Consider the following 71,203-nt stretch of genomic DNA (forward strand, 5'->3'; position numbering starts at 1 on the left):
CATCGTTCATCCCAGAGGACATGCGATAACATCCACACAGGGGTTTGGTTATCACAACTCTGGGGAAGGGGGCATCTTCCTGGTGTCTGTTTGGTGAAGGCAAGGGGATGTCGCCAAACACTAGAGTCACACAGAGAATGGTTCCCACGGTGATAATAAAGGTAGCTGCTGCCCTGCAAGTCAATAGTGTCAAGTCTGATAAATCCCACTTGAGTCTCTCGGAAGGCAAAGGTGTTTCCCAACCTAGAACTGCTCTTCTCTCAGTCAGCAGTGAGCGGCTTCTTTGTGACACACGGAAGATCCAGGGCAGGAGAAACAGACGTCACTCAGTGCCTCATTCAGCTGTAAGAAGTACAGTGAGGAAAAGCAGCCAGAAGGGAGCAAGGCGCATGCCTGATGGAGGCATCAGCAGTGGTGGATGAGGTGGTCCAGGGAGGCTTCCTAGGGAGGCAGTCACAGAGAGACATCAACCTTGTGCGTGCAGAGGAAGTCCCAAGAGCCCAAGCCCTGAGTATGCGATGTTCTAGAACATCTGGATTCAGTGCCTTTTATTTTCCAGAGGGAAGGAGCCTGAGTTTCCTTGAGTTGGGGAGCCCTGGAAGTTTTTCACAGAGGGATCCTAGGCATTCAGGCCTGTTTCCAAGCAACCCCTCCATCAAAGAGGGTGCCAGGGAGACCTGAGCAATGCAAGGTGGTCTCAGGAGACCCATAAGAAGGCTCCGGCCAAACGAAGTAAGCTCTGAACCAGGTGGTGGGCAATTCACCAACCATGGGCCTCTGCAGAGATTCTTCTGCAAGTCCATGGCCATGGCCTAAGACCCTGTGTGGTTAGATCGCTGCCTCACCTACAAAGTCCCACTGGCAGCTTAAGTGCAGGCAGCAGGCCTGGCTCCATCAGCTCCATCCAGCCCTGTGGTGTCTGCGTGTTTACTCAGCAAGGAGTTGTGGAAAGTTCCTTCAGGTGGAGGCCATCTCATGGCAAAGAGAGAGGGCTCCGGGGCAGAACGACTGGTTCGGCATGGCTCTGGACAAGTGAGCCTCTCTAAACTGCAATGTTCCCATCTCTAAAATGAGTAGCCATAGAGATGGTGTCTGCTTTATTAGGTTATGAGGGATTTTTTTAAAAACATACTTATTTATTATGTATACAATATTCTGCCTGCATGCATGCCTACATACCAGAAGAGGACACCAAATCTCATTATAGATGGTTGTCCCGTGTGGCTCCTGGGAATTGAACTGAAGAACTCTCAAAGAGCAGCCAGTGCTCTTAACCTTCTGAGCCATCTCTCCAATCCCCAGAAAAAATTAAATTTAACTTTCTGTGTGTGGGTGTTTTGCCTGCACATATGTCTGTGTACCTTGTGCGTGGGTTTCCTGAGCTGGAGTTACAGGCAGTCGTGAACCACCATGTAGGTGCTGGGAATAGAACCCGGATCCTCCAGAAGAGCACTCTTAACAGCTGAGCCATCCTTCCAGCCCCTGTGAGGAGCTTTTTAAAGCCTTTTACCACCAGGGGTAAAGCCTGTGGTTTGCTCAGGGAGGGGCTTATGTATCAAGCTCATCCTAAGTAACCAGAATGCTTAGCTGGTGGGTGAGGGGATGGCTCTGTCAGTAAAATGTTTGAGCACAAGCATCAGGACCTGAGTTCAGATCCCAGGATGCAGATAAAAGAGCCAGTGGTGTCAGTGTGCACACCTGTAATCCCAGGGCCAGGGAAGCAGAGACAGGGCTTCCTGGAGCTCACTGGCCATCTGGCCTAGCAGAATCAGTCAGCTCCAGGTTTCAGTGAGAGACTGTTTGACCCTGTGTGGAGTGTGATGGAGGACGAGGCCTGGCATCAGTCTCTGACGTCCACATGCACATACATGTGAACATATATGAACTGCACATACATGTGAACATATATGAACTGCACATACATGTGAACATATATGAACATGTACCTGATGTGGGATTCCCCTCTGTATGCTGTGAATATCATTGGTTAATAAACTGTCTGTGCAGAGCAGAATAGAGCTAGGCGGGGAAAACTAAACTGAATGCTGGGAGAAAGGACACAGAGTCAAAGAGAAGCCATGGAGCTGCCACCAGAGACAGACTCCGGAACTTTGCTGGTAAGCCACTGCCACGTGGCAAGACACAGATTAATGGAAATGGATTAAATTAATATGTAAGAGTTAGCCCATAAGAAGCTAGAGCTAATGGGCCAAGCAGTGACTTAATTAATTCAATTTCTGTGTGGTTATTTTGGGAGTCTGGGTAGCCAGGAAATAAACAAGCGGCCTTCCTACAACATATACCAAACAGACTGCATACACAGATAGATAATGAAATAACTAAGTAAATGTTTTTTTAATATTTATTTATTTATTTATTATGTATACAATATTCTGTCTGTGTGTATGCTGCAGACCAGAAGAGGGCACCAGACCTCATTACAGATGGTTGTGAGCCACCATGTGGTTGCTGGGAATTGAACTCAGGACCTCTGGAATAGCAGGCAATGCTCTTAACCGCTGAGCCATCTCTCCAGTCCTAAGTAAATGTTTTTAAAATGCTTAACTAATCCATGTAGAAGGTTGGGGAACTTAGGGGGGAGGTGCTCCCACCACTTTGTTTTGCCTTCTTTAGTATAGAGACTCTTTGTTCCCAGGTGTGGTGTCTGATCATTACAAAAGGGTCACTTCTGGGCCAGGCATCAGCCTTCATGAAAACATATTTGAAGTAAGGTGACCAGTATTGGGGAGAAAGCCTCTTGTACTCCCCACCCAAGTCTACCTGGAAATAAAGTCATCATAGGGGAAGAGGGACCTGAACAGGGTCTACCATTCGGGATCCTGATCCAGCCACACCTGAAGCCAGTGCCCTGGATTCCCAGTTATGTGTGCTGTGAAATTACTCCTTTTTCCCTGCCAGCTGTCAGTCTGTCACCCACATCCAAAAGATCTTAACCAGTGGCAGTCCTTTCTCCATAGACCAGACATTTTGTTAGCTCGAGGAGAATTTAGACATCTAAGAAATAGAAAGGGGAGGTGGAGAGGTGGTTACTCTTATAGGGGACCCGATTTCCATGCTCAGCACCCAAATCGGACAGCTTTACAACCCCGTTAACTCCAGCTCTAGGGATCTGACACCTCTGCCCTCCTTGGGACACCTGCACTTATATGCACACACACAGACACATAATTAAAAATAAAATAAATATTTAAAAAGAAAACATAACAGAGGCCAGGAGAAACCTGGTATGATGGTCCACACCTGTATTCCCACCACTCAGGAGACAGAAGCAGGAGGATCATTGTAACTCCATTTCCAGGGAATCTGATGCCCTCTTCTGACCCTGTGCACACCAGGCATGTATGCGGTGCACAGACATACATGCAGGTAAATCACCCACACACATTTAATTAATTAAAAGTTCAAAGTCATCTTTGCTTAAATAGTTAGTTCAAGGCCATCCTGGGCTACGTGAGATCCTGGCTCAAACCCAGTAAACTCCCTGGAAGAAGGGAGGGAGGGAGGAAGGGAGGGAGGGAGGGAGGGAGGGAGGGAGGGAAGAAGGAAAGCTGAGCTATAACTGTGATCTTTCTGTAAAGAAGGGATGCTGCATAAACCTCTGATTAAAGGACAAGCCACGACACTTATGCAGGGGACGGCATCCCAGTGCAGCCAAGTTCCAACCTTAGACCATCTGATTCTGGTCACTGCTCTCTCAAGACTTGTCTGCTGGGGCCTCAGCCCAACATCTTGCTAGGAGGAGCTGAGGTCCACCCACGCCACTCGCTCTGACTGTGCTGGCTAGAGGCTCCTCTGTTGGAAGTCCGGCCTTCCATGGATTCGATACCATCCTTCATTTGTGTCCCACTGGGCAGCCGGCTCAGGTTTCTTTGAGTTTCGGGTAGAGTAAGGCTAATTAATACCATACGCCCTTGCCCCCACCTTGTCCTAGCTGGTTCTGTGTGTCAGCTTGACACAAGCTAGAGTCATCAGAGAGGAAGGAGCCTCTGCTGAGGAAATGTCTCCATGGGATTCAGCTTTAAGGCATCTTCTCAATTAGTGATCAGTGGGGGAGGGCCCAGACTATTGTGGGTGGAGCCATCCCTGTGATGGTAGTTCTGGGTTCTTTAAGAAAGCAGGATGAGCAAACCATGATGAGCAAGCCAGTAAGCAGCACCCTCCATGGCCTCTGCATCAGCTCCTGCCCCCAGGCTTCTGCCCTTCTTAAGTTCCTTTCCTGACTTCCTTCTGTGATGAACAGCAATGTGGAAGTGAAAGCCAAATAAACCCTTTCCTCCTCAACTTGCCTTTTGGTCATAGTGTTTTATTGCAGTAATAGAAACCCTAACTAAGATACCCCCCCCAACCACACACGCACGCACACACAGGTGCACATGCTTGTGTGCTCAAATTCCATAGTAGAGAAAAGTGGCTTGATGGAAGTGGAGAGACCCTGAGAGACTCAGGGGACATGCGTGCATCATTCCATATCAGAGTGCATGTTGCATGGGACCCCGGCTGCCCCAGGGATCAGCCCATCAGCTGCCCAGGTCCTGGGAGCATGGATGAGGTGATAGATGACGCACTACGCATCCAACCTAACTCTGGGAAGTACTCACTGACACAATAACCACAACAATAACGACAAGACTGGTTGACCATGTACTATATATTAGAGCTGTGGGCAGGGGGAGGTGTCTGTGTGTGTTGCTCTATTGATTTTATTTCCCCCTTGCACTAGGCACTGAGGACAATATAAATGAGACCATTAAACTGTTGGAGGACCCCGAGTGACCCAGTGTCTGAGTCTAGTTCCTCTACATAGCCCAGGCTGGCTCACACTCGCCATCCTCCTGCCTTAGCTGTGTGAGTAGGTGGGATCCCGGCTTTGCACCACCAGACTCAGCTCCAATGACTGCCTTTTTTAATTTCAGAGTCTGTTTGTATTTATCAAGCCCTGGGTTTCCTGGCCTAAATGAACAAAACTTGTTTTCTGGCCAACCCAATGTTTATTTGTTCCTCCGTCTCTTAGTGTGTCACCTGTCCTGGAGCCTCACCATCTTCCTTCCGTGTTCTCAGGCACCAAGTCTCACTTAGCCATCTACCCAGTCTCCCCACCACACGCTTGCCAACTCACTTCTGTCTGTCTCGTCTCCTTTCAATCGTGTGCCCACATGGTCCACCTTCCTGCCCATTCACCCAACCTCTTGCCCATCTATCTTTTACCAATACGTCACTTACCTTTAAACACGTCCATCTACCTGCCATTCACCCACGCATCTATCCTTCCATCCACCCCCCCCCACTTCTCACCCATTCACCACCATCTGGTACTCATCTACCTACAAACCCAACCCCTCATCCGCCCCAGATACTCATGCATCGCTCCGTCTATCCATCCACCCACTACCCATTCATCCACCCCTCCACCTAGGCATCCTTGAACCTTCCCATCCACCACCTCACAATGGCCTAGGCCTTTGTGTGTTATAATGCTTTGTGCAGGCTGTACTCTGTGAGACCCCAGCATGGTCTCCTGGGTTCTCTTCCAGGCTAGACATATGGGTGCCACCAGAGAAAGTCCCCACAGAGGGAGCCTTTCCGTGGCCAGGACTTTGAAAGCCATCGACTTCCAGGGTGTGGGGCCAAAAGATGATGAAATACAGAACAACTAAGACGCAGGCTTCCAGCAAAGCAATTAAAGGTAAGCTAATCTCTCTCCCCTTCGAAGGAGCCAGGGAACTCCAAGACACAGAAGAGGAGTCAGCAAAAGAAGAAACCAAAGCTGCAGAGGTGAAGGGCTAGCAAGCAGATGCTCCTGGTATAGTATCTTCCTGAGAGCTCAGCTTCCCTGTCCTGCAGGCCTGGTGTCTGTCCCACCTCCTCTCCTCTTTACTGTCCCTTGCCTAATGCTTCCCGCCACCCACCTCCCTTCCCATCGCTCTTCTTGATAATCCACCCTCCGAGCTCCCCTATTTATAGCCCTTCCCCTCTTACTATTTACAATAAAGAATGACCTCCCAGGATGAGACCTGGTGGCGTAGTGCTTCCTGTTTACCTCCCAGCAGACCGCCTCACCCCCAGACCCAGAAGCTCCCTCTTCTGAATCACACAGAGGCAGTTGATGAGCAAGGCCACTTTAATAGGCGCGCGTCCATCTGACGGTATGACATGAAGCTTGAGCGCTGTGTTGAAACGGCAAGGCGTCACCACCGTGACATTCACAAATACACCGTGACGCTGTATTTATTAAAAACAACAAAAGCATCAAAACCAAAGCCCGGGAGAGAGCTCATTGTAGGCTTCTCTATCCGGAGACTGGGCTCCCAGCCCCTGCCATGAGCCCTTCACCCCTCTTTTGGACCCCTTACCCACAGTGGGTCCGCCAATGAAAAACTTGAGGAGAGACATGAGATAGGCCTCAGACAGCCAGCACGCTGGCTCATCTAACCCAGGCACACAGGCTCTGGGGCCCAGAGTCTTGACCTCCACTGTCCAGGACCAGTTTATTCTTGACAGATCTGTGGGGTACACTTGATACCGGCTCACTCCTGGCAGCATAGGGCAAACAAGCAAATCTGCTTAAAGGAGAAGGTTTGATGTCCAGCACACAGCAGCAGACACACAATGAGGTGGCCCAGGAAATGCGCCACAGATCGACCTGAAGACACCAGCACACATCCTGCCACCCAGCCCACAGCCAGGAGTGGAGAGCGGAGGGCCTGCCCACGCAGGTGGCTAATGCGTCTCTCCTCTCTAAGCTGCTGACTCCTCTGGCCCTTCCTCCTTCCTTTAGACAATCTTGTGTCGCCCAAGCTGACTTCAAACTCACTGGGTAGCCAAGTATGGCTTTTGAACCCCTGATCCTCCTGCCTTCACTTGCTGGGATTACAGGCGTGCCTCACCATAACCCAATTTATGCAGAACTGGAGATGACTTTGTGTGTGCACGTCAACCACTCTGCCAACTGAGCTAAATTCCCAGAATTTAAAGAAGGGAAGAAATGGAAAGGGGGAGGAAATGAAATGAGGGCAGGCATGAGTCCTCTGGGTGCTGCTTCAGCACCTCGGGTCCCCGCCAGAGCTGCCTGACCTTAACCATCTTCCTCATACTTGACTCTCATGATTGTGGCTGAGGAGACACCACCTTGAAAGGGAACTAGCCCTTCGCTGAGCCAGGTGAGCATCTTGGGACCAGTCCAGCCGGATTCAATTAGGATGGGGCTCTGAAGGGCTTCCCTCTAGCACACCAGGACTGAAGCCTGTGAGACCTTCAGCAGCTATTTCTGCCACTTTCTTCCTCCCCTTCCAGCCGTGAGGAGGCAACTGGGGGTTGCCATGGAAACTGGCTCATCCTCCCACAGGAGGCTTGCCAGCTCTGATTTCCTGCAAAGATAAGAAGCAGGCAGCAGTGGGGGGTCACCCAAGCATGAAGATGGGTTTCCCTGGGGATGCCCAGACTCCTGCCAATCACACTGTCTATCCGGGAATCCCGAGGGTGCCTGGAGACCCAGGGCCAGGGAAGCTCCAAGAGGTGAGCCCTGGACCGCACAGGCGCAGGGTCTTTTCTGTCTTTCCACCTAAAAGGACCGCATCACAGATGTGCCTGTGTCTCATAAGCTGCACCACGCTTGGGTGTTTCCGGCTGTCAGCTCTCCAATGCCAAACAGAAGTGTCCCACTGCACCCCTAGAGCCCTAGGAATGAAGCACACACTGCTCACCTGACATCTGCTTCTAGGGGAGGTGCATAGTCTGAGCTCTACTGGCAAGAGTTGTGTGACCCCAGGGAAGTCACTTAACCTCTCTGAGCTGGCTCTCTCATCTGGAAAGCTGGCATAACACCCTATCTTCTCCACGATGCTGTGAGGAATGAAAATACAGGTCTGCTGTGCCTGTCTCAGCACTAAAGGCACTTAGGATGCAGGGTGCCGTGGCACACATTTTTATCCCAGCACTCGGGAGGCAGAGGCAGGCGGATCTTGGGAGTCCAAGACAAGCCTGGTCTACACAGTGAGTTACAGGACAGTCAAGACTACACAGAGAAACCCTGTTTCCAAAAAAAAAAAAGACACTTGAGAAACAAGACCTAACAGTGAGTGAGCATGTCTGCAGTTACAGGGAGGTTTGCGAGCCACAGCCCTTGCTCCCTTGCTCCTAAGGGTGAGTTTGCACCAGACTTCATACAAAGGCTGGGGCGCTCAGAGTAGGGTGTGCAGCGTGGCCTGAGGACAAGCTAGCTGGTTCCTGTCACTGCACCCACCAGTGCCCCCAAGAGCCAGAACAGGGGTTCAGACTCCAGTGCTTTCAGAACCAGAAGGAACTATGGGTGTTGATGCTGACTCGGCCAAAACCTTGCCCTAGGAAGGTGAGCGCTGGGGATCCCTGGCAGAGCTACTCTTGGGACCGTGGCCCAGTGTGGCCAGGGCATGTGCAGCCCTGGCTATCCTGGAACTCAGAGATCTGCGTGCCTGTCTCTGCCTCACAGCCGCCATGCCTTGCTGTGTTGATATTTAAAGTGCAAGCTGGCCAAAGCCGTTATGCCGGCTTGTGCACATCGTAGCTGGGGCTTGTACGTTGAGGTGCAGGGATAGTTCTTAGACTGGCTCTCCAAACACCTCACAGGGCCAGGTCTCTCCAGGTCACACTCCACCTCAGTCTTAGCTACCTACTGCCTGTGACTCAAGGACAGAGGACCTTATCCCTCAGAGTACAGCCTGCATCTTCCCAGGCATCCATGTGAATAGAGGGAGGGCCATGTCTCTTTAATAATCTAGGGACAGAACTTAAAACACATTGACAAATCTTCATCCTCCCAGGACCCATTTCTGCCATGCTGGCCAAGGCCTGGACTACAATGGCTGATGAAGGTAAGGAGGGTGACTGCTGGGAGTCAGGGACATGGTGGTGGGGACTGTGGGTACCACAGGACAGGGGGTTTGGAAGCAAGTCTTCACAGAGGGATGTAGAGTTTTCATTGGCTTTTCCTGCTTTCTGTGACTTCTATGGCCCCTCCTCTGGACACATCATTCTAGGAGAGCAACAGGGGGGCAATGACGAAGGCACGGGAAGTCAGGAGGCCCCAGGGGAGTGAGGTGTCTGCTGCACAGGTCACAGCCTGATACGGTAACGAATGGGCACGTCCTCTTCTGGCTGCATCAGGCCAAAGCCGTATCTGCTGAGGTCAAACTCAGGGACCTCTGTGTCCTCGCTGCCCAGCTCCAGGTCAAAGTGAGTCAGCAGGAGAACCACAAATCTGCAGGGAGAAAGAAAGGGTGCTTCAGGCTGTGTGCTGCTCTGGGCTTGGCAGAGCTCGGGAAGGTGAGGACAGCTCAGAGCCGAGCGGGGCTGAGTGGCTGTGTCTGTGGCCGTCATTTCCCCATCGTGTACGAGCCAGAGTATGGTTCCCCTGCTCTCCTGCCTGCGGCATCACGTGCAGACGATGGCATGGCCAGAGGGAGGGCCCCGGCCACGAGTCTCTAACCCTACACCCACAGCCACCTGGAGAACCCTAAGTCCCAGGTGCATCACAGTGCTCATGGCGACAAGACTGTCTCTTCCAGCCTCTGAGCAAGCCTTTACCCCCTTTTCCTAAGCTTAAAACTCTTATAGTTAGCCTTGGTCTGTAAAATTAAAACCTGCACCACTCCCTCAAGACTTCTTATATGTGACGCAACTGTCACCAAGGGCCATCTTTGCAAGGCAGCACTCTCTACCGCCACCTACTGGAGACACATAAAGCTGTCATATCTAGGATGCCATCATTGCCTCAAAGACACAATGACGGGCTCTGCCTTATGACTCACTGCTGTCCATGTGATCCTAATGTCCCATGCCTCATCACTGTCCCCCACCTCAAGTCGGGGGCCTGAAACCACGATGCACACACAGCAAGGACTTTCTCCTCTCACTGAAAGAGGAGCAGGTAAGTGGATAAGCTGAGGGAAAGTGGCCCACAAGACTTAAGGGGAAGCGACCCTCGCCAGGGTCCCGCTTGGGGCTTGGTTCTCCTGTGAGGTCAAAGGGAGTAAAGACAAGCTGACTCTCCCAGCTCTTTAGGGAGAGTTTCTCTGAGATGAGTTTTACTACCTGTGTCCCCAGTGGGTGGAGCTGTCACAACCACCACTGGCTGAGAGCTTCCTATCAGGGGATCACAATGACGGTGGTCACAACAAATTCACTCATTTTTTGAGACGCCATGAGCCCGGTGCCATGCTAAACACCTAGAGCCCTCTTTTGTCTGCCTAAACCGGATGAAGCAGGAACTGCAAGGTTCTATCATAGTTATTGATTTGAATGAGACAATCTGTCCTGGTGTGATTGATACATTAGGGCACAAATATGAGCAGAAAGCAAACCTCAATTGGCTCTCATGCTGTCTCATGTTTCAGATGCTGGGGTGAATGCCGAGCCTATAGTAGCTGAGCATGCACGCATGAGCATCCGCTGACCGCCCTGTTCATCAGACTTTGTGCCTTTTAAAAAAAGCTTTGTTTTTTATTGTGTGTGTGTATGGTCAGGGAGGGATATGTGCACATGAATGCAGTACCTGAAGGGCCCAGAAGAGGGCACCAGATCCCCTGGAGCAAGAGTTACAGGCTGTTGTGAGCTGTCCAAATAGAGTGTTGGGAACCAAACTCCGGTCCTGTGCAGTAACTTAATACTGAGCCAGCTCTCTACCTCTTGTACATTCTGTAAGCACGTGTAAAGCTGCATGACCACCTAGCATTTGGCAACAATCTTCCTCGTGTGTCACTGATGACATATTCAATGTGAGGCTTCAGATTCCCTTTGCCTATAACCTATGGTTTCATTTTTTGAGGTTCACTCTGTTTTGTGATGCTGACGATGATGCTCAGGAGTCAAGAGCCCCACATCGAGATCCAGCCGCAACTCTCTCGTTATTCTTAATTTGGAGATAAGAGCTCACGAAGTGGCTGAAGCAGGCTCTGAACTCACCATCCTCCTGCCTTAGCCTGCCCCATAGCTGGCATGATCGGCCTGTGTGCCCAAGCCCGATACCTGCTGTTTCTACTTTCTGATTATGCATGACAAGGTGGTTTTGGGGAAGGTATAGCAAGCATCAGGGCAGAACCAACTGTCATTATTTCCACTTTACTGTTGAGAAAAGTGAGATCAAAAGGCTAATGTGACTTGCTGTGCCCTGGCACAGTGCCTGCATGCTAATCATGTGACTAACACAGACTCTGGCTAACATCTCTCAGAGCCTGGGATGAGTCAGGTGATGGAATGGGCACTTAGGAAGCTCCATTCTAACCCATTTTGGAGCTGAAATAAGCACCCACATTCTATAGCTGGGGAGACAGGCTCAGGTTACAGGAGCTGTGTAGAACCATGGCAGAGAGCACAGCCCCTGATCCAGGCAGTCTGTGATCCTGGAAACTGAGGCTCGGGGAATCCCAGGAGGAGAACATAGGAGCTTCTTTAATCTCTCAGGAGTTACAACAGCCAAGGGGGGACCCTGAAGTTCAGCCAGCTTCTGCCACAGAGGTCTGACCTGCTTTGGCAGCCCCAGATGGACAGCCACGGCCAGCTGGACTCAGCAGCCAGCGTTTGGTGTTCCCACGCCACCCTCAGAGGGAGAACCCTGCTGCCAGATCTGATCATTGTGTAAGAAATCAGAGATGTGAACCTTTTTTTTTTTCGAGAATGCTTCTGATTTTTAAAAGAGCCCACATTTTAAAAACACAAACAGATTAGCGGACAGGAGTTGACTCTGCCAGTTTGGGATCTAATCCTGTAACCATTAGCCTGAGGCATTAGTCAAAGCCACAGAGGCATCAGGTGTCACCGCACCTTGGTTACCTCCTGGGCCACATCCAAGCCCTGCCCTGGTCACACCCCACCAATGGGCTCCTTCCCTGCTGGGCCATGCACCGCTGCCCCCACACCCTGCCACCCCCATGCCCTGCCACCCGCTCACTGTTTGATGCTGTTGATGGCATAGTTCTTCCCCAGGCACTGATTGTGCCCTGCTCCCCACGGCATGTTGTAATTCTTCAGTCGTTTCCCATCTTTGTAAAAATCTTTCTTCTCCGACCCGTCGGGGTTCAAGAATCGGTTGTATTTAAATACCTGAAACAAGAAGGTGATGTCACCCCACATAAGCCTGCACCAGGACGAAGGACTGGGGAGCTCGTGCAGACTTGTCATAACTGAGCATGATGGGAAGTGACTGGACAGGGGCTGGCTTTAAGGACTGTAGAGATGACAATTCCCAGGCGGCAGAGGGAGCGAAGATCACAGCAGGCTGCCATGCCCAGGATGGCTGATGACCCAGTCTCTCGCTTCCCCCACTCCCACAGTCCCTGAGATGTCCATCTCTGCCCCTGCTACTGACCTCAGGCTCTGTGTAGATTTCCGGGTCCTTTTGGGGACTCAGGAAAGGAAAGAGAAGGAGGCGGTCACCGCGTCGAAGAGAGAATTCCCTCCCATCTGCCATAGGCAAGGCCAGGTCTGCCATGACCTCGCGAGTGATGAAGGGGGCAGCCGTGAGCCGGAGGGTCTCATTTAGCACGCTGTCTGCAAGCGCAAGGCAGGAAGGGTTAGCAAGCTTCCCTCTGGCCCGCTGGACAAACAGAGCAACGGGCAGAGGGTTCACCTTGCACACAGTCATACAGCAAGGTGGGAAAAGCCAGGTGACCAAGTGTGCACTCTGTGGTCCCTGAGAAACCTTGGATGTGAGGGGCCATGGGAGAGTGGAAGCCACAGGGCTATCTGACACCTGTGGGGGAGAGTTTAGAGCCTCAGTGTCTGCTTCTACCTGCAGCGTACATTCTCTTGAGGAAACAGTCCCCTGACCTTCATCTAGGGACCACACCCGTTTCCAGAAGTTGGACAGTTGTTCTACTACTACTACTACTATTATTATGTTTACAGTGTTCTGTCTGCATATATTCCTGCTGGCCATTATAGATGGTTGTGAGCCACCATGTGGTTGCTGGGAATTGAACTCAGGACCTCTGGAAGAGCAGTCAGTGCTCTTAACCTCTGAGTCATCTCTCCAACCCAATTGATCTACTCTTAGCTGGTAGGTTTAAGTTTTCATTGGCCAATTGGCCTACCCCTCTGAGCCCCATGTTTGGTTCTGGGTGGGCATATAACCCGAAAGGCCGATGAACACATTCCTGGGATTTAAGATGGGAATGCTGGATGAGAGGCTCCGCCTCCAGTTGCTGGCAGCTGGCCAGCCTCCATAGCCCAAGGGCACCCCAGTAGAAAATGGGGCTGAAGGAGGAAGAGAGACATAGTGCTGGCAACATTGTTCAAGCCCCTGGCTTCGCCTGAGCCTGAAGCTATAGAGCTCAAGGCTCTCAGTTGCGTGACTCGGATTGAACCTCTTTTTCATCACAGCTCCTTCTGGTTCTCTGTTACTTAACACCACAAATCTCTAGAGGCCAGGAGGAGCTTTGGGTAGTGACACTGGGCATGGAGGACACTGAGGGACCCTTGGAGGTACCCAGGTTAGCAGGCTTGATAATCCTACCTAGCACAGGCAGGCTGTCGAGAACCTTCTGTGGGAGGGTGCTCATCTCCGAAACAGGCTGCTCCGCTTGCCAGACAATGCGCTTCAGCTCCTCACGGACCGCCTCAAGGGCCTCAGGATTCTTGAGGAGGTAGAGAAGGAGCCAGAAGGCCGCGGGACCCATATTCCCCTGCAACAAGGAGAAGCCTGTCACTCACCAAATGACCACAAGGGCTCCTTGAACTGAGCCATGGTGCAGCGCTCAGCATGCCCGGTTCCCACACTGGCCCATCAACACTCAGTCACTTCAGCCCCAGACTGCAGCCAAATATGCTTGGAGTTTTGTTTGGTTGAGACTGGTACTGACTTGAAGAGCACACATGCCAGCCTGACCTCAAGGGAAGCCCCCGGTCTGGGGTCACTTGGGGAAGCCTCCTTCAGCAGAACAAATTGCACGGCAAGAACACTAAGAATGTTTGGGGGTGACTTCACTTGGGGCTTGCCATGTTCCTCGATAGTTTGCACAGAAGAGGCATCTCCCTGCCCTTGAACTTGAGCTCAGCCATGAACTTGCTTTGACTAACAAGTAGCATAAAGTGGAAGTAATGGATAGTAGATCTAAGCCCTGGCCTTCAGAGACCATATTTGTGTCCCCTCCCTTTGACTGAGCCTTTGGATCCAGGATGAAAGGCACACAGGGCACAGCTACATTGCCCCAGCTGGGCCAGTCTAGACCAGTCAGATCCACAGACCTGTGAGCTCACGTCTATCAGCACAGGCTGCCGGGTTTCACCAGCTGATAACAATAGCTATTCATAGTTTAGAAGACGAAATTTCCTTCCATGCTCCTTCTGTTCCGGTTAATCTCCCAAAGGAAGAGCAGAAGAGCAGTTAAAGGCCGTTAGCTTCTTAACAAAACCTTCCTAAAGAGAAACTAGGGAAATCAATGCCACGGTGTGCTCCAAACCCAGAGCGGACCTGCCTAAACCTCTTCACCCAGCTCCTCGGCACCTCCCAATGACGCAGATATAGATCCCGAGCAACCTCAAGCTGCAGGGAGGTTTTCTCTGCCCTAAATGCGGCTGTAGTCAGAGACCCAAGCAGCCCCCTTAGACATCATCATTCCCAATAAGGTCTTGCACACATAACTGCACCAGGCAGAGGATACGAGTTGCAGCCCTAACTCAGCACTCCCAAATCGGAAACAAGCTAACACCAGTGGGAATGATGGCCTACCATGTGGTAAGTTGTTTTAAAAAACAACAAACCACCACCACCAACAACAACAACAAAATCCCCGTTCCTTTAGGTCTGAAAGACACAGGAGCAGGCAGGCTGCAAGGTGTGGAGCAGGGCTCGTCTGAGCCACTGGGTGTGTCTGAAGAGGGTCATGCGAGGGCACAGGCCGTCTTTAGGAGACGCAGGACCCCTCCCTGAGGTCACCTGTGGGACAGAGGCTGGGGGCTGGGAGCGTGAAGTGGCTGATTGACTTTCTGTTTGGGGGGGGGGGGGGTCCACATGCAGGTGTGTTCACATGTGGAGGCCAGAGGGCAGCCTCTGCTGCAGGTCCTCGGGTGTTGCCCGCCTTGTCTTCAGACAGGCTGTCTCAGTAGGCTAGGCCAGCTAGTGAGCTTCAGGGATGTGGCTGTCTCGCCACCCCAGTGCTGTGACCACAGATGTGAGCCTTCACACCTGGCGTATTTTCCTTTGTAACATGGGTTCTGGGACTGTCACTTGGGTCTTTATGTTTGCAGGGCGAGCCTGTTACAAATGGAGTCATCTCCCCGCCATGCCCCCAGCCCCAGATTTTCTTCCCATACACGTATCTGCTCAACCTGCTTGAATTTCTTTATTGTTGTTTTAATCTTTTATTTTTTGAACTTAAACTATAATGACATCATTTTTTTCCCTTCTCTTTCCTCCCTCAAACCTGCCTTCTCGTACACTTCTTGCTCTCTGTTAAATATATGGCCTTTTTTTTTTTTTAATTTACACTTCTTTTTAAAGACAGAGTCTCTCTACATAGCCCTGGCTAACTTAGAACTTAATATGTAGACCAGGCTGGCGTTAAACCCATAGATGCACCTGCCTCTCCCCTCAGAGTGCTGGCATTAAAGGTGTGAATTCACACCTGGCCCCAGTTGAATCTCCTATTAGACGTACTGCTTCTAATGGATGCACTGTGGTATGTGTCCTGCACGGTTTATGGTGGTCTGCCATGTTGTGAGGGTTGTCCACGTTAGGATGTGAAATCAAATAGAAAACTGGAGAAAGACAGGTGCATGGCCTTAGCAGGCTTCTGCCAACTGCACAGTGTGTGTGTGTGTGTGTGTGTGTGTGTGTGTGTGTGTGTGTACACATATGTGCACCCTGGCTTTCTCCCATGGGGTCTAGCCTCTGTGAGCTTATGAAGGGCTTTCTGGTCTAACCTTATCTTGTGGTCAGGCTGAAGGCAGAGGCAGTGGTGAAACAGGAGGAGGATGCTGAAAGGAGGCTGGGCTGAGGGGGTGATGCCAATCAGTTTCCTATCCCCAGGATCCCCAGAGTTGTGGTTGCCTGAGGCTGGAGCCAGCCTGTGCCAGCTCCAGACACCACCCCCAACCCAGCCCAGCCTGGACCTGAGATCTCAGTCTTCAGGAGCTGCCTCCTCCCAGGCCTTGGGATGCTGGGCTGTGTGCTACCTCCCCCAGCAGTCTCCTCCTGGCCTTGGGGCCCCAGTTTCAGCCAGCTTTGAGAGGATCCGGATGATGTCTGCAGCATGTTCAATGCGACGGTCGGCCCACAGGACAGCTCAGACTCACAGTCTCCTATCCGCAATAGCCGCTGCAGCTACGGTTCCTCCACCTCAGCAGATTCCTCGGGCTCCTCACCCTGCCTCTCAAACAGCTATTTGTACGGGTATCCCCACCTCCTCAGCCCTGTCCCCATGCCTCCTTGGCTGGCTCCCTGACTTTCCCACCCTTCCATCTGAAGAGCCCTTGGGTTGGGACCCTGCTTCTTTCCCCTTATCCCCAGTGCCACCTGTACACCTCTGGGTCCTACATGTCTGTCTTGGGCCCTACATCCTAACCCTGAGCATCTAGACCAGCCGCATCTCATGTGACCAAACCCCAAGCCTCTGACTTGATTGCTCCCCCCACCATCTTCCCCGGCCATTAACAGTCCTTTCTCCCTCCTGGGCTCAGACCCAAACTCGACTGGATGCTTACTGATCCTGGCTCCCAGGGTTGCACCTACCACGGGGGACCTCAGAGCCCGCCACCTCTCCCCTGCTCTCCACTCCACTTTCTCTGACCTAGAGACTGTGGTCCCCGGCTTCCTCTTCCCCTCGAAAGCCCAACAGGCCACACTCTGCTGCTACACAGTCTTTAGGGGACCCACTTTGCCTGGAATAAAGCTCCCTCATACCCACGAGGTCTGGAGGGGCTCTGTGACACCTGCTGCCTCTCCACGACCTTTGCACCTACTCTCCCTGCCTGAAACTCTCATCCCAGAGACCCCCACGGTGGCTCACGCCAAACCTCTGCTCAGATGCCACCTGCCCACTGAGGTCTCTCTAGTGACCTCGCTGACTGTGCTCTTCCCTGCCAGAGGCTTGCTCCACAGATGAGAACTTTCACCTGCCCTTCCCATCACTCCATACACAGTTTCTAGAATGAGGCCATGCACGTGTGGAGCCTGATGCATTTCTGTTGCCAATGTTTTGTTTGGTTGGCTTTGGAAACAAGGTCTCATGTATCCCAGGCTAGCCTGAAACTCACTGTGTAGAAGAGGGTGACCCTGAGCTTCTAATCCTCCTGTCTCCAGCTCCCAAGTCCCAAGTGCACAGGGGTACACTCTAGGCCCATTTTTACAGATCTCTGTGGAAATACCTGATAAGCCTTTGCCACTGCTGGGGGTGGATCTAAAAGCTCCCTTCACTGTCACAGCTAACCCTGAGGAAGGGGCTGCATAGTTATTGTACTGATGGGTAAACTGAGGCACTGCAGGGTGCTGTGACTGACTTGCTAGAAAGGGAAAGCCATACCCAGGCCCCACAGCTGGCATTCAGACTGTTGGACAATACAGCCTTCTGCCCTGCTGTCCCGATTCAGAATCCTTTGGACCCCTCTGCTGGGAAGACCTGTCCCTACTCTTAGCCCTACCGGAGGCCACTCCCTGGGATCTGGCTCTCGAGTGCCTGGCCAACTTCCTACTCTGTGGGCGGAGGTCATTTCCACGGGGGCTCTGAGGACACTTTGGAGCACCCTGTCCTTCTAGCCCATAAATATGTTATCAGGCCTGCATAGGGCCAACTGCTGATTAAGCCCTGGCCGGCCCCCGCCAGCCTTCGCCTGCAGGACAGTTAATAGCTCTGAGGACAACTAAAAATAAGTTGCCGGTCGATGGAGAGGAACCACCCAGGGACATCAGCCTGTCCGACAGTCACTGCCAAGTGGGGCCTAGAGAAGGTAAGGGGCTGGGCGGGGTGAGAGCAGAGACCAGGCCTCAGACTCACCGCTTTCAAGAGACTACGCCTTTCTCAAACGTTAGCGTTTGCTACAGGACCCCACGTCACTGACTGCAGTCTTAGTTCCCTGCATCTATCTGACTCTCCTGCTGTGTGATGTTTCCATTGCGTTCTGACAAATAAAGCTTGCTTGGAGTCAGAGGGCAGAGCCAGCCACTAGCTGACCATAGAGGTTTGGAGGACTATAGAGAGAGGTCAGGAAGCGGTAAGGCGGGGCTGAGACAGGATCTTGGTCTTTTGGATGAAGGAATGGGAGAGGTGGGAAGGGCCTGTGGCTGCCCCTCTGCTTCTCTGATCTTTCAAATTTTTACCCTGATTTCTGATTCCTGGTTTTTATCGATACGATTAATTAGATTTACGCATCATTCTCCAGTATCTCAGTGGCCAGCATAGCCTCCTGTTCCTGTCCTTAAGGGGAACCTTAAGATCTCAGAAATCAAGGCTGGAGGGATGGCTCAGAGGTTAAGAGCATGCACTGCTCCTTCAGAGGACCTGGGTTCAATTCCCAACACCCACATGGTGCTAACAACCATCTGTGACTCCAGTTCTAGAAGATCTTCCACCCTCTACTGGCCTCTTAGGTACCAGACACACACACATTAAAATCTGGAACTCTTCCTAGCTCCACATCGGGACTCTTCCCTTGGTATGCTCGCTCACCTGGCTGCAGCCTGCTCAACCCCTTGGGGCTGCCCCTGGCAGGTTCCGCTATTCACACCTGCTGCCTCCCCTGCCCTGCAATATTCCAAATTCCCAGATCCCTAAATCTGGCTTCCCTGAGCCTCCCTGCCGCGCCTCTGGCTGTGACTCCCAGGATGGCCCCAGTCCCAGCCCTGCTTCCCACCACACATTCTCCTCCCTAGTCACTGAGTGTGGTTCCTGGACCCCAGCTCCCTGCCCCAACCTGTCTGAAGCGCAGGCATTCCCAGAAGGACCTGCTGCAGGTCCTCGAAGGAGTTTTTCAGCGATTCTAAGAATCACTGGTCTGCACGCTACAAGAACAACCACGAAAAATGCCACGGTCATGGAAAGCAGTGAAAAGACGAGAACAGCGCCGGGAGAACGGAGACTGAGGAGGTGGGATGGCTCGGTGCCACGTCAGATGCTGACGCAGAGGCCCAGGCCAGGGTGAGCCCCGAGTGACTCTTCTCAGCTGTTAGCTTGAGATGGGGAACAGCCTGGGAGAAGGAAGGGCTCTGCACACCTTTGAGGACAAACCTGCCTTACCTGAGGCAGCTGCGCTCCCGTGCTGGGCCTGCCCTGTGTGAGGGGACAGAGGAGCTGAGCACAGATGATGTTCGCTGCTCTTTGATTCTTGACCACCAGTGTACTGTGACTAGCCGTCAACTGCCTGCCGCTGTGGCTTTCCCACAGTGATGGCCTGCGACCTGGAGCTGTGATTAAAATACCCCCTCCCTGCCTGAAGACACTTTGGTCGGAGTCTCCCATCACAGGGATGGGAAAGTAACAAAAGACAGAGGCACCTCTGGGATGCCGCTGAGACCACGATGGCGGGGCTGGGCTAAGCCATCTAGTTTGATGTCAAGCTGTGGTCATGTGGGAGATGTTCTGATGTAAGCAGAGGGAAAGAGTCCGGTTATCTGCAATTTAGTCACAAATGGGACAAAAATCACAACAGGAGAGAGGGAAAGAAAGGAACTGGGGCGCGAGGGGCTGGAGAACCAAGGTAGCGTGTACAGGAGTTCATTAAACTCCAGGTGAATTTCCTTGTCTACACCTGTACCTTATAAACCAGGCATGGTGTGGCACATACCTATAATCCCAGCATTCAGAAGGTAGAAGGAGGATCACATATTCAAGGTCATCCTTGGCTACATAGGAAGTTTGAGGCAAGCCTGGGCTACATGAAACCCACTTTTCTATCAGTCTGCCATTTTTCCATATGTTACCTATCATACGGACTGCCTGGTTACAAAGCTGCTGGACAGGACAAAGTCCCCAGCAGGCTGTGTGCTTACACCCTCGTGTGCTCACACCACCAGACGCATGTGAATTCCACACCTACACACCCATATACCCACCTGTGTGGCCCAGAGCTGCAGCACCAGGGCCCGGGCCTGCATTTCCTCCGACACCCCCATCTCTTCCAAATGCCTCACATAACTCTGCAGCCAGCTGCTCCGGTCAACCCTGGTGGCTAGCTGGGCTGGGGACAGCAGCTTCCACAGGCGACCTTTGACACTGCATGCATGGTCTTTATCCCCTGCAGGGACAGAACACAGAAGAGGAAGGTTTTAGAGTCACCTGTAGGACAGGGCCACCCAGCCTCAGCTTTTCACAAAGTTGCACACTTGATGCTCTGGGTGTCACTGGTGGGAAGGTTTGGGGTGAAGCCTTGTGAGACACCTTGTTTAGGACCCATGGTGCTTAGGAAAGGCGTAAGGGCCTGTCCCTGCAAGAGAGAACTCTCCGTAGCAAGAACTCAATCGAGATTTAACAAATGTGTGGGGATCTCGGGGCCGCATAAGAGGATCACACTCTAGGCAACAGCCTCCCTCCCTGGCAAGATCAGGGCCTCAGCATACCAGAAAGAGCCGCGCTGACCATTGGTGGGGACACAGACCTGGGCTTTCCACTCAACTTCCTCTAGAGCAGACAGGTAAGGTCAGCAAAGGAAGAGACCCCGTGGAAGCCATGTAGACCTGAAGAAAGGGGAGACCTCTTGGTCGCTGCAACCCCCCCCCCCCCACCGGCATGGTGGAGCCACCAGGAAGACTCGGTGTTTTCTAAAGAAGCTAATGACCCAGGTGTTGTGGAAACACATGTGTCTGTCTGTCTGTCTACTGTTCCTGCTGCTGGGGATGGAACTCGGGCCCTTGCGTATCTGAGTTGCGCCCTGGCCTCCTTGCATTTGTGACAGTGACACTGAAGTCAGCACAGGCCGTAAAAGTATCTCAGACTATCTGAAGGTCAGCTTTGCTTCAAGGACACCAGCCTGGACGTGAAGCAGGGATAGGAGAGAACCTCTGTCTACACAGGTGGTCCACCAGGGAGGGCAGTGTGGGTCTGTGTGGAACAACACCGCTGGCTTGCAGTCTGTGAGCTACCAGGCAAGGCTGGGTTGTTGACATGAATGCTGTACAGTGTCCCATCTATTACATCCCTCAGTGACACCACAGTGGTTGCCCATCTGGACCAGGGGACATGCCTGGCAATGCTCTTTGGGGAACTAGTCTCATCTTTACACACCACCTCAGAGCATACACACAAACATGATGTTCACTGGTCTCCAAAGTTATCCCAGGGAAGCTGGGCACCTCCTGGGGCTGCTGGAAGCTCTCTCACTGTGTGCCAGGTGCAGACCTGGCAGCCTCAAGTCCCAGGAGTTTGTGAGGATGGAACACATGGCTAAGCATAGGCTTATGAGTGTGCATGTGTTGAGGGTGCGTGCATAGGCTTCCTAGTGTGCACATGTTGAGGGTGTAAGCATTGGGTTACAAGTGTGCACGTGTTGAGGAGGGCATATGTGTATAGGCTTTCTAGTGTTGGGGGAGCATGCCTGCAAAGGCTTTCTAGTGTGCATGTGTTGAGAGAGGCATGCATGCAAAGGCTTCCTAGTGTGCACATATCGAGGGTGCATGCATAGGCTCACTATGCATGTACTGAGTGGGCATGCATAGACTTACTAGTGTACATGTGTTGAGGGTGCATGCATAAGGTTACAAGTGTGCACATGTCAAGGAGGGCACGAGTGCATAGGCTTACTGTGTGCACATGTTGAAAGGGACATGCATGCATGTGTATATGGAAGTTAAAGCTCAGTATTGGTCCCTCTCCACCTCCTTTCAGAGGCACTGTATCTGTCACTGAAGCAGAGCTTGCAGATGTGGTATACTGGCTGGCCAGCAAGTCCAGGGATCCCACTGGAAAAGCTGTCAACCCAGTGCTGCCGTAGCCCGCTTTTATGTGGGCTCTGGGATCGGAACTCAGGTCCTCATGTCTGCGTGGTCAGCACTCTGCAGACTGAGCCATCTTCCAGCCTGGCCTTACTGTTTTTGAAGTCGGTTGGCAATTGTTTCAGACAATGGGTTCAGCTTCTTTATACCATTTTGGGCGGTGCAACAGTCCAGATTTAAACAGTGAGACCATGCGCTCATCTGAAGCACATAGCTTTCCGGCATCTCCCACTGCGCTGGGTTCTTGAGTGCTCCCAATGTCCTGGGAGCCCAGGCTCCAGCCAGGCTGACTGTGTGAATCCCCAGGTGAGATCAACATAGGGAGGATTTTACAAAGGGCCGTCTGACCAGATAGCCAGAAAAGAGGCAAAGAGCTCAACACAACCACAGAAATGTCTGCTGCCCCCGAGGACCAACCTGACATTTTCAGTTCCTCGTGTAGTCTGTGGCTTTGTGTGTGTGTGCGTGTGCACATGTGTAGGCGGGCACACTCACATCTGTGTGCATGTGGAGACCAGAGATCGATGTTGGGAGCCTCCCTCTAGATCAGTGTTCTCAACCTTCCTATGCCCCAACCCTTTAATACAGTGCTGTGCTGACCCCCAACCATAAAACTGTTGGTCGCTACTTCATAACTGTAATTTTGCTACTGTTATGAATTGTAATGTAAATATCTCTGTTTTCCAATAGTCTTAGGCAATGCCTGTGAAAGCGTCATTTGACCCAAAGGGGTCACGACCCACAGGTTGAGAACCATTTCTCTACTGCTCTCCACCTTACTTTTTGAGACAGGGTTTCTCGCTGAACCTCCAACTTGTCTTTTTAGCCACACCTCACTGGCACATCTTGATCGAGGTGAAAAGTTCACCAGCTGTCATGGGTTTCATCCCCTTCTATTTCACAGATTTGGGGTCTGCTATCATATGATGCCTTATGTATTTAATCAGCCCCTACTCTGGTCCGGCTGAGTTCTAGCTCCTGCTGTCAAAGGCAACATGGCCATGAGTATCTTTCTTTGTACCATATGTGTGTATTTCTGGAGGATTATTTCCTGGGAGAGGGAGCACAGGAGAAAAAAATCTACATTTGATATTTTGGTGGACTTTGCCCAGTTGGTCTCCAGTGCATGTGCAGCGCCACTCAAAAGGTCTGTGAAATACTTGTTTTCACCAGAGGGCAGCTGTCCAACACTGCCACCTGCTGCTCACACTAGGAAGTGCAGCCATGAAAGGCTAGGCTCCCATGGAAGAACGGACAATGAAGAAATGCTAACATTTTCTGTAGAAGCAACTGGTGCCGGGATGGGACACATGCTTAACACACTGTATTTTCCAGCAAGACAAAGTGCGCATGCTACCTACTCTGCTGCATCTATAACAAGTGATGTCACCTATGTGAGCCTCAGTCTTTCTGTCTGCAAAGGGGGTTCTGTGACATCAGCCCCAGGGACCGCGTTAGAACATGAACATTCTCTATAAAGACGATTGTGTGGATGGCTCACAGAAAAGGCACGCGGAAGCCAGAGAAGCAGCACGATGCCTCAGCACGGCAGGTGGGGAGGTGAGCAGGACGCCAGTGCCTTCCTGCCCTCCAGATTGGCAAGAACTTAAAGACTGATGGCTGCGTTCTGATAAAACTGTGAGGATATGCAAGTGGCAGCATCTACCCAGCAGACGGGCAAACCAACAGAAAGACAGGCCCTAGGCCTTATCTTCTGGGCAAGTGTTTAAATTGCTCCATGGCTGTAATCCTAGCTCTTGGGAGGCTGAGGTAGGAGGATCCTAAATTTAAGACCAGCCTGGTCTGTAGAGTGACCTTGTTTCAAAAAAAAAAATCAAAATGAAGCAGAAAGAAAACATATTTTTAAAAAAAATACAAAGATGTGCTGAGTGGTGGTGGCGCACACCTTTAATCCCAGCACTTGGGAGGCAGAGGCAAGCGGATCTCTATGAGTTCAAGGCCAGCCTGGTCTACAGAGTGAGTTCTAGGACAGCCAGGGCTATTCAGAGAAACCTGTCTTGAAAAAACACAAACAAACAAACATAAGATGTATCTCAGATGTGACCACACTCAGCCTGGTTGATGATCAGAACAAAAGATCTCAGCAAGTGATGCTGCTACAACCTCGGCTAACCCTAACTGCCACCTTCTCAGATGGTGCCACCCTCCCCATCTGACACAGTGAGACCAAAGGAGTCTGTCTCCTCCTCTCCTTTCTGCTGTGCTGCACCACCACAGCAGGGGACAGAGAGAAGTGGCTGGCTCAAAGCCACCAGCAGAGGAGAGATTCTGGAAGACATGGCTCTTCCGAGCCTCCTCATGGCTCCCATCAAATATGCACTTGGCTTGGTCTCCTTGAGATCTCTGAATCCAAATGGACCACCATGGTGTGCTGTGGGACAATGGTTTTACCCTGTAAAGATTTGTTTCTTGTACTTGTTTAGTAAAATGCTGATTGGCCAGTAGCCAGGTAGAAAGTATAGGTGGTGCAACCAGGCAGGAAGCAGAGACGGGACAAGAACAGGAGAATCCTGGGAAAGGAAAGCTCAGTCTGCAGTTGTCACCCAGATGCAGAGGAAGCAAGATGAAAATGCCTCGCTGATGAAAGGTACCAAGCCACGTGGGTAGCATAGACAAGAATAATGGGCTAATTTACAATGTAAGAATTAATTAATAAGAAGCCTGAGCTACTAGGCCAACCAGTTTATAATGAATGTAGACCTCTGTTTCTTTGGGACTGAATGGTTGCAGGACCAGGCGGGACAGAAACCTCTGTCAACAATGGTCGGATATGAAATGTGTCTCCAACACGCTCATGTGCTGAAGGTTTGGTCCCCAGCTGGTGGCATTAAGGAGAGAGCGCTGGACTGTGGGGACACTGGCCTGATGGATGGGTTAATGCCCAACGAAGTTCCCAGCTAGAAAGGGCCAGTGGGAGCGGGGACCTGGAGGCAGCAGGTCATAGGAGTTGCCTTTAAGGGGGGTGCCTTTTTCCCCAGACCCTTCTTCCTCCTCCAGCTTTCCCCACTTCCTGGCTGCCATGAGGCAATGCTGCTGCCCCCATCATGTTCAGCCACACCTCAGGCCAACAGCAATGGAGCCATGTGGCTGTGAATTGAAACCTTAGGAAACCAGGAGCCAAAATACACCCTTCCAGCTTTAAGATGTTTTCCTTGGATACTTCATCACAGCTTCTTTTATAGTAACTAATTAATTAGTTAATTGTTTTAGTTTTTGGCTGTTTGAGGCAGGGTCTGACTATGCAGCCTCGTCTGTCCTAGACCTTGCTCCGTAGACCAGGCTGGCCTCGAACTCACAGAGAACTTCTTGCCTCTGTCTCCCAAGTGCTGGGACTAAAGGCGTGTACCACCATGCCTGGCTCTTGTTGCTTCTTGAGGGAAATCAGATCCAGTCTTTGCATGAAATCTGTAGCGGTTTGAAAGAAAATGGCCCCCAAAGTGAGTGGCACTATTAGGAGGTGTGGCCTTGTTGGAGTGGGTGTGGTCTTGTTGGAGGAAGTGTGTCACTGTGGAGGCGGGTTAGAGGTCTCGTGTTCAAGTCATACCCAGTAATACAGACCACTTCCTGTTACCTGTGAGTCAAGATGGAATCCTCAGCTACTTCTCTAGCACTGTGTCTGCCTTCAGGCTGCCATGACATACCATGATGATAAGGGACCAAACCTCTGAAGATGTCAGTCACCCCAGCGTTTTTCCTTCACCAGACTCTTCACAGCAATGAAAACCCTGTGACATGGATCACTACCCATTTCTGATGTGACCTCACAGTGCTTACCCCCTGACAAGGAGCCTCGGGCCAGTTTGGGGAGCAGTAGATCCAGCTGGCGGAAAGTGTGGAAGACGTCAGCTGAGTGGACACGATCCTGCGCTTGGCTCTCATGGGTGCGGGGCGAGGCCTCCACTCCATACAGGGTCAGGTATCCGGCTCTGGGGATGATGGCAACAAGTCAGATTCCTGTCTTTAGTTCCTGCCCTACCTCAGGCTCCTGTCTGTAGTTCCTGCCTCAGGCTCCTGTCTTTAGTTCCTTCCCTGCTTCAGGTTCCTGTCTTCATAAAATAAGCCCTTTCCTCCCCAAGTTTCTTCTACTCAGAGTGTCTTTCCACAGCAACAGAATAAAGCAGACCACCACTCTACCTCTTGAACTCCCCCAGTCATGGGTCTCCCAGAAGATCTTCCAAGCAGGAAGATGGGGGGAAACAGAATGAGGGAAGATGGGAATGAGAGAACCATGCCTAGTCCCCAGCCTGCACCTCCCCCACACAGTGCATGCAGCAGTAGGCCTGCAGAGAGTGTTGGGTCAGTGGGGAGTGGTAGGTAGGCTGATGGAGGAATGAGTGAGTGGGTGGATGGACGTGGATGTGTGGGGCTAATACACAGACGGGTGAGTGGATGGATGGATGTGGATGGGAGGGCGGATACACAGATGGAGGAGTGGGTAGATGGATGGGACTAGGTAGGAGGTGAAGGGGTGAGTGAAGGATGGATGTGCGTGGCCAGATGGGTGGGTGGGTGGACGGGTGGCAGGATGGCTGGACAGATGGGTGGATGGCTGGAAAGAAGGGTAGATAAATAGAGCACCCTGCTGAGCGCTGTGGTGACAGGCTATCACAGTCTGTCTGACAACAGCCATCCAGGTCACCAGCATTCCCTGTGTGCACTCCACTTCTCTTCCCAGTCCAGCCTAGCGTCTGTCCCTGGGGACAAGTCCTCAGGGCAGGGGACCGGCACCTGCTCTTTCCTCTGGGCTAACAAGAAGCCTACTGCCCCCTAGGAACTTCTAGGAATCAGAGGTCAGCTCAACCTTCCCACACCTCAGCCTCATCCTGGAAGTTTCTTTTCCTCCCATTTCTTGAATAGCCTCTGGGTAGCTGGTGAAACAGCCCAGAATAGCTCACTAACCTAAGTGGATCAAGAAGGCCACTAGGTGGCGCCTGGTGCCGTAAACCGTCAGAGACTGCTCCGCTGTCTGCAGATCAGCTCTGCATCCTGAAGGACCTGCAGCGGCACCGTGTAGGACAGCGCAGGCCTGCTCCCTGCGCAAATAGCGCACAGCAGGAGAAGGAAGGAGTACCCCGCTGCGGGTGTGGCCGAGAGCGGTCACCTGTGACCCTGATGGGGACTCTAATGAGTCCCCAGGTCTCAGTTTTCCATCTGACAAGTGGGGTCTGTAAGTTACCACCTTGCGGAAAATGGAGTTTACCCATCCAGCCACCCAGACCTGATGTCACCCGTGTGCGCTCGTGTGTCAACAAACAGCTGCCTTTTTATCAGAAGCACACGTGCTGCTCTGAACTTCTGAGGATAATTAAAATGTCTTTTTTTTTTAATGGTGCTATGAACGATTGAGAGAGAAACAGTCTCTCAACCCTCCCCACCTTTTAAAAGCCTTCAGTGGACTGTGTCAACCACGTGTCCTTGTTCTCTCCCAAGTACAGGCTTCCACTGGGACCCACCTGGGAGACTACACGCATCCCAGTGGGTCCCTCTGTCTGGTTCTCACCTACAGATGTCCCCTACACAGGAGCATAAAGCGTATGAATGAGACTGCATCGGGCCCCTTTGTCAGGCCCTAAAGGACCACCACCGCCACCCGGCTAAATCTACTTTCCAAGATCTTCCTCCAGGCTGCGAGCCTGGCTTCTGCAGACCTCTCCACCTGGTCTCCCCTCTTCCACTTTGCTCTAGCCACACTGGCCCCTTCACCCAGCCTCTTCCCACCCCAGGACCTTTGCATTCACTGTTTCCTCGCCAGGGTCTTGGCACAGCAGGTGCTTCTCAGTCCCACAGTTAGAGCTCATCAGTGAGGTTGGAGACACCCCCAGACGTCCTATCTCGGGATCTATGCCTTCCCAGGCATAAGGAATGCATTTGCTCTGTCCCCTGCTTTGCCCCATGGGACCGTTGAGGACCCAGCACAGCTGAAGGAGTTGCGCTTGGCTGTACTGTTTTCACTACAGTCATGAGGTCTGGCTTCCGGACAAGCTGAGCATCCTCTCTGTTGGCCTCTGAGAGGCAGAGTCTAGACCCTAGGCCAGATGCTCTGTGATGCCCGGCTCGGTGACTCCTGCTCCAGAGAACGCTGGGGGCCCTTGTGCAGCTAGCGTCTGCTTTGCTGCCCAAGTTGTTTGAGGTAAATTTTGGTTCCCACCTAAACCACCTCCCTACTACACTCTGCTCTGAGCTTCTCCCACGGTGCCCATGATGAGGTCGTGGGCTCACCTGAGGAGGGAGCTGTAGGAGAGATCGAGGAGGCCTGTCGCATGCCAGCCGCTGGCCGCTTCTGTGGAGTCCCCCAGCAGCACCGTGCGGAGGTTGGTGTACATAGCTTCCGTGAGCGCCTGCAGGTCTCTGTGCATCAGCAGCCTGAGACCAGCAACAGAAGTTAGCTACTCACCCTTACTGTACTCAGAAAAAAGACTGTGTGTGTTAAAATGATGGTCACCACCGAGACACTGTTTTACGGTGGAGGAACTCAGGCATGCGGAACAGCATCAGGACAAGGCCGCGCAGCCAGGGAGTGGTAAAACTGGGGCTAAACCCTAGTCGGCCCCACTCCACATTATGAGAGCTCTTGGCCAGGACAATCTGTCCTTGCCTGGTGCACAAACTCGGACAAGGGACCCATGGGCTTCCCACCGGCTTCTGGACATGGAGGGCCCAGGAAACTGGCTCCTCCCCTGGGAAATTCAGCAGAGGGCTGCTAATGGTCTCCTCATGTGGATCTGAGTGACACAGACTAGGGGGGCATGAGGCAAGAGTGAGGGGGGCCTGGGCCTCGTTCATGCTGAGCGGAGCCTGGGGAGCGGCTATGCAAAGCCAAGGTGAGATGCCGGCTGTCTACATGTCAGGCTCCACCTAAGCCACAATTGGCAGCAACTGGCTGGAGTGTCCAGGGGACAGAGCTACCTGCGGAATCTATTGGTGGCAACAAGAACCAGCAGGTGTGGGCCAGACTGGGATTCCGGTTGCATTTGTTTTCTAACTGTCGCTCCTGGACAGTGGCTTCAGGGCTGTGCAACTAATCTTAGGTCAACTTGGCACAGGCTAGAGTTATCTGAGAGGAGGGACCTTCAGTTGGGAAAATAACCCCGTAATATTTGGCTGTAGGCAAACCTGCAGGACTTTTTCTTAGTTAGTGATTGATGGGGGAGGGCTCAGCCCATTGTGGGTGGTACCATCCCTGGATAGTGGGCCTGGGTCCTATAAGAAAACAGGCTGAGCAAGTCCTATTGAGCAAACCAGTAAGTAGCACCCCTCCATGCCCTGATTGGGTTCCTGCCCTGACTTCCTTCAGTGATGGACTATGATGGTGTGGAAGTGGAAGCCAAATAAACCCTTTCCTCCCCAAGCTGCTTTGGTCATGGTGTTTCGTCATGGCAGACAAGGCCAAGCACAACCCATCTGGGATGTAGGGTTGAAGCCCCAGCCCAGGCCCACCCACAAGCCCATCTCTGCACTCACGGTTTCATCCTGGCCTTTTCCTCGCTGGGGTTGAAATTTGGAAGCTGCAGGTCAAAAATCCTCTCCATGAGGAAGATGGCATAGGGGTGGAAGTCCAGCCGCGTACGCGACTCCCATACCACTGCGTCGTAGGAGTGTGGGTCCAGGAGAACGGTGACATACCTGCCTCCCACCAGCACCTGTTGGAGGAGTGTGGGGAGGAGTGATGGTGGACTCTGTATTCAGGCATCTGTGGGCAAGCACTGGCCCCACAGGCACCGGGCAGCAGTGTTCTTGCTTGTCCCACCAATCGTGTGAGCTAGGGACTGCCACTCACCCGTCTAGGCTGGGAGAAGGGACACTGTGCCTAAGATCTCCATGCTGAAAAGCAGCAGAGCTAAGACCAGCCAAAGCCTTCTAGAAGGAAAGGGTGTAGCCAGGACCATAGAGGCTGAGGCAGGAGAATCCCAAGTTCAAGGCCTGACTGGATTAGAATGCATTCAAGGCCAACCCAGGTAATAGTAAGACCCTGTTTCCAAACGAAGAGGGAGAAAGAGCCTGGGGCATGAAGATGAAAAATGGTATGGGATTTCCTCGTGTGCATGAGGTGCTGAGTTCAACTCCCGGTACCACACAAAGGGAATGGGTGAGTGGATGGATGGACATTGCTGGGTAAAAACCAGCAGACTAACTGTAGAAGAGCGAGTGGGTGGGTGGTGGATAAGTGAGTGGATGAGTGGAAGGGTGGGTGGGAGGGTGGGTGGATGCATGGGTAGGTGGATGGGTGGGTAGGTAGACGGGTGGGTGGGTGAGTAGGTGGGTAGATAGGTGGGTGGGTGGGTAGGTGGGTAGATAGGAGGGTGGGTGGATGAAATACGAAAGTACTTGTGCAGAGAGGAGACAGAGTCAGGGGCTGATGGTGAGCACTGGGTGGGCTGTGGTCGGTGGAGAAAGAGGTGGGGAGATGAATGGAGGGAGGTCAGAGGAAATAGACCCTAGAGACGGAGGCTGGGTGGGGGTTGGTGAATGAGTGGAAGGATGCTGGGTGAATTTTGAGAGGTAGGCAGAGGCTGGAGAGCAGTTAGAGCCCTGGCTGGATTCCAGAGGACCTGAGTTCAGATCCAGTACAACCATCTGTAACTCCTGCTCCAGGAGATCTTACACTTTCCTCTGGCCTTTGTAGTCACCCAAACAGATGTTATACACACACACACACACACACACACACACACAGAGATATTAATAAAAATTAATCTTAAAAACAATAGACTAGATAGATGATAGACAGACAGACAGACAGGTAAACAGATAGATAGATGAGAGCTGATAGACAAATTTGGTGAGTATACAGAAAGATGGATTAATGGATGGGGAAGTGTAATATTTAATCTTAATTCCCAACCTGATTGCACTGAGAAGCACCTTAAACAAGGAAGCCCATCCCTGGGTGGGCCTGTGAGAGCGGTTATAGGCACCCTAGGGCCCAACACTCTGCTGATGACTGATACATGGTATGCACAGTTGGACAGAGGGACGGGTGACAGATGCATGGGTCAGTGTGTGGGTGGATGTTGAAGGAGTCGATGACCCCAGTGATGAACCAGCCACTCACTCCTTTCCCCTAGTGACACTTACAGTAAATATGTCGCCATGCTTCTCCTTCATCCTGGTGAGGAAGCTGGCAGCATCTCTCCCAAACTCCAAGGCATGGCCCAGCCAGGGGATGTTGCCCAAGTCCAAGGGAGGCTCGCCGGGTCGCCTACAGAAACCACAGCACTTAGCCCCATGTGATAAGAGAGAGAACAGAGAGTAGAGGCCATAGAGAAGTCACAGGAGGCACTCAACAGACAGCTGGAGGCGTTCCAGCAGGAGGAACAGCAAGAGCAAAGGTCCTGGGGTTGTACGACGGGCTCAGAGAACAGTGTGGGAGCTAAAGAATAAGGACAAGGGTGTGTAGCTGTAGCCAGAGCTGGAGAGACTCTGGGTGAGGCCCTATGGGCTTGTGGGTAGTCGGACTGTGGCTTAGTCTCCGAGTGAGGTGGGGTTCCTGGGAGGGTGTGTGCTGAGGACGACCAGTGCCATGAAGTTCTGGAGACCCATTGGCCTCTGGGTAGAGAATGGGCTCAAAGGTGCGGGTAGAGGCTGGGGGCTAGGCATAGGCAGCTCCCTGTGGGAGGAAGCTTCCAGCACCCAGCAGAAAAGCAGAGTTTTCTGAGCCAGTCTGGGCTTGGGTCATCTCACACTCCCTCTGTTGTCCACAGGAAGGGAGTAGTGCCAGTGCCAGATTGGCAGGACGCAGGCTCCGCTCCGTTCCGCTCAGTGGTTCCAACCCTGAGAGCCCTCCAAGGCAAGAGCCAGGCCATGGCCTGGGGGAAAGCCAAGGATATAGGCTGTCTCCTTCCCACAAAGGCCTTATTTTGTACCCACTCTCTAGCGGCTGCAGGGCTTTTTCATTTTTAAGTTAAAAGAAAAATAAGAGTTTGCAAGTATATGAAGGAACTGTAACATGCAGGGTGGTGATGGTGCGCACCTTTAATCCCAGCACTCGGGAGGCAGGTGCAGGCAGATCTCTGTGAGTTCGAGGCCAGCCTGGTCTACAGAGTGAGTTCCGGGACAGCCAAAGCTACACAGAAAAACTCTGTGTTGAAAAAACAAACGAATGAATGAATGAATGAATGAATGAATAAATAAATAAGAAACTGAATACACGGTGTCCACGGACACAGCCACTTTAGAAACCAGGCTGGCAGCTCCTTAACCTTTACGCATGCTACACAACGAAGCAATCTATCCCCGAGAAATAGAAACATGCTCACAGGTAAGCAGGCATGTTGTTGCCCATGGTAGCATTGCTCATAACAGCTGGGGAGCAGAAACAGCTTTGCGTGAGCTCAACTGCACGTGGCGTGTCCCGTGCTACAGAATACCATTCAGCCTCGAAGAAAGAACGAAGCAGTGCTGAGCCTTACAGGCACGGTGCAAAGTGGAAGCCAGACCCAGAGTTGGGAAATCCACTGGGCTAGGCGTAGATTACAGGGTGTCTGGGGAACAAGCATGGAGAATCGCTGCTGACAGATTCAAGGTTTCGGTTCAGCGAGAAAATGTTCTGGAATTAGGGGTGACGGCCGTCCAGCTTCGTGATGATACTAAAACCCTGAGTTACAGTGTTAAGTGTTGAATTTTATAATATGTGAGTTGTATCTCATTGAATAAAAAGTTCAGAACAATGACCAAGACAATGGAAGCCTGGATGGAAGAAGAAGGTGATGGAGGAGGATGTCCCCATGGCCAGAGGGTGAAAAGACTGTGGGAGGAGGGAAGAAGAAGCTGCAGGGAGAGGGAATGGTGAGTGCAAAGGTCCTGGGGTGGAAGTGTGCGGGATAGAGCTTTCTAGAGTGGACAATGTACAGACATTAGGTAAGTAAGGGTGTTAGAGATGACTTTGAAGACCTTGAGGGCCTGAAGGTCAGGAGAGAGTCTGGCTTCTACACCACATATATTGAGGATCCTGCGGAGCGGCTGAAGCAGGAATTTCTTGGTGACCTGTTTTTTATATATGGTAGCAGTAAGGCAGAGCAAGAGGAAGGAGGACAGGGCCGGGGATTCTGGTGACTGTCCAAGAGGAAAGGCCTGGCATCAGTTTCCCCATTTGGTTCACATCCAGCAATTCAGGGGAGCACAGGCTTTCCGCAGCCTTTCTCCCTCTGCTTCCTGCATCTCCATTGGGTTGTCCCTAGAGAGTGGGGGTCAGAAGCAGGCAGGACAAGATGGCCAAGGCTGGAGAAGACCACAACATACCAGGAGACAATGTTGGGGGCCTCAGGAAGGGCCTCACTCTTCAGCACCTCACCCCCCGCCCCCACCGGACAGCTTCTGAAGCATTGGCAAACTCAGCCTCTCTGAGCTCAGAGAAGCCCAACAAAGCCAGCATGTCTCTGCTTCCAGGGGCTCCAGGGGCTGAAGGGGCCTTCGCCTTCCCAATCCCTTTGTAGCCCTGGGCTAGAGGGCTCTTCTGTCATGCCGGGTGCCCAGTAGCTAGTGTGCACCTGCCCCCACCAACCCAGGCCCAAGTGTGGGATCAAGACCCAGAAAAGTGGGTTGTGCAAGGGTGGCCAGATGGCCAGTGGTTACCACCCAGACTTGGACACTGGTCTTCCTGGGCTCAAATCCAGCTGGACTTCCAGCCAGTTTATAACTTAGCTCCTCTCTGTCTCCGTTTCCTAGCCTATAAAATGGGAAGAGCTGCGTTATGAACAGTGCCCATCCAACAAGAGTAAAAAGAATGTCTAGGAGATCCCCTGACACTGGCAGCTAGGAGCAACTAGGAGAAAGACCCAGAAGCCTCCTGGGTGTCCTTTACTGAGCTACAGCTCCACGGGAGCTGCCACTCAGAACATCAGTGTTTGCCTTCCTGAGTAGTTGCAGTTGGTGTTTAGAGCCCATAACTCGGTGGCTCCTCCCCTGACTCATTGGCTCCTCCCATAACCCCGTGACTCCTCCCCTGATACTCAGTAGATGGCAGGCTCTACTTTTACAGTGAAGAAAATAGTCATGGGGAGACTGAGGCCCTTGCCTGGAGGTTCCCCATAGAAGTGCTGGGTTTCCAGTGCTCACCCCCTAGTGACCATTTGTACCCCCACTTTACAGATGAGGAAACAGTCACCTGTGATTGTCCCTAGGCCATCTTCGGGGCCGGAGGGGCCTCTTCCTCCAGGCTTGAACCAGGTGTTATTTCTGGCTATGCCCTTCTTCCCACAGAGAAACCCAAGAAGGCCCAGACAAAGGCAGGAAGCTGGAGCCTGGGCGCCCAGCCCCTCAGGCAGCCAGCGGTTCCCCTGCACTGGACCCCAAGCCAATCCGAGTCAGTCCCAGCCACATTCCAGAGTGAGTCAGCCTGTGGACAGCTGGGGCTAAGGAGACTCTATTTCAGGGCCTGTGGCCTTCCAGGGCTAATTGACACTCTCACTCTTTTGAGGCTCTGCCAGGCCAGACATTGGGGGAGGGAAATACTTGAGGCTTGGCCCTCCTCTCCTGGGTTCCACGGTCAGATACCAAGACGTCCCTGTGGCCTCTCCTAGAATGCTGATCCCACCAGGCAGGAGCCTCTGATGGGTCCTCACTAACAGACCCCAGAGCCAGATCTGCCGCAGCCTTTGTGAGACAGGGAAGGGAGCCTGTGGAAGCTCCCTCTGAGGGAACCCCGACTTGAGGATGGTGTCTTCACTGGGTGGTATATTCCAAGACTCAAACTCTGGGAACTGCATGGAGCCTGCTAGGTGCTTAAAGAACATACGTCACATGACCGCATTGTGCACATAGTCAGACTCAGCGAGCAGGCTCGCCTACCAGAGCTGCTGAGAGGATCAAGGCAGGTGAAGAAGCTGGCGTGCAGTCTGGGTTCCGAAACGCCCAGCTCAGAGGCTGGCTTCATTGGCTGTGCATTGCTAGCAGGCTGCCTAACCTCTCTGCGCGAACTTCAATTCAGAGTAGAGGAGGAGCTCCAGGAGGGTTTTCTGGGGAATGGAGCAGGGCTCAGTTCTCCTCTGCGGGTTGGGGAGCTGAGTTTCTCTCCAATTCTCTTAACCTACTTAGCCCAGCCTTTCTCCAGAATGCATCCACAGGCCTCCGGGGGTTCCTATTTTCACTAAGACAGACTCTCCTAAAGCTATTCCACGTTGCTTCCCCCTCTGCCATTGCCTGTTAGAAAAAGCAGATGGCGGAGCGTGGGCTGTGGCTCCATAGGTAGAAGGCTTGCAAGCACGCGTGGATTCATCCTCAGCATGAGTAAACTGGACATGGTTGCAAACCCCGGGACCCCAGCACACATGAAGTGGGGCAGGAGTTTGGGAGTTTAAGGTCATACTCAAGGCCAAGGCCATCCCAAGGTACGGGAGCCTGTCTAAAAAAAAAAAAAAAGGAAGGAAGGAAGAAAAGGAGGGTTTTCAGATGTTAACCTCCACCAGGCTCAGTGAAAGACTGTCTCACAAAATAAGGAAGAGAGCAACTGAGGACAATACCATGTATCTACCTCCGGCCTCCTCCACAGCACACACACAAACATGTGTACACACAAGGAGGGGCCAGCGAGATGGTCATTCAAGGTAGAGTGATTTGCCGCCAAGCCTGGCCACCCAAATTCACTGCCCAGAACCCACAAGTGGGAGTTAAGAAGCAGCTCCCCCAACTTGTCCTCTGACCTCCACATTCACACGTGTGCCACAGCCTACAGCCCCACACAATGCACACACAAGCATAAGTACAGGTAGCCAAATCCTTAGAGACAGCATTGGTAGCGGCGCACGGCCTGCTCGGGGCAGGTTCTTAGTTTGGACTTGGCTTTTGAGGCAGACAGAGAGTCCAGTTTCTTATTACGTCTGGCTCCCCACAGCACAGCAGAGGGTCCTGTGACAGACAGACCAGCAGTGGGCTGGAGAGGCAGCGGTAGGAGGCAGGGTCTGTGCTGAGGCTTAGAAGGAGCTGCAGCACCAAACCCAAGGAAGTGTGGCTGTGTTTTCCCAGTTCCACGTGAAGCTGGAGGACTAGATTTTTGTATATGAAGCCCTCCGCCCACCCCCACTTGTTACCGGAAGGAACTAACCCCCTAGTAGGACCATTTAGTGACCTCTGTCTTACGCTTGTTAAAAACGACATCCATTCCTACATAGAAACCTCGCCTCCTTCCCAGCCCAGGCTACACCTTCCTCAATAACACCGAGGACCCCCTCTAATCCCTCGGTCAAGGACCCCCACTCATGAGACTTCTCTCAACAGCCAGGCCACACTCCGCTGGGAAAGCGGCTAGGGACGAAGCACACACAAGCAACCTCAGATTACCAGTGGGGAAACTTGAGTGGGTCTGTGGGCTGTGGCGCATGCGTGGAGGTCAGAGGACAAGTTGGGGGAGTCGGTTCTCAACTTCCACTTGTGGGTTCTGGGCAGTGAATTTGGGAGGCCAGGCTTGATGGCAAATGACTCTGCCCTGACTGACCATCTTCTCACTAAGGCCTAGAAAGCAGAAAGAACGTTGCTGGTAACTACTTGGCAAGTCACTATGCTCAATGGGCCCACACAGGACATTGCTAACTCCACCCCCTACAGCCGTCGTCATCTACACTGTCCCCAGAGAGAACAGTCATAGATGTTAAACAAGGCTTTAAAGTCCTGTCAACAGTCACAGAAATCTGTATCTGGACGGGGACAAGCAGGCCAGTAAGACCCGTGTTTCACCAGGACAGGATCATGGAATTAAGACTCTCCCTTTTTGATACATGGTCTGGAACGTTTGGGAGTACAGCATCATAACATTTTTATGTGATATTTTAAAACAAACACGGGGAAAGGGGGTCTTGGACCACTCATCTCAGACATAGCTGAATCCTCTGTGTGTAAAAAGTTTATGACATTTAGCACGGTGTGGAGATCTGGGGACTCACATGGGACGTGAGAGAGCCAGTTCACTTCTGCTGTCTTTCCTATGACGGAGCTTTGCTTCTTTAAACATAAAAGAACACCACAAAACACGTGGGAACGTAAGAGTCCCAGGAAAGAGATGGTTTTCGTGTTCCCTTGGTCCTCATTACTAATTTGGACTCCAGGACCGAGGAGAGTCTTAGGTGACAGGAACAGACTTACACCCTGCTAAATTATTGTAATTATGACCTGCTTCCCTAACGCTGTGTAGTAAGCCTCTTCTTCTGAAAACAATGCTCTTATTTAAAAACAAAATTGAGGGTTTGTTTTTTGGGGTGTTTTTTGGAAATGCTGGAGGGCGGATAGTCACCCACCCACCGGCATAGTCTGATTTTGCTGGGACAAGCAGGAACTTGGGGAATTGAAGGATAGATACGGCACGTACTTTCTGTGCAGCCTGTCAAACCTCAGTAGTGTGATGGGGTGGTAGAAGTCACCCCAGGTTTGGTCAGGAGAAAGGAATGGGGCAGGGTGGAGAAGAGCCTTGCGTATTTCCACCCAAACTTTGGGTCCCGCCTATGTGCTTGTCTTCCAATGCTTGCCTATCTTTTCCTTCCATGGGATTGTTTGGTTCGGAGCCGTGGATCTTATCGTCTGGGATTTTTGAGTGGTCAGATCAGCGAAGCAACAGAGGGAAAATGAAAGGAGTCGTTCCAGGGAATGAAAAAGGCCTGCAGCCCGAGTCTCAATCAGGGCAGAACTCCAACAGGTTATAGGGCTTCCCTGAGCCTCTGTGTCCCCCTCTACAAAGAGGGTAACCAAAGCTAGAGAGATGGCTCAGTGGTTACAATCACTGGTGATTCTTTCAGAGATCCCAGATTCCATTCCCGGCACCCACAATGAAGGGCTCACGGCCCTCTATAACTCCAGTTCCAGAGGATCTGACATTGTCTTCTGAGAACTACATGCATATGGTTTAGAGACATACATTCAAGCCAAAAGACTCACACATATAAAATTAAATATATATATTTTAATAGGAATAACCAGAGTGCTTTTAGGCAGGTGAGCAGGGTCCTACTGTCGGCCCCAGTGGCCAGGATCTCCCACGCCCATGTCTTCCCAAGCCTTCTCAATTACTTTCCCAGGTGCCATGTGAGGAATGTTTTTGGTTTGGTTTTTTCTATTAAAAAAAACTGGCTAGGCCACCAAGAGCCAATATTCCATAAATCTCCCCCACATTGTAAAACGTTTATGGACCTCTTTTCATCTCCTCCCCTGGCTGAGGCCACATCATCCCCAGAACTCAGTGACTGGCACAGCTGATCCACCCCACCAGTCCCTCATTTCCTTTGTGTAGATTCACTTAAAACCACAGGACACTAAAAGACAGACTGAGAAACTGGACCCCAGCCATGGAGAAACACAGTCACAATGTGCGCTAAGACAGACATGAAGTGACCTTGCCCTGGCATGCCCACTAGCCCGGTTTGGGTCACGGCACACACTTTTTACAAAAAAGAAACTCCCTTGCCTAGTTACTTTGGCATTGTTGGTGTGTTCCTTTGTGCAGCATCAAGATTATTCTCTTCTGGCGATTAAGGTTCATCCCGGATTTCAAATCCACCTGGATCCTTTCGCTTGGGGGAGACATCCCATGGCCCATTGCTGGGGCCCACAGGGGCTGGGACAAATGAAACTCTTTCCGATCAGTAACAATACCAGAATGAAAAATTTCCAGCAGTTCAGGGAAGGGCCCAGGAAAATATTACATGAATGGACTCTGTATTTTGATACAAAAGTCGGGGCTTGATCTCTAAGGATTGGAATGTAAAATAATCAGGTCAAAAATATAAAAGAAAAAGAAAGGAAATAGAAACCAACTCCTCTGGCCAGCCCACAGGTTCCCATTCAACGTTCTCTTCCTTTTCCACCAAAGGAGAGACTGAACAATGCAAGAGACCTCAAAACTCTACGTGTGATTTCCTATCTCCCCTTTCTGGGCGTGGGTCCCTTTCCGACCAGTTCCTTCCGAGAGCCCAGGAGACTTTGGAGAAAGGGACAAGAGACATCCACTCAGTGTGGTCAGGTCCAACACTGTCTGGGACCACATGGTTCCAGGAAGCTGCTTTTCTGACTGGGTAAAAACACCACACACAGCTGCAAAGGTTTTAAATCAGGATTAACTATTTTAACAAGTTGGTTTCTCAATGACTTAAATTCCTGCCAATGGCGGCTAAAGAGACAGCTCAGTGGTTAAGAGCGCTTGTTGCTTTCAAAGGACCCAGGTTCAGTTCCCAGCACCCACTTAATGGCTCACAACCACCTGTAACTGTAGTTCCAGGGGATCTGGTGCCCCCTTCTGGCCTCTCTGGGCACCAGACACATACATGGTATATAGGCATGCATGTGAGGAAAACATACAGACACATAAAATTAAAAAGAAAACCAACCCCTGCCAGTCCCAGGCCGTGCCATGCTCAGGTGTGATAGAATGGCATCAAGGTCACTTTTTCCAGCCCAGTTTCTTCCTAGGCTTCCTGAGAAGTGGTGCCCCCTACAGGCACTGGGCATGCTCCCCTTTCACTCCATTTCCTTCATGGACTCCCAGCCCAGCAAGAGCCTGGACCTCAGAACCCAGGGGACATTAAAACACCTGGACACTGTTGTTTGTCTCCCAGTATAATTTGTGGTAAGCTACAGGGACTCCCTCCTTGGATTGGGACAACAGAATTCCTTCCTCTGCTTCTTCAGTTTGCTGGTAACTTCCGCTGCTCTATCCTAATGCTAATCAGACTCAGATGCTCATTTGAAAAATTAAGAGGGTGACAGTCCACCCTGAGCCCATGAACTACACAGATCCCACAAGAATGTTTGTCCAGTGTGGGTGGGCTCATTTCACCAGAGAGCTGAGCCCATAGGAAACACAAAGTAACCCTGCGGCTTGTTCCCATCTTGTCTGGTGACCTCATCAAGATGGAGGCAACAGTGTGACTTGGTTGCCGTCTTGACAGGTGACAACATCAAGATGGTGAAGACCGTGAACCAACCACATGACATGAGCCAAGATGGCAGCACCCCTAAAGTTTCCTGGTACCACTGAGTCCTTGAGGGGGGCACTGCACCCATAGAATTTCCTATACCACAGGCATTTGGTCCCAGGTCCCAATCCTTCTCTGGTTTTGGTTCTTCGCCTTGCTGGATGTCTGATGTGGTCGTGGAAATGGGAGCTCCAGAGAGATGCCAACATTGGCTCTATTGCCAGTGAGAAGGTCAACGCATTTTATGTCAAACTAAGGAAGTGATACCAGTTCACCGTGGTGGATTTTTTGAATGTTTGACACACTGTTTTGTAGGATGTTCTTAACGGGTTTTCAGAGGGGACCTAGAGTTTTCCCAGCCATGAACTCCAGCATCAGTAACACATCATCAGGAAATGACTGAGGTGGCCAGACCTGGGAGGCTCATGTGAATTTACAGCACGTGAGGGCTGTGTCTTGGAAATGGACAGACGGTTGGAACCAAAAGACAGATGGCCAGGTGCTAGACAAGCTGTTGCGAGCCTGGCTTGGGTCATGGTGCAGCCCTTTTGGAAAAAAAAATTGCCCTGCTGGGTTCCTTCTGCTTTTTCCCCATGGTTCTTTGTGCCACACTAAGAATCTATGATAACGCCCAGAGGCATAAAAACCACAGATAAAGGAGCTTTCAAATCGTCAGACCACAAGAATCTGCACCGCTGGAAGGTTGCATCCCCCACCCCCACCCCAGGACACTGTCATCATCGTCATGGTCGTCATCATCATCATCATCATCATCATCGTCATCATCATCACTTTAACCACAGAACTGGGGCAGAGGACACTCACTTGCCCCACAGGCTGGGGACTTCCTGCTGGGAGAATGGCCAAAACCTGGATGTCCACCCTTCCTAGATGTCCTACCTGCCCCAAGGCATAGCACAGGTCACGCACCCCTGCAGGCAAACCAGAGCGCCATACATGAGACGCGGAAAGCTATAGAAACAGGATCAGCGAGATGGCTAGGTGGGTAAAGGTGGTTACCACCAAGTCTACTGACCTGAGCTGGATCCCCAGGACCCACACGGTGAGAGAACTGTTGCCTGCAACTTATCCTCTGACTTCCACATGTGTGTTGTGGTGTGCATGCTCATGCACATGCGCACACACAAACACACACACACGCGCGCACACACACACACAAATAAATAAGTAAAAGTAATTTGTTTAAAAAGAAAGCTCTCACAACAACCAAAAAGTCCACAGACAAAAACATGGACAGAAAGGCTAAAGAGGCGCACAGGTGACCAGGACGGAAGCATGAACAGATGTCTAACATCTGGTGTGAGGAAAGAAACTCTGGAAGCTGAAACCACAGACAGATCTGGTACAGACCGAGCCAGCGGCTGAGGACACCCAGCTATTCCTTACAGAAACGGCTTTTGAATTTTCCTTCCCTCCTTTTGGGGCAGATAAGCAAACACATAGTTTAAATTTCACCTGGAAAAGTGCCTGGAATGAGCTGACTGTTGGAAATCTCAACTCACACAGTCTGCAATGTGAGGTTCTCAGTGTTTCTGGGGTTTTAAGGTGCTGCGATGTAAACACGGGAGAGCTGGAGCCACAGAGGGAGCAATTGCTGAACCAGCTGAGGATGCAGGGTGGGACTACTCCAGGCGACCCTGGCAGAAAACTGAGAAGGCTGATGGACTCCCACAGTCTGAAACTCAGCGACCAGCCGTGGACCAGGGCTGGCTTTTAAACAAACATCCCACAAGAATGTCGGATGTGATCCCTGAGCTGCTGCAGCAGTAGCCGAAGGAAGTACGATAACACTTGCCACTTCTCTCTAACTTCCAAACTGGTCTGAGAGAGTGTGTACGTGGCTGGGCTTTGTTTGTTTGTTTTTTTTGTTTGTTTGTTTTGATTTTTACGTTTCTTTTTTTTTTCTTTTTCTTTTCTTTAAAAAAAAAAAATCTGGAAAGTTCCTCCCAAACTGAGCAACAGGAAAGGCTTGGAGAAAGGAGGAGAGTCAGGACAAGGAGGGCCCTTGGTTTAAGTCAAATGTATTCTGGTCCTGAGCGATTCAAATTAACTTTAAAATACCTTACACAAAGACTTACTGCCAGCTGAACTCTCCCGCATGAAGAGAAGTGTTTAGTTTTTCTCCAAAAGGCAGTGTCTCCAAGGGCACTAAACTTTAAGGACCAAGGATCTGGTTCGACTTTACCCAGTCTGTGGGACTGGAGGGCCTCAGTTTCTCCTCTGGTGTGTGTGTCGTGAATCATGGGACCGTCTTCCATGAGTGGGAAGCCCTCAGGATCAGTGTGTCCCTAGCAAACCCTCGAGTCCAGCCTCAGCATTCCCACCCGGGTCGAGTACAGTGGGTCTAGAGATAAGTGGGCACGGGACACCGTGGAAGTTGCAGCGTGGGTAACGGCAACTCAGTCCCCGCCTCACACCTCCAACCCTCGGCCTCACCTGGCTTCTCTTCCCCACCCTGTCGGGTCCCGGGGACACTCACCGCGCGCGCCGGCGGCTCAGCAGCAACAGCAACAGCAGTAGCGCGGCCAGGAGGCCGAGCAGAGCGGCCCAGGACATGGCTCGAGGGTGTGCGGCTGCAGGGTGGCAACAGGTCACCGCCACCAACACCAGACCACAGGAGCCCCAGTCCAGCCAGCCCCGAAGGCCCCCACTCTAAGGGCCGGGCTGGAAAACGTGGGATGGAGAGGGAGGAGCGGGAAGGGAGGGGTTGCCGGGGCTGCTGCTGAGGGGAGGAGAGGGGATTCGGGAGGCGGGCTCCCGGTGGTGATGGGAGGGGGGCAGAGAGGAGGAGACTGAATCAGAGCGACCAGGGGAGCCTTTCCTACACATTCGTGCAAACCACACTTCCCAGCCCATCCCCCGCCCGTCCTGACCTGCGTTTCCGTGTGAGCTGGGGAACTGTCCACCTCACCCGGACCAGGGCCACTCAGGACCGCCCCAAGCCTACAGTCCTGACTGTGGTGGGGATCACAGCAGGGCCTCAGGATCCTGTGGTCACATTACATTCGGGAGTCAGCCCCGCGCCGTTTTACTCTGTCTCTCTGTCCATCTCCGACCCGTCCCATCCCGTCCCGTCCCGCCCCCTGCATCCCCAGGAGGGCTTGACTCCAAGCCTAGAGGGCAGTTTCTTTTGAAGACCATTGATCAGGGTTCTACTTACCTAAGAGTGACTTATGTGTCTGTCAAGAAAGGTAGATCACAGCCTGAAGAGATAGCTCAGTGGTTTGGGTTCAGTTACCAGCACTCACATGGTGGCTCACAACCACCTGTGACCCCAGTTCTAGGGGATCTGATGCCCTCTTCTGACCTCCACAAACACCAGGCACACATGTGACAAACAGATATACATGCAGACAAAACATTCATACACACGCTAAATAAATAAATAAAATATTTTTTTAAAAAAGGATCACAGACTTTCTCTCAAGTGCCATAAAAAGGGGACCCAGGTGGAGCTGGACCCTCCTTCCCACACATACACCTCAGTCACACACTCCGGAGTCCCGGCATTTGTGCCCCCCCCCCGCCCGCCCCGTACCTCCTCATTTGCTCCTACCATCTCCCAAGGTGTTGCCCCACCTGGCCCTCTGGCTTCCATGCTCATTTTTTTTTTAATATTTATTTATTATGTATACAATATTCTGTGTGTATGCCTGCTGGCCAGAAGAGGGCACCAGACCGCATTACAGATGGTTGTGAGCCATTATGTGGTTGCTGGGAATTGAACTCAGGACCTTTGGAAGAGCAGGCAATGCTCTTAACCTCTGAGCCATCTCTCCAGCCCTTCCATGCTCATTTTTGGTTGTCAGTCCTACCCTGCCTACCAGGCCCGCAATCCCCTAACACTTAGAAGGTGGGGGCGGGAGGATCAGGAGTTCAAGGCCAGCTTTGGCTTCATAGTGAGTTGGAAACCAGTCTGAGCTTCACATACATGCACACACACGCACACATGCATGTGTTCACATGCACAGAGCACACATACAACACACGTTCATGCACACATGTGCATACACCTATGCACACGCACAGGCACACATACAGAACACACAGATACACCCTACCAGAACCCACCCTGGCTCCTTGTCACTCAGAGCACAGCCACATCCCGACATGGCCCCCCAGGAACAAGTGTATCTGCTGAGCCCACCCTCACTACCAGACCTTGTCCTCTGCTCTGGTCACACGGTTATTCTTGCCCCTGCCCCAGAGAACCAAGCTTCTTACCTGACACTCAGGCCCAGTGGATCTATATATGGTTTAGCCAAACCGGGGTAGACGTAATCCCTCTCATCACAGCTTTGGCAATCTTAAACTTTATAGACACCCATGAGACAGAGGCCAGAAGGTGAGGAGGGGGTAGATCCAGCTGTGGCGTTTTGTCAGTCCTCCTCAGGAGGATAATGAGGGCCACAGGTGACTCCATTACCTGGGCTGTCAGCACGGGGTCTGTTAAATGTTCACAAGACAGCTGACAGCCCCCACAAACACTTTCTTCTCCCATTTCCCCAGTCTGTCATCTGTTGGACCAGTGTGAACATGTCTGCGCTATGTCCCTATCAGAAAGCACTGCCAGGAGTCCAATACTTTGAGGAAACAGCCAGCCCAGTGAGTGGGAAGGGTGCTTGCTTCTGCCCAAGCTCCCCTGCGTTGGGAAGGGCTAGCACAAACCAGAACCAGCCTGCTCTTCGCTGATGTCTTTGTGGCCCAGGCTGGTTTGGCCTCTAACCCTGTATTATTTTGGTTTTAGTTTCCTCCCTTGTCTGGTACAGTTTCTGAACACATTGTTGCTTATTCGCCCCTCATTGTAGGGTCTTTACACTTGGTCTACTATGATCCTACAAGGAGGAGACAGGGGCAGGCATGGACCTGTGCCTGAAGCCTACCTTCTTGACCAAAATTAAGCATCTGAGGAATCTGACCTAGTTGATCAGGCTGTTTACCTGAAATCTATTCTTACTTTTAAAAAGTGTGCATATGTATGTTTCTGTTTGTGGGTTATGTGCATGTGAGTGCAGTACCTGTGGATGTCAGAAGAGGGCGTCAGATCCATAGACGCCACCATGCATGGATGCTGGGAACTGAACTTGAGTCCTCTCAAGAGCTCCGTCTCAAAGCCCAGCCAAGCTCCTTCTTTGACAAGCTGTTCAGGGGAAGCTTCTCCCTGTTTTACTCTCTGAGATCACTTTTACGTTGGGTTTCCAGTAGTGACAAGTTGGTAGGCTAAGCTTCTGATTTAGAGTCATTTCTGCTGCTGGGGTAAAACACTCTGACAAAACAAGCAAACAAACAAACGAAATCACACTTAGAGGGAAAGGGGGCTTACTTCCATTTCCAGCTTGAGGCACAGTCCATTACAGTGGGGACGTCAAGACAGGAACTTAGAACAGCTGGTCACAACACACCCACAATCAAGAGCAGAGAAAAACAAAGGCATGCATGCTCACCGGCTTGTTTGAGCCCAGCTCTATTCCTCCGCCTGTCTTAGGTAGGATTCTATTGCTGTGAAGAGACGCCATGATGATGATTTCTATTAGTCATTACATCATGGCAGGAAACATGACGTCACACAGGCAGACTTGGTGCTGGAGAAGAGACCGAGAGTCTTACATCCAGATAGGTAGGCATTGAGAAGAGAGGGCAAGCCACTGGCGCTGGCCTGAGCTTCCAAAACCTCAAAGCCCACCCCAGTGACTCACTTTCCTCATAAGGCCACACCTACTCCAACAAGGTCACATGTCCGAATCCTTCCTTTAAGTCAATGGGGGCCATTTTCATTCAAACCACCACACCACTATTTTTTTTCTCTGAGACAGGGTTTCTCTGTGTAGCTTTGGAACCTGTCCTGGAACAAACTCTGTAGACCAGGCTGGCCTAGAACTCACAGAGATCCTCCTTCCTCTGCCTCCCCAGAGCTGGGATTAAAGGTGTGCACCACCACCGCCCAACAACCACCATACCATTCTTACATACTTTAGGATTTCCCTGCCTGGGAATGGGGCCTGGGTCTTCCCACACCAATTAGTTAAGGCAATCTCTCATAGACACAGCCACAGGCTAACCCAATATAGACGCCCCTCATTGGGTCTCTTCCCAGGTTGTATCAAATTGGCACAGTAACCATCACACCCGGTAATTGACAGAAGTTTGTGTTTTAGGATTGTAGCCAAAGTATCAACAAATACAAAGTTTCAAAAAAGGACATCAAAACAACCGAAGAAGAAGGCTGAGGACTTCAGGCTTGCACTAGGACTCCTGTGATCAATGTTTCACCCTCTACGCTGTTAGAACAGTAGTATGCTTGGAATGGGAGTACTTAGGCACATCTAATTTAGCTGTGCTTAAAAATGAAGATGACGGCCTTGCATGGTGGTGCATGCCTTTAATCTCAGCACCTGAGAGGCAGAAACAAGTGGATCTGAGTTGGAAACCAGCCCACTGGGGTCTACAGAGAGTTCCAGGCCAGCCAAGGCTACACAGAGAGACCATGTCTCAAACAAACAAACATAAAAACAAAAACAAAAATGAAGACAATGGGTCAGCAAGATACATATGATGGAAGGAGAGAAGCAACTCCTAAAAGTGTTCTCTGACCTTCACACACACACACAGCACAAACACACAGCACACACAGCACAAACACACACACACACACATACACACACACCACATGCGGACCCCCACATGCACTTCAGTTTCTTGCAACCATGTAAATCAATGGTTCTCAACCTGTGGGTGGAGATCCCTTTGGTCAAACAACCCTTTCAGAGGGGTCGCATATCAGATATTCTGCATCAGGTATTTACATTACAATTCACAACAGTAGCAAAACTATGATTATGAAGTAGCAACACAGTATTTTTGTGATGGGGGTCACCACAGCCTGAGGAACTGTATTAAAGGGTCACGGCAGCGTTAGGAAGGTTGAGAATCACTGATCTAACCCTCTGGAGTTCTAAATTCTTCACATTGCTAGAAGAGGGTATTATCCCAGAGATCTGAAGCCCTGGATGTTTTTGATCCTTTTTCTGTCGCTGTGATAAAAATGCCCCAACAGAAACAGCCTAAGGGAGAAAGCGGTCGTTGTGGCTTACAGGTCAAGGGTGCAGTCCATCACGGAGGTCACAACAAGAGCTCAAAGTGGCTGGCCACATCTCTCCCACCATCAGGACACAGTGGTAAGCGCATGCTGCCACTCCGTGCTCCTCTCCGTTTACGTCCACTGTAGAGGCCAGGATCCTAGCCAGGGAATGGTGCCACCCACAGTGGGCGGGTCTTCCCGCTTCAGTTAATACCAACTGTCCAGGGCTCATCAACCAGGTGAGTCTATGTTCCGTCCAGTTGCCGGTCAGAGTCGGCCATCTCACCACTGCTGTGCCTTATTACTCCTTAAGTCATTGGTTCTTCTTTTCAAAAACTTGGCTCAGCATAAGAAAAAAGACCGAAAAGAATTAGATACTTGGTCTTGTTTTGTTTCAGTTGTTTTTGGAGACAGGGCTTCTCTATATAGTCCTGGCTGTCCCAGAACTCACTCTGTAGACCAGGCTGACCTCAAACTCAGAGATTTGCCTATATCAGCCTCCTGAGTGCTAGGATTAATAGTCTGCACCACCACTGCCTGGCAGAGCTAGATTTATTATTATTATTATTTATTATTATTATGTATACAGTGTTCTGGCTGCATGTATCCCTGCAAGCCAGAAGAAGGCACCAGATCTCATTGCAGAAGGTTGTGAGTCACCCTTTGGTTGTTGGGAATTGAACTCAGGACCTCTGTAAGAGCAGCCAGTACTCTTAACCACTGAGTCATCTCTCCAGTCCCAGAATTGTATCTTTCGAGCATAAGAATGTCGGTATTTGGGCCAGTGAGTTGGCTCAGCTGCTAAAGGCACTTGTGGCTAAGTTTGATGACCTGAGTTCAACCCCAGGATCCACTTAATGAAGGAAGGAGAGAAGCAACTGGTGTGAGCTCTTCTCTGAGCTCCACACGAGTACGGCGGCACAAGTGTGCCAGGACGCACACTTCCCACGTGCACTATAACCAATTAAATACAAATGAGAAAACGGTGACTTCTGATGTTATGTACCAAACTCTCTAGAATTTCACCTCACGGCTAAACTCAGCAAGTGGCCCTCTAGACAGCTTCACAGATGTTACTCGGCTAATTAACGTGTGTTGGCTCACACTACCACTCCAGACAGACGGCCTGGCAGGAAAAGTCTAAGAGTTTATTTGGTTTTGGTTTTCTGTTTTGTCTCTGAATCTTTTTTATGAGAATGTGTTCGTGTGTTCATGCGCAGGCACACACATATGTGAAGATCAGAGGACAATATTATGTATCATACCTCAGACAACATCTACCTTGAATTTGAGACAGAGCCACTCACTTGCCTGGAACTTATCGTGTAGTCTCTGCTGCCTGGCTGGAGGACCCCTGTCTCCACTTCTCCAGATGGGATTATAAGCATGCCACTAAGTCCAGCTTGTTTTTAAAGTTTTAATTTTTATTTTTAATTATGAGTATATGTGTGTGAGAGTGTGAATTTTGCACACAAGTGCAGTACCCAAGATAGCAAGGAGAGAACGCTAGATCTCCTGGGGGTGTCACATGCAGTTGTGAGCCAGCCGAAGTGGGTGTGCCTGGAACCTCTCTACAAAAGCATACATGCTCTTAACCACTAGGCTATCTTCCACATACACACACGTACATACACACCTCATACACACAAAAATAAAAATGTGTAATAAAAAGACTTTTAAACATATACATCTATGATCATTTCTTATTCATGTGTTTGTGTCCTTGCATGTGAGTGCAGTGCCCACAGAAGCCAGAAGAGGGCGTCGGATATTCTGGAGCTGGAGTTACAGGGAGCTGTGAGGGTCCCATGTGGGTACTAGGAACCCAACTTGGGTCACCTGCAAGAGCCACAGTCTCTCTTAACCACTAAGCAATATCTTTTGCCCAACATTCTTTTCTCTTAAGCGACAGCACGCATATGCATCTCAGAGGAAAACTTGCAGGAGCTGGTTCTCCCCTTCAACCACGTGGGTCCCTGGAATTGAATTCAGGTCTTCATCATTAGGGACCAGTGCCTTAACCCGAGGAGCCATTTTGCCAGCCCAAATCCCCTGTGATCTTGCATGTAATCTTTTCTAAAATCCCCTATTTAACTAACAATTGCAATCCTGAAAGTAAGCCCCCAGCAATAACACAATAAAAACGTTGAGGAACATCACTTAGAGGAACTTGATCTCATCTTCACAATTATGTATCAAACTATTTATACATCTCAGCAAGCTCATGCGTGGCAGCCTCCACGAATCAAGAAAATGTCATAACGCAATTGCATTTGGATTCCTCCAATGTATTTCAAATAATGTATTTTGATTAACATAAAATATTTTTTATCCTCTTGATTTTTTGTGTCCCTTGGTTACTCAGTAAGAAAATCAATGTAAATTTAATTTCTTTTTCAGAATCTAGTTTAGAAAAAACTTCTTATCCAGATCTTTATAACCAATACAAAAATTTTAACGTTAAACTTTCATCTTGCAGGTGGCATGGCTCAGCTGCTAAATGTGCTTGCTATCAGCCTAAGGCTTGGAGTTCAGTCCCTGGAACCTGTACGGTGGGAGCAGAGAACTGACTCCCACATTGTCCTCTGACCTCTTCATGTCCTCAGGGGCTTGTGAGTTCCCCAATATAACATAAATGGTTTTAAAATGGTGTTCAAATTAAAATTCAAATAGACAGGTTTGCTGGGAAGTTTAGCTTTCCGGATCTTTATCCAACATCAGTGGTACCCCAAAACTAAGCAACATTGCCACCTGCACCTCAGACAGTTGATGTGGTGAGCTGCCCAAACCATCTCCCCTCCTCAAATGCAGAAATAAAGATTAAAACAGAATTGGAGCTGGGTGCGTTGGCATACACCTTTAATCCCGGCACTCAGGAGGCAGCGGCAGGAGGATCTCTGTGAGTTTGAGGCCAGCCTGGTCTACAGAGCAAGTTCCAGGACAGCCAGCGCTACACAGTGACACTCTGTCTCCAAGGTGGGGAGCAGGGATAAGATTAAACAGAATAAAGAAAGAAATAACTCAACTGGCAGGTGGTGGCGCATGCCTTTAATCCCAGCACTCGGGAGGCAGAGGCAGGCGGATCTCTGCGAGTTCGAGGCCAGCCTGGTGTACAAGAGCTAGTTCCAGGACAGGCTCCAAAGCTACAGAGAAACCCTGTCTCAAAAAACCAAAAAAAAAAAAAAAAAAGAAAGAAAGAAAGAAAGAAAGAAAGAAAGAAAGAAAGAAAGAAAGAACTCCCACTCTGGACAGACAGATGCCACTTGGGGCACTGTGGATGAGAAAACCCAGATGGACAAGCCAGGCCGGTACACTAAAGGTGCCAGCTGAGCCCACAGATGTCCTCACAGACCAAGTAAAGCAACTTGCAAACAAAAGCTGAGCTCCCTTGTCATGTAGCCAAGTGACTCTTCGGTCCAGGCCTCAGTGACAGGCGTCTCCAAGGCCCCTGGCTTGTCTCAAAACATCTTTACAGAACGGTGCCAAGACAAAACAAAACCAGGTCCTGACCCCAGGCATTTACCAGGGACATTCCAGATCGTAACAGCCAATCAGTGTGCTTCCAAAATAAGACCACAGCAGGATCCAAAGTTCTGTCCTCTGTCACTGGTGCAACTCTCATGCAGCTCCCATGCAGCACCCATGCAGCTCCCATGCAGCACCCATGCAGCACCCATGCAGTTGAACTCTTGCTTAGTCACCCTCCTCTGTGTGGAGAAGCAAAACTGTTACCAGACATTGAGGTCTGCAGCCTCAGCTTCCCCATGTTCTAGCAGAAATCAGGAAACAAAAGGGTTTAAGAAGTTAATTTCTCTCCATTGTGCCCAGGGCAATCTTATAACATACAGAAGCCCATGAGGCAAAGGCCAGAAGCTGTGTAGACTTAGCTGTGACCCTGTACTGGCTGGTTTTGTGTGACAACTTGACACAAGCTAGAGTCATCAGAGAGGAAGGAGCCTCAGTTGAGGAAATGTCTCCCTGAGGTCCAGTTACAGGGCATTTTCTCAATTAGTGATCAATGGAGTAAGTACCAGCCATTGTGGGTGGTTCTATCCTGGGCTGTTGGTCCTGGGTTCTGTAAGAAAGCAGGCTTAGCAATCCAGCAAGCAGCTCCCCTCTATGCCTCTATGGCCTCTGCATTAGCTCCTGCCTCCAGGTTCCTGCCATGTGTGAGTTGCTGTCCTAACTTCCTTCAGTGATGAACAGCAATGTGGGAGTGAAAGCTGAATAAACCCTTTCCTCCCCAACTTGCCCATCGGTCACGGTGCAGCGGGTGCTTTGTCGCAGCAGTGGAATCCCCAACGACGACAGACCTGTCAGGCTGGTCCTTGCGTCTATGGGATTCGCCCAGCTTCGCTTCCTGGAGTCACTAGGTGCCATGGAGAGCCTGTGGCACTTTACAAATTTCCCTGTTAGAACCTCACACTGCCCCAGGGCCTTTGCTAGCTAACCCCGATCTCCAGAAATTCTCCTTGAGAGACTCTCACAGCTCCCTCCTATGCTCATGTTCCCGTGTCTCTGCACAGCTGTCCCTTCTGCCTGGTTCATTCTGTTGCTGTGACGAAAAGAAAAGAACATCCCTAAGAAACCTTTAGCAGGCAGATCTCTGTGAGTTCGAGTTCAGCCTGCTCTATATAGAAAGTTCCAGTAAGGACAGGAATACACAGTGAGACCCTGTCTCAAAACAAAAACCAAAAATCACCCTGACAAAAGTCAGTCAGAGAGAAGGGGTCTCTTTCAGCTCACAACTCCATTACAGCAGGAAGTCGGGGCAGGAGGCGAGTCTGCTCATTACATCCACAGTCAAGGGCAGAGAGAAATGAATACATTTGAGCTCACTGCTCAGCTAGCTTCCTCTACTTATACAGTTCAAGACCCATAGGTGAGGAATGATGCCTACTGCTTTCAAGGTGGCTCTTTAGTTAAGGCCATAAAGGCACCTCCCACCCCTGGTAGGCACAGGCCAGCCTGATCTAGACAGTCCTTCACTGAGATGTTCTTCCTGGTTGGTTTTAGATGGTGTCAAGTTAAAAGCAACCATCTCAGTGACTTTAATCTGCCGCTGCTACTCTGTACTTCCTTTGCCTTCCACGTGGCTGCTTCTGGGGGTCTCTTCCACAAACTCGGTCATATTAGGGACTCGCTTGCCTGCCTACCTCATGTTGGCCTCCAAGACAGCTGCACGGATCTTAAGTGAGCTCAAGAGATTCAGAACAGCAAGAGACGTTTCCAGAACCTTTTGTTTATGTATGTTGCCCAGCTGGGGAGAATGGAGAGAGACCCTCATGAGATTGCGGTTGAAGGACAGACACCCAGAGTCCCTGACAGAGAGTGAGCACCCATACCAGTCAATCACAGTACATCAATCATAACACTGCTTATTCCAGTTGAGCCACTCCGTGTCTGACCAGGGTTTCAGCTTTCCTATCTAAGCAATGGGACATGCGTGTCCTTCTTCCCAAATCTCTGTGGACTAGAGGAAAAAGAATGATATCCGCCAGCCCGAGGCTAGGTTCACTGTCCGTGCTCAATAAATGTGAGGTCCTTCTTCCCGCACAGACTCGGCCTGAATCCCTCCAAGAGCCCTCTTCCCTCTCACCCCAGAGAGCCCCTGCTCACGCACCAGGGGAGTGGATATGTGGTTCCAATGAGAATGGCTCCCACAGGCTCCCATATTGAACGCTTGGTCTCCTGTTGGTGGAACTGTTTGGGAAGGATTAGGAGGTGTGACCTTGTTGGAGGAGGTGTGTCACTGGCATAGAGGGGCTTTGAGGTTTCAAAGCTTAATCCATTCTCAGTCTCTCTCTCTCTCTCTCTCTCTCTCTCTCTCTCTCTCTCTCTCTCTCTCTCTCTCTCTGCCTCCTGCTCCTGAATCAGGTGTGAGTGCTCAGCTACCTCTCTGGCTCCTCTGGCTCCTGCCTGCTGCTGTGCTCCCTACAGTGATGGCCATGGACTCTACCCCTCCGGAATGAGTCCCCAAATTGAATTCTCTCTTTTATAAGTTGCCTTGGTTACGGGATTTCATCATAACAATAGAGTAAGAAGGTGGGTGTGTGTTTACTTCTCTCCCCTTCACTGGAGGAACTGAGTGAACTGGGGCCCCATTTGACCCTTCCCAGAAAGTATGGGAACCCCTCATTGTGGGACCTTAGTCCAGAGGTTGGATTCTTCTGGATGCTTCTTGGGACTGCTGGGAACTAAACTGTCTTCCCTCTTCTCTGCTTCCTCTTCTTTGGGGGTGGCTGGGTGGGGACGGGGCAAGGCGGGCAACCAGTCCCCTGAAATTGTGAAGTCATCAGGCCTGGAGTGCCTGTCTCTAGACTTTAGCTCAGTGCATCAAGATAAGATAGCAGATCACTCAGTCACCACCGCAGCCAAGCATGTCTGAGTGACCTTTCCCTGACAACAGGGTGCTTGGAGCCATAGGAAACCGCTAGGGGTGTTCACCCAGAGAGCCCAGAGCCACTGCCTGGCCAGTTGCCTCATTTGGGGGTTGTTTTGTTTTTTTGGTTTCTCGAGACAGGTTTCTCTGTATAGCCTTGGCTATCCTGGAACTCGCGTTGTTGACCAGGCTGGCCTTGAACTCACAGAGATCCCTGGGCTCCAGAGTACTGGGATTAAAGGCATGTGTTGTTGCCACCGCTGCCGCCACCGCTGCTGCCGCCACCCCCCCCCACCCCCCACCCCGCTGGTCGCCTCATTTTTACCACACCAAGGGCTGTGGTACACCTTCCATAAGAGGATCTAGAAACTCCTCAGGTTCCAGTTGTGGAAACTTGGAAGGGCACACCAGTATGCATGGTGGCACATGCCTGTAATCCCAGCGCTTCAGAGGATGGGGATTCTGAAGTCGTTGTGGGTTTGGGCTAGCCTGCACAACTTAAGAGTCTGTCTCAGGGCTGAGGAGATGACCCATCAGTGAAAAGCCTTTATTGTTCTTGAAAGGGACTTGGGTTCCATTCCCCATACCCATTACTGCTCACAACCATCTCTAACTCCAGTTCCTGGGGGTCCAGTACCCTCTTCTGGCCTCCATGGACACCACGAATGCACTTGGTGCACATGCATGTGTTCAGGCAAAACACCATCACATACAAAATAAGATAAAAATGTTAAAACACCACCACATAGAAAATAAGATAAAAATGTTGAAACACTCAGAAAACCAAACCCTCCATGCCTCTCAAAATTCACCCACACCCCTCACCCCTACTCCCTCACCCCAAGCCTTTCACTCCCACATCCCTCACCCCATCCCTTCACTCTACACCCCTGAACATCCATACCCCTCACCCTACACCCCCTCACATCCACACTCCTGAACACACACACCCCTTACCTACACCTCTTACCCCACTGAGGATTAGTTAAAAGGATTTGCTGAGGGCCTGAGGGATGGACTGGGCTAGTGTTACCTCAAACAGGAAGAAGAATGAGGCTGCCCAGAAGGTGACCCCAGTCCTCAGCTGCCCAGAGGTGTGTGACTGGGACTGGAACAGAAGGGGATTTCAGCAAAGTTCTAAGCCTGGTACGGGGCAAGTGGGGCTGCTCGGTGCCACGAAGCCTGAAGACCCAAGTCCAGTCCTCAGAACTCACGTGGTGGAAGGCGAGGATTGGCTTCTACACATTCCCTGACGGTGACCATGGCGTGTGCACACAAACACACAATAAATAAATGAAATATGATAATTTAAAAATAAAGCCTGCCAACCCTGGAGTGGAAGCCCCCCCCCGGGGACTGAGGCCGCGTGCCCAGCATTTCCTTGGAGAAGCCTCTGTGTCCAGATGTCCCCCGTCTGCAGCAGGCTGACAGATGGGTGAATCTCCATTCAACCTCTACTCTCCTTCCCGAGGCCACAAGATCAGAGGACAGTGTTAGGACACAGCCTCGGAACCGCGGCTTGGCCTGGGAACATGCGGCCCTTTTCTCCTCCTCCTCCTTGCTCCCCTCAGGATTCCGGCTGCTTCGTGTCTGTGACGGAAAGACTGCAAACTGTCCAGAAGAGGGAACACCATGCACTGCTCTCTTTGAAACTGAGAATGGGGCCATCAGAGAAGCCTTGGCTTCCGCGGGGGACTTACGGCGTCTGGATCTTTTTCTTAACTCATTTAATGCCCACACGGACCTTCTAAAGTAGGTACTGTAGCTGTCCCCGATCTTCAGAAGGTGAGCTCAAAACTCAGAGAGCATCAGTAACTTGCCCAAGGCCACACAGCACTTCCTGTGCTAGGCCTGGATAGGGATCGTGATCTCCTCTGTGTCCATGCCCACATGGCTCTGCTAAGAACACAGAGGCCTCTGACCTCCATCCCCGGCTTGTGCTGCTGGCTGCCTGGATGCCTTCTCTTCCACTTTTTGTGGGTGATATGTGCCAGCTATGGGGACAGGTGCTTGATGAGAGCCCTCATCAGTTGGGACAGAAAGAGGGCGCCATGCCCTGGAGGACCTCATGGCTTCAGAGGTGCCGGCCTGGCTAGCTTTTGTGACAACGGTGAGCAGAGCACTGTGGTGGGGACTTGTGGCTGACAGGGTCTGCTCACAGCACTCGAGAAGCAGAGGGGTGGGAGGTTAGGGGACACAGTGGTCCACCCCCTCCAGCCAGACCCCACTTTCCAGTTCCTACCACTTCCAAGAGTCCATCAGTGAATGAATCTATTGATGAGGTCCGCAGTCACCTCTGAACCCCACATGGGGGACCACGTTTCAGGGCATAAGTTTTTGTGGTGCTCTCACCTCCAAACTAGGCTAGAATGTACTTGAGAGGAAGCTGGGGGAGGTTGGGAGAATGGGGAGAGAGAGAGAGAGAGGGAAGGGGAGGGCAGGGGAGGGCAGAATGGAAAGGAAGGAGGAGGAGAAGGGAGGGGGCTGTGGGGAGTGTCAGGAAGCCAGAGAACTCCCACCTCTCTCATTGAGCACCAGGAAACATAACTAACACCCAGTGCAAAGGGGGAGCCTTGGTCTCAGCACATGAGGCCCAACTAGGGAGCCCCGAGAAACCCTTGGGAGCTGTGCCCGGTGTCCCTCCTATCTCCTCGGTGCAAAAGTGGCACACTCCACTCACAAGTGCTAAACAATGAAATGAAAAGACAGAGCTCCCGACTGCCAGAAAAGACAGAGCCCCCCCCCCAACAGCCAAGTCTCTGCTGTTTCATGCTCCTGAGAGAAACAGGGGTTCTGCCTCCCGGCAAATGTTGCTAACGAATGGTGCAAGCCTGCACACCAGAGAAAGTGCGGGAGAGGGTGAGGACCATGGAAAACTGGAGGGTGGTTTCCCATCCCAAACCACCCCAGCCTCTCAGTTCCAGCCAGACAGGCCCTCATGGCCAGGTTTCCTGACTGAAGAGAGGCCAGAAATAGCGCTCAAATTCTTTCAAAACACAGGACAGCCAACAACATATATCTGTCTCCTAGTTTGATCCCCGGAATCCAGCTGTGCCAAGGGCCTGCGCTTTGAAACAATCTGTAGTTGTCTGAGAATCAGCCCCAAGGTACTGCAAGACTAAAGAGAGAGGCAGACAGACCCCGGATGGCAGAGTGAGACCTACAGGACCTCAGCTGAGGACACTTAGCAACAGCGAGACCAGGTGGTTTGTCTGACACTGAGATCAGGGTGGGGTTCTCTCTCTCTCTCTCTCTCTCTCTCTCTCTCTCTCTCTCTCTCTCTCTCTCTCTCTGGCTCAGTCACAGAGACCAGGACTCTGGTGGCGACGACCCCAGGACTTAATTAAGTTCATGTCTGCCAGTGAAGTAGCTGGGCAGGTCAAAGTGTGTGTGCACAAACCCGACAACCTGAGTTCAATCTCACAGTGGAAGGAGAAAGCTGACTCCCAAAGTTGTCTCCTGACTCCCACGTGGCCATGTGGGTCACACACACCCCACTCCACATAAAATAGAAAAGACAAAGGATAATAATTCATAAGTGCCCACACACACCAGGTACTTAAGTCCTCAGCATATGCCAGCCTCTCTGCTGGGAATTTAAAGGAGAAAAAAAAGAGTCGCCTCCTTTTAGACATAAAGTGAAGGAAAACCGCCTACAATTCACAACCCCAGAAAACCTAATGCCTAAGAGAGACATACATGGATCTAAACTACATGGGACGTAGAAAAAGACAAGATCTCCTGAGTAAATTGGGAACATGGAGACCATGGGAGAGGGTAGAAGGGGAGGAGAGAGGAAGGAAGGGGAGCAGAGCAAAATAAAAAAATAAATTAATTAAAAAAAAGAGCCACCTCACTTCAAGTTTCTGTGCAGTAGATGACGCGTGTCTAGGTCAGAAGCCAAAGCAAAAAACAACCTTCCCCTCAAACCCAGGCCTTTCTGTTCTCAGTTGCAGCAGCCTCCCCAGGGAGAATGTAGCCAGAACAGATCTGGGACCCAGGGCAGCCCATATAAACACAGCGCTGGCTGGCTGGTGGTCTCTGCTCTTTGCCAGGCTAATCCCACCTGAGCCTCAGCTGGGGCTGGGAGACGGCGTCACTGTGTCTCCTTCTACCTCTGAGTGCCCAGGACTGGGGTCCAGGCAGTTGCATTGCTCCTCACCAGCCCCTTCAGCAGTCTGGAGTAGGGACATGATGCAGCCAGGTCTCAACCTTCTTAACTCCTGCTGTCCTGCCAAGAGCCAGACCGACTGGGAGGACAGAGAAGAGGGGCCACTGCTCCATCCCCTGTCCCCCACGCGCCCCAGAACTGGCTCATTCTTCTGCCACTTTGAAAGCCTCCCCTGCCCCAGCCTGGGAACCTGCCTTCCCCTGTGGAAAATGAGAACCAGTCATGGCCGTTCTGTGTCCAGAGTTGCTAGAGGGACCCAATAAGATGGTGGGGGACAGGGATGGAGCTGCCCAGCAATACTCTCCTTTCCTCTGTACCAGAGCATCAAAGAATAGAGAAGCAAACAAAACCAGCAGAGGAGGGAGTCCATGGACTTTAGTGTGTGGGTGATGATTCCCCAAAGCAGCTGAGAGAGGAGGAGTCACATGGGGTGGAAGGTTGGGGGCAGGGAAGGGGGTTAGTGGTGACACCTCAGGAAGCTTTAGCAAAACATTTGCAGGGGCAGATGCATGCCTTTACTCCCAACAGATACAGCTAGATCTTTGTGAATCTGAGGCCAGCCTGGTCTACATAGCAAGTTCCAGGCCAGCCTGGTCTACATAGTGAGAACCTATCTCAAAACAAAATAAACACTTCTTAGGAAGAAGCATTTCCTTCTGTTAGAGAAGGAGGGGAGCTAGGAATGGTACTGGGTGCCTATCGTCCTCGTATTGGGGAGGCTGAGGCAGGAAGATTGTGAGTTTAAGGCCAGCCTTACACAGCAAGACCATGTCTCAAACAAATAAAACAGACCAGTATCCAGATCATGTTGACATGAAATGTGGGGCGTGTGTGTGTTGTTGTATTGAAGCAGGATATTGATATGTATTCTAGATTGGCCTCAAATTTAGATGTGGGGAGAATCCTCCTGCCTCAGCCTCCCCAGTGCTGGGATCACCATGCCTAGCTGGAAAACCAATCTTAAAGGTTTTAAAACCTTTAAAAACAATCAAGTGACAATTGCATCCGGGAGGAAGCAGAGCAAAAGAGAAGTTTGTGAGCTCAGAGGGAACTTGATAATGGAAAGGTCAAATGAGCACAAGATGGTCACAACAGGACGGGAGGGACGGGTGATGGACAGGAGGGACGGGTGATGGACAGGAGGGACGGGTGATGGACAGGAGGGAAGGGTGATGGACAGGAGGGAGGGGTGATGATGGGACAGGAGGGACGGGTGATGGACAGGAGGGACGGGTGATGGACAGGAGGGACGGGTGATGGACAGGAGGGAAGGGTGATGGACAGGAGGGATGGGCTGCATGCTCGTAAACCCTGCCTTTCAGAGACACACTGCACGTTGAGGAAGGAGACAGAGAGCATGGGTGTGGCTGCAGCTCAGCACGTGTACACACTGTCCTGATGGCCTGGAGGGGCTAAGAGGGCAGAAATAGCTAGATTCAGTGTTTAAGAAGTACCTAAGGGAGCCAGGCGGTGGTGGTGCACGCCTTTAATCCCAGCACTCGGCAGGCAGAGGCAGGCGGACCTCTGTGAGTTCGAGGCCAGCCTGGTCTACAGAGCTAGTTCCAGGACAGGCTCCAAAACCACAGAGAAACCCTGTCTCGAAAAACAAAACAAACAAAAAAAAAAAGAAGTACCTAAGGGGTTGGAGAGATGGCTCACAGGTTAAAAACCTGGACTGCTCTTGCAGAGGACTCAAGTTCCTTTCCCAGGACCTACATAGGGTGACTCGCAACTACCTGGAACTCCAGCTTCAGAGCATCTGATGCCCTTTTCTGGCTTCTGCAGGTACTTGCACGCACATGGTGCATAGACATACACACAGGCAAACACACATGTACATAAAAAATAGTTATAGCTGTTGTTGTTGTTGTATTTCAAGACAGGGTTTCTCCACGCATCTCTGGTTGTCCTGGTCATTTTGCAGACCAGGATGGCCTCGACCTTAGAGATCCTCCTGAGTGCAGCCTGACATAAAAAAAAAAAAAGGCTGAGTCCAGACATCCAGGGAACAGGGCAGAGTACAAGGGATGATAGGGAGAGGGGCACACACTCACAAGTCTCAGCCACGTGACTGAGCACTTGACAGGAGAGGCAAGCCTGAACACAGGAATGGCTGACCGCCTCTGTCCTTCCTTCCCCAATAAAGCCAGCTGGCTGGAGATGAGAGAGAGGCAGTTTTTAGGGCGTTAGCCTGCTGCCTTCTCCGAGAGCTGGCTCGGTGAGTGAGGCACAGCTCGAAGACTTGATTCCTGCCTCTACTTGGCCATCGGCCTCTGAGGTGACAGGCAGTGAAGGCCCTGGTTACAATCACACGCTGGAAAGACCGCCATGGAGGACATGAGAGGAATGAAGACAAGTTGCGGTGTGGTGGATCGTGCTGAAACCATAGCGCTTAGGAGGTTGAGGCAGGAGGATGGTTGTGAGTTTGAGGCTAACCTGAGGTACATGGTGAGTGCCAGGCCAGCCTGGGCTATAGAATGAGACCTTGTCTCAAACAAACAAGTAGACAAATTTGGAAGGAGCCTAAATCGGTTCTGCAGGAAATACCGTGATGGAAATAGTCATGGGAACGAGAAGAGAAAAATAAGCAGCTGGAGGTAAGAGAGCATTAGCTAGACCAGCAGAATTGGTAAGGGCAGAAATGGGGCAGATGGCAAGAGATGCACAGCTTGGGTCCTCAAGGAAGCCCGAGACGACTGAAAAGATGGACTATGCAGAGACATGCACAGTGCACATAACCGCAGTTCCACCCCCACACACAGAAAAAAAATTAGATTAACTCTCTAGGAACAAACTTAGCAAGGGATGTAACACACTTGACGTGACTGCTGAGGGACACTGGGGGAGATGGAAGGGTTTACCATGGTCATGGACAGAAAGGCTCATCGCTACACAATGTCTATCACTCCCTGGTGATTCATTGCTAACGGAATAGAAGCACCAGTAGCCTTTCCACTCCAATTTTAAAAGTAATAATAAAAAATTGCATGAGCAAAAATATCTAGCAAATTCTTTAGAATGAGAACAAGGGTCCCAATGAGCTCCATGGGCCACTAAGGCTCCACCAGGAACTGTAAAGTTGATAATTTAAACTCTTTTACACTGGTATATCAATAGACTAATGAGGGGAAACAGCCTAAGAATAAACCCAGGTCTATTCAGAAATTTCTATACAGTAAAAATCAGTGTGGCAGATTGTATTTTTAAGATGTATTTGATTTTTAATACATATACACATCTATATATGTGGCAGGGGCACAGGTGTGTGCAGGTGAGCACAATGGGACAGTTAACACCAAAAACCACTGACAAAAAGATGTGTTACTCTGCAAGTGGTGTTGGGGCAGCTGAGATATTCTCCAAAGTGATTAACGCAAGACGCATGCTTCACACTTCTGTTGGAAACACATGTTTTCAGAGTCCCACACAGAAACACGGGAACAAAGCAGAAATAACCCAGCAAGGCAATTTCTTTTTCACAAAACGGGTCCTACTTCAAGACCCAAACCAGGCTCGCTGGCAGGCTGGGTCAGGAGGGCCACGTGGTTTTTATTCTAACATGGTGGTGACTGTGTCTTTTCCCCATTGGCTGGGGGTCCAACCTACAGTCCTTCACGGCTGGGGTAATAGAATCTGAACAGAGGAAAAGCGGCAAAGCGGAGGGAGGGTGGGCTGCTCTGGGAGCACAGCAGGGCCTCTGCGGAAGCAAGTTTCACCAGGTGAGGAAACTGGAAGACTGATAGAGTCAGGCAGCGCTGGTACACACCTTTAATTCTAGCAGGAGGCAGGCAGTGCTGGTACACACCTTTAATTCTAGCAGGAGGCAGGCAGCGCTGGTACACACCTTTAATTCTAGCAGGAGGCGGCAGTGGTGGTACACACCTTTAATTCTAGCAGGAGGCAGGCAGCGGTGGTACACACCTTTAATTCTAGCAAGAGGCAGGCAGCGCTGGTACACACCTTTAATTCTAGCAGGAGGCAGGCAGCGCTGGTACACACCTTTAATTCTAGCAGGAGGCAGGCAGCGCTGGTACACACCTTTAATTCTAGCAGGAGGCAGGCAGCGCTGGTACACACCTTTAATTCTAGCAGGAGGCAGAAACAGGCAGGTCTCTGAGTTCAACACACAGAGAAACTCTTTCTGGGAGAGGGGGGGAACTGGCACAAAAGTTTCCAAAATGATGAGATTTAGGGACTATTGGCCCTTGGGGTCAGGGACTAGCTAGATAGAAACTGGGGCAGCTGGGGGTGGTGGCCATACCTATAATCACAGCCTTTATGAAACTGAGGTAGGTGTATTGTTACTTACCTCGAGGCCAGTCAAATAATTAAATTAAATTGGATTGGATTAGATTAGATTAAACTAGATTAATGTCAGAATAAAAAGAGAAGTGCTAGGAATTGTGGCAAACACATTTAATCCCACACTCTGGAGGTAGAGGCAGGCGGATCTCTGTGAGTTTGGGACCAGCCTGGTCTACATAGAGAGTTCCAGGACAGTCTTGTAAGACTTTGTCTCAAAGACACAAAACAATAAATAATAGCAGATAATAACAGAAACCTTCCTAGAGCCGTGTACAGTGGCGTGAGCCTGTCAGCACAGACTCAGGAGGTGAGACAGGGATTCAGGAGTTCAAGGTCAACTTCAGCTGCACAGCAGGCTTGAGGCTGTGCAGGGCTGCGTAAGAACCTACTTCACAGAAATCAAAACAGCACAACAACCACCCTGGTAAAAGGGAAGCCTTCTCCATGACCTTGAAAAGGGGCCCCACAAACTCCGTCACTAGTCTTGATCCAAGCAGTTGCTCCACCGTCCAGCTGAGGAAGCGGAGACTCAGAACGGGGACTCAGGAGCACACGAGCTCCATGTGACCTAAGCTCCTGTCCTCCTGGGCCAGCACCTGGGTGACCATGACCTCTGCACAGTCTACACGGCCCAGGCTGTTTAACACATCTGACATTTAAATAGATGTCACCGTGGCGGCGGGAGAGCACTCGGGCTTGGGGGAGCACCAGAAACCAACAGGGGCTCACTGGAAGGAAAAGTCAACCAGAAGACTTAAAAGACACAGGAACTGCCACTCCAGGCAGGGAGAAACAGAGCAAGATACCGCCACCCCAACTCCCACCCTGCTCCCCAAACACTTCCAGCTCAGCTGTTTTCTTTGCTGTCATTGGCTCCCCTGGAGGACCAAGTCTCCCGAGAGAGTCAGGTTGACGGATCTTGGGTTGTATGACACACCCACCCATCAACCCTGATGGACGGCCAAACAAGGAAGAGGTTCAGGAGGGTGTGTGCCCATTTCACAGATGGGAAACATGGAGGCCAGAGAAGCACAGGCCTTGGCAAGGTAGCCACAAAACTGAGATGTAGGGTCTGGTGTGCACGGAGGCCTGGTCGCCCCTCACAGACAAGGGCTGGTGGAATAAGACACCTCACCCTCCCTGCAGGATCAAGTCAGTGGCTGGGTCTGCCCAGAAGAGGCCGCCAGGCGGGGCACAGAAAACCCGCCACAGAGTGGCCTCATCCCAGCTGGGGCCTCAGCGGTGAACTGACTCCCTTAAAGCTCTCAGCCCAGCCCTACGGTTTTATAAAGAGACTGTGGCCAGGGGCGATGCCTGTTTTCCCAAGTGCATGTTTCCAACACGTACACACAGTGCTAAGCAAACTAAATATGCCCAGACCTGGAGGCGGCCCAGGCATTGCTAGTTCATGAGCCCTGGAATGTTCCTCTGTGCACAGAAAAATGAAGGCCCTATTTATACAGCTTTGCTGAGGGAGGGGGGCGGGCAGGCTTGGGTAACAGAGTCCCCAAGTTCAGTCCCACCACCAGAGTCCCTGCAGAAACTAGCGCAGGAATTGGTTGGAGCCCAAGGACCTGGGTTCACATCTCAGCACAGGCACTAACTGTGTAGCCTCGGGTAAGAGGCCTGACCTCTCTGGGCCCAGAGAAAGTGAGGTGGGGACAGTTAGACCACAGCCTGGTCTAGAGGGAGTTTCCAGAAGGCTCTGCTGCAGTGCCCGTGGTCATGAACCCCCACCTAGGAGCCACAGAGTCTGGCCAGGCTTTCTCCCCCAGGGCCAGCTTCACTAGGGTGTGAGGGGAGACAAGCCTCTGTTGGTCCACCTCCTTCCTCTTCAGGGTTCCCAGATGGTGTCTGCCTGATCCCACCTTGGTGACAGAGAAACTGAGTCCCTGTGAGGAAGATGAAGGTGAGGAGCACCCAGGGAGCCAGCCTCAGGGCACCTTGGCGCTTCACTGCGGGGGACAGTCATGCTCCGGGCAGCCTTAACCCAGGGAACTGATTACACAGCCACTTCTCCCTGTCCCGTGCTCCCATTGCTGCCGATGGCTTCTGTACGCCTCTCCGCTCACGCCTCTTGGTCTGTAAAGGCCAAACACTCCCGCCTCACTGGCCAGCAGAATGGCAACTTGCCAGTTCACGCGGGGAGAGCTCATGGGTCGTCTCAGCTTCAGGAAGAGCGGGGTCCAGGGCTCCGAGGACATCGTCCTTCCTGCAGACTGACCCCCGCCCGAGACGGCCTCTGCCACTGTTTTTCCCATGCCTATGACCTAGTTCTCAGTGAGTTCATGTCCACATGTGCGGCCACTGAGGCAAACCTTGAAATGATTTGGGCAGGTAGAATGGAAGGCGAGGGCTTGTGGCTTCTCCCAGCCTTAGCCTCCATCAGGTGACTTTCCTTTGTCCATGGGAGAAGCACAGTGGCTATCAGATGAGGAATCTCTTAAGGGCCCTGGAACCAGAAATAGAGCTGTAAGATTGAAGCCAGATACAGGGTCCTGGAAGTTATCGTCAGCTATGAAGTCCCTGTGATGTCAAACCCCTTGTCTATGTGGCATGTACCAGGGGACATTGTCTGGTCCCAAGAGATGGCTGTCCAGGTGAGTGGTGAGGAGATGTGGACTCACTGAGGACAGCCTTGGGTGATGGAGATCATGGAGCCAAAGACACACAGCACAGGCGGTCAGGCCTTCCCCAGGGGCTGTCACTCATTACTCCCTGACTGGTGCCATCAAGAGGATGGGATGCTGAGGGAGGTCAGGCAGCACCAAGATGGAGAAACTGGCTGAATGCTCTCTGTCAGGACAACCCCACCCCCGTCAGAACACCCCCCACCAAGACACCCCCCCACCAGGACACCCCCTCACCAGGACACCCCCTCACCAGGACACCCCCTCACCAGGACACCCCCTCACCAGGACACCCCCTCACCAGGACACCCCCTCACCAGGACACACCCCCCCACCAGAACACACACCCCCACCAGGACACACCCCCACCAGGACACACCCCACCAGGACACCCCCTCAACAGGACACCCCCCCCACCAGGACACCCCCTCACCAAGACACCCCCTCACCAGGACACACCCCCCCACCAGAACACACCCCCCCACCAGGACACCCCCCACCAGGACACACCCCCACCAGGACACACCCCCACCAGGACACACCCCCACCAGGACACACCCCCACCAGGACACCCCCTCACCAGGACACCCCCTCACCAGGACACCCCCTCACCAGGACACCCCCCCACCAGGACACCCCCTCACCAGGACACCCCCCCACCAGGACACCCCCAGCTCTCTAGGAGCCCCAAGCTAAAGTGTTTACAGAGGATTCTTTTTTCCTGCCTGTGTGGGCAGCTAGAGGCTTAGAGACAAGAGACAGGATTGGGGTGGGGGAAAGGTCCAAGGTCAAAGGTCAGTGGAAAGAGCTCCCAACTCCCAGAATAGTCCGCTCCCTCACTTGGTACCCAGTGCCATCAGAGTGGCCCCACTGCAGTCCGTCCCTGGCGGAGGAGTGGAATCCAAAGTATGTTTTGGTTTTTTTTTTTTAAAGATACTTGGGTATAAAATTATATGTTTCTTTCTCCAGTTTGGACTTTTTTTTTTCTTTAAGCAGGGAAGTTGGAAGTGAAGGCACAACTAATTCAAAAAATCTTGCCCAGAGGAGACTGTTCTCCTAGACGCTAAAATATGTTGTTTCTACAGGTCCCGAGAATGCGGATGTGATGGGGACGACCCCCTACTTCTGCCCCCGTGTGTCCTCCCACCTTAGCCAGAGCGGAGTCGACCAGCTCTGCTCTCCTGGACAGAGTGGCCGCTCTTCTGAGTAAGTCCTGCTGCTCCCGGGTGATGGATGCAGAGAACGTACCCTCCGGCTGCCATTTCCTGCCATCTCAGATGGATAACTGCCAGACATGATCCTCAGATTCGGGTGATTGGAGATGGGCAAGGTCATTGATTAACAGGACCGGGGGAGATGAGGCAAAGATGGAGACAATACTTTGACCCTAATGCTGCCAACATAGACTACAACAAGAAACACTTCGGCAGCCACTCAAACACCAGAGATGATGAGGAACTATTAAATATTGACAGGGGCACGTTAGAGGAAGCTATCGAGAGAGCTAAATGCAGGAAGGCCCCAGGAATGGATGAACCATGGTAGAGAAGTTGGAGGCGGCTACAACAGGCTCAGGGGGCCAAGGCGCTTCTCAGACTCTTCAGAGATATGGGAACACAAAGTGATTCCCACGGAATGGAAGCACTCAGCCACAATTCCCATACACAAGAAGAAGGATGAGCTGGACTGCTCAAGTTACAACAGAACTCATGATGGGTACATATTGATACCCACCGCCTGCCAGGCCTGTGGGGGGCTGGGAGCTCCTGGCCTCAGTGCAACCTCCACACCCTCTATGGGACGGATATTGTTTACCCTCTGGAAGATGAGGAGACTTGGGCCTCTGGAGCCAAACAGTGAAGCCCCCACCTAGGCCACAGCAAGGAGACGGTTGGTAGAGGTGGGTCTGTGTGGTGCATGATGCCCGTCTATGCTCTATGCGCCACCATACAGTTCGTGAACAGGGCAAAGGGCTGGAGATGGAAACACACAAAGACTCACAGACAGAGAGAGAGACACGGGTCATCCTTGAAACAGGAATTCCCAAGAATGCCCTCTTTATTGTGTTCAGGAGCAGCTTATATAGAGGTAGCCACGCCCCAGTCAAACGCACCAGAAACCATTCCCCTGCCATCAGGATCTCCGAGGGTTTCGTGCTCAGAGCAGCTGTAGGCACTCAGATCAGGGGAAAACAAGTTGTTTACAAGAAATTCAGGATCTGGGGGTCTCACAGCTCCCAACAGGTCTGACCAGGCAGTCTGCCTCCTGGGCTTTGGGGAGCTGAAGTGTCATTGCCATTTGTCCAGACCCACCTTCCAAGGTCACCTTGTCCCAGGCAGGCTAGCCTCTCTCCCACCACCTGATCACCTGCTCTGAGAAGACTCCCTTCCTTGGGACCCTTGGGCTCTAGGGTTCCAAGAGGGAGGGAAAATGGGGTGACATGGGTCACTTTGAGACTAGGGTGGTGACTTAGTCAGTTTTCTCCAGACTCAGTTTCTCAGAATTGGGCTCTAGCCATGCATCCATTTATTTCTCTTCTACCATCCATCCATCCATCCATCCATCCATCCATCCATCCAACCATCCATCCAACCATCCATCTCATCATCCATCCAGCCATGTCTCCATCCATCCATCCAACCATCAATCCATGCATCCACCCATCCATCCATCTATCCATCCATCCATCCATCCATCCATCCACCCACCCATCCATCTATCCATCCATCCATCCATCCATCCATCCATCCATCTATCCATTCATATACCCACTCATTCATCTTCCCACCCAGCCACACAACCATCCACTGTCTCCCCATCCTTCCATCCATTCATTTCCCCTCTATCTATCTATAATCCATCCACTCACGTATCTACCATCTACTTGCCTACTCATCTACCAATCCACCATTTATTCATGCAATCTACGTCCATCTCTCTGTCCATTCTCTCATCCATTCTTCCAACCTCCATCAACCTATCCATCTATCCACTTGCCCATCTGTCTGTCCTCACATCCATCTGTCCACCTATCCCTCTATCTAGTTATTTTCCCACATTCAGCCAGCAGACATTTATTGCAGGCTTGCAATGTGCCTACACTGCACAGGCAGGGGACAGAGTGCGGGCTGGGTGGGCTTGTCTGAGTCCTACTCATTCTGCAACTGGGGCTTCAGGACAAAGAATTCCAGCATGCCATGCCTGATGACACCCCTCGGTTACAGACATCTTGGAGAAGCAACAGGAAGGAAATTCTAGAATGTCTTAGGGTTTCTATTACTGTGAAGAGACACCATGACCACGGCAACTCTTATAAAAAAAAAAAAAGGAAAACATACTTTTTTGCTTACAACTTCAGAGGTTTAGTCCATTATCATCATGGTGGGACATGGCAACATACAAGCAGATGTAGCGCTGGAGAAGGAGCTGAGAGTTCTACATCTTGATCCACAGGCAACAGGAAGTGAACTGTATCACTGGGTGTAGCTTGAGCATAGGCGACCTGAAAGCTCACCCCCACGGTGACACACTTCCTCCAACAAGGCCACACCCCCTCCAACAAAACCACACCTCCTAATAGTGCCACTTTCTATGGTGGCCATTTTCTTTCAAATCACCACACAGAGGAGCAGGAGCCTTGCCCATCTCCCGGGTACTGAGTGGGGCTTTCCATTTAAATAGAGAGAAAATAGGGGTGGCAGGGACACTGAACTAAACAGACTTAATGACACAGGTTTTAATTGATCTCTGGTTCTGCATGATCCCCCAGAGAAGTTCCTGTCACTATGGGAACAAGGCACTCCCATCAGATATTGCTTCTGCTTGGAGGGGATCTCATCCTGGGATTATCTGTCTGTCAGCCTTCACATTCTTGGAACCAGATGTGACCACAGGTTTAAGACAAGAATGTCTCTCGGATCTGGAGAAAGACACAAAACGTGACTATAGGGAGCCTCGGAGATGTTTATCTTTGCCCCTTCGGCCTCAAAGGGGATGAGAGAGGTCAGCTGCCAGTATTTTTTAGACAAGCAGTCCACTGTGACTCACAGTTCTTCAGAAATGTGTCTGGGCAGAGAGGCAAAGGTACGCGGATAGGCAAGAGCCCGGCTTTATCATGTTCTTAATATTCCCTTGGGGCCCAGGTGGGCAGCTTCCAGCTCCTCTAGGGCTGATGCTTCCTCCACTGCTTGGAAGAACCTCTCCTGGGGGCAGGGCTGGCTGTGGGTGGGGGGATTAGGATTCAGGGGCATCTGTCCACTAGGGCGTATGCTGTTTAGGAAAAGTGGGAACCTGGGGCTACAGCTGAGGTTGGGGCCAAGCTGAAGCCAAGCTGAGGCCAAGCTGATCTGGGTTGTTTGGAAGTGTTGTGGGTTCAACTTCCCTCTGGGAGGTCCTTGCTGGTGCTGTGTCTGTCCTGGGGTTGGAGCAGGTGCAAGAGATGGTGGGGGCTGTGTGTGTAGGCAGGTGGGGAGGTTTACAGAGGACTGCTGGGAAGACAGAGCACTGCTGTCTGGGTCCTGGCCTGAAGCCCATGCCTCCCCAGGGCTGGGCTCCAGGCCCTGCTATCTCCATGCCTCCTCCCACACTCGCAGGTATCCCAGTTGACTGCAGTCAGCCAGAGGACAGAGGATTTCGTCAGCCAGAATCCTCTGCTGCCATGAGAAATAGTTACCATCACCAACATGACCACATGGACATAGGAGGGGCCACATCAGCTCCAGCCTCAACCTGGTGGCTTCTCTGTTTCCAGCCCTGTCTCACCCTGTCCTGTCTGCTCCTTGTCAGTCAGCCCAGGTTTTATGCACATTCTGTAAGGGCCGCTCAGCTCTCGGAGCCACCACAACAGAGCTTTGTCTTTCTGTTCAGGGGCCATGGACTAGCCAGAGCCAGTACTCAAGAAATCAGGGCCAAAGAGCCAGGGGCATCTTGGGTCAGATGCAGACCCCGCCCTGGATGTGTGCCCCCCTCCCCTCATTACCACATGTTCTCGCTGAGCCTCTGCTTGTCACCTGAGTAGTGACCAGGTCAGGCTTGTCACTGGGTCCCACGTGTACTTGACATTCAAGGGAGCAGGATATGGTGGTACACCATATTTGGAAGGCTGAGACAAGAGGATTATTTCGAGTTCAAAGCCAGCCTGGATAACATAGCAAGACCCTATCTCGAAAAGAAGAAGAAGAAGAGGAGGAGGAGGAGGAGGAATGTGCCAGGTTTGGTGGCACACGCCTTTAATCCCAACAAAGCAGAGGAAGACAGATCTCTGTGATGTCTGAGTTCGAAGACAGCCTGGTCTACATAGCAGGTTCCAGGATGGCCAGGGCTACATGAGACTGAGTCTCAAAAACAACAACAAAACAATAGTAACAAGATGAAAGAGCTAGAGAAAAAAAGGAAGAAAAAAGATATAAGACAAGATGGCGTGGTGGGTGGGACCTGGTGACCCAAGTTCAATCCCCAGATCCCACATGGTAGTGCGAGAAAACCAGCTCTCGAGGGCTGTCCTCTGAGTGACGGCCACGTGTGAAGTGTGTGGTGTGCCCACACACAGGGGTTGCAGTCCTAGGGAACAAAAGAGGAAGAAAAGGGTCTCCGCTGGAGGGAACTCAGAGTCCAGAGCTGAAAACTTAGTTCGCAAGAGCCCAGGCAGGAGCCAGCAATGACCACAGAAACTGGGAGGAGACTTGGCAGCGGCTCCCCAAGCATGGTCACCCACAAGGCCAGCTCTTTCAATTTCTCAGAAGCCAGGAATCTTGAGCTTCCAGCTTTCTTCAATTCTGAGTGTTGACAATCAACTTAGGAGATGTAAACACATCTGTTAGAAGGATGAAGCTGTCAGCTGTTCATTTGAGCCCCCCCCCCACTAACCTACGCACTCAGGGCAGAGGGCGATAGTGGTCCAGAGATGGGGAGCCACCAGCCCCAGGCCATGGAACACAGGAAGGGAGGAGACATGGTGACCTCTCTCCTTGGGCCACAGACAACCGCCCAGGCTTGGAATGGCTATCGTTTGGCCTTCAAGGCCTCAGCCTCACCCTCCAGGCCTGGCAGCTGGTGCTAAGGGCCATGTTGTCCTGACCAGGGTGCTGCAACCTCTTCCTCTCTGACCTGCCCTGCCTTGTCAGATGCCAAGTGTTGTGGGATATCCACCAGAGAGGATGACTCGGACACTGGGTATAAGCCAATAGAAGGTCTTTATTAGCAGGCCAGCAACTACACTGAGGGTAGCCCCGAGCCTTTCTCAGGGGGAGCCTTGCACAAACAACACCTTCTGTGTTGATATACTTCACTTTCCCATAAGCATGGATTTTGATGGATTAGGCCTTTGTTTTAGTTTTGGCAGGTGGTGCTGTCTACAGGCTGTGTTTTACAACCTGAATGGCATTTCCATCACGGAGTCAGTTGTGCTAAGTCTGGGGTCTGGTACCCTGAGATCAAGAGAATGGCTTCAAGAAGGAACCTCCCTGGGAGGCAAGACCCAGGGAGTGGTAGTGAGGAAGGGCTCATGTCTCTCCAGTCCTGTGTGGTGTCCTTCTTGTCCTGCTTCTGACATGACTCTGGAGTTCCCTGGCTGATGAGAACAATACCCCAGCCTAAGACCAGCTGCACAGCCACCTAAATTCCACCTGTAAATTTTGTTTTCTTTCCTATAGCCAACCAGAGTCAGAGGTCCATCACTGTTGATGGACCCTGGAGAGCGTGACATCATCCCGTGAATACATGAGAGTGAACACACACATGAGAACACCTGTGGCCCAAGTGGCATCCTCAGGAAGATGTGCTGGCTCTACCTGGTG

General features: G+C 51.4%; 1 protein-coding gene across 2 annotated transcripts; it reads right to left on the bottom strand.

The window, feature by feature from the left end:
• Nucleotides 1–6,121: 6,121 nt before the first annotated feature.
• Ptgis (prostaglandin I2 synthase) lies at nucleotides 6,122–42,735 on the bottom strand. 2 transcript variants are annotated; one of them, XM_075963127.1, is made up of 10 exons: nucleotides 42,717–42,735; nucleotides 31,007–31,130; nucleotides 29,393–29,571; nucleotides 28,151–28,294; nucleotides 25,706–25,857; nucleotides 20,036–20,217; nucleotides 13,505–13,673; nucleotides 12,359–12,540; nucleotides 11,942–12,093; nucleotides 6,122–9,253 (listed from the first exon to the last, which is right to left on the bottom strand). In XM_075963127.1, the coding sequence occupies exons 2-10, from the start codon at nucleotides 31,034–31,036 to the stop codon at nucleotides 9,109–9,111; spliced, it is 1,335 nt and encodes a 444-aa protein (XP_075819242.1). In that variant the 5' UTR covers nucleotides 31,037–31,130; nucleotides 42,717–42,735; the 3' UTR covers nucleotides 6,122–9,108. The 2 variants fall into 2 exon arrangements, with proteins under 2 accessions (XP_075819242.1, XP_075819241.1); XM_075963126.1 differs by lacking the exon at nucleotides 42,717–42,735 and adding an exon at nucleotides 42,323–42,516.
• Nucleotides 42,736–71,203: the final 28,468 nt, after the last annotated feature.

Source organism: Microtus pennsylvanicus, chromosome 2 (genome assembly GCF_037038515.1).
Source record: "Microtus pennsylvanicus isolate mMicPen1 chromosome 2, mMicPen1.hap1, whole genome shotgun sequence".
Lineage (NCBI taxonomy): Eukaryota > Metazoa > Chordata > Mammalia > Rodentia > Cricetidae > Microtus > Microtus pennsylvanicus.

Bases quoted from the DNA above. Each gene is read 5' to 3' on its own strand.
- Ptgis (XM_075963126.1), bottom strand. From the start codon at position 42,399: ATGTCCTGGGCCGCTCTGCTCGGCCTCCTGGCCGCGCTACTGCTGTTG. The intron at 28,295-29,392 runs GTGAGTGCAGAG...TGCTGGTCTCAG, and splicing joins GAAAAGGCCAGGATGAAACC to GCTGCTGATGCACAGAGACC. The intron at 20,218-25,705 runs GTAAGCACTGTG...CTGTCCCTGCAG, and splicing joins CCGAGGCTCCTTGTCAGGGG to GGGATAAAGACCATGCATGC.